The sequence below is a fragment of the Hyperoodon ampullatus genome (genome assembly GCF_949752795.1).
Source record: "Hyperoodon ampullatus genome assembly, chromosome: 4".
In the NCBI taxonomy this organism is placed as follows: Eukaryota; Metazoa; Chordata; class Mammalia; order Artiodactyla; family Ziphiidae; genus Hyperoodon; species Hyperoodon ampullatus.
This window is the reverse complement of record NC_136917.1, coordinates 57159495-57214189: the sequence shown is the minus strand read 5'-3', so window position 1 is coordinate 57214189 and position 54695 is coordinate 57159495. Positions and strand designations below refer to the sequence as shown.

Sequence of the window (54695 nt, the reverse complement as noted above, 5' to 3'; positions counted from 1 at the left end):
TTATCAATGGTTTTCAAACTTTCCATAACACATGGCAGATCTACCAATTTTGACGCCAATGGGACCTGGTCCACTCTGACAATTCCATGACGCCCATCAGGGTGTAACTCAATTGTCAGTCTGTCCTTCAGGTTGACATGACCAGACTGTATCGCCCGCCTCACAGTAGAGGCATACTCCGGAGGTAGGCGTAAGATAAACTGGCTCTCTAGTTCGTGAGGAGCATCATCTTTGCTCTTACTCATCTTTATTTCTTTGTGACTCACTTTTTCCTCTAATAACCACTTGTTGCACTAAAAAATTTCAGCTATTTCAACAGAAAGACCAGTTCTTTATAAATTGACGTCTTTAATTACAAAGAGTTCTAGGGAGAACAGCAACTAAGCGTCTATTCGGAATTAAGTCCCAAGTCTTTCTAAATATGCTGTGACAATACCAGTCGTTAATCACGCATTGCCTTACTCAGGTCCATTTAAATCTGTTAGCTGCAATGCCAAGTTCCAACCTCTAGATAGAGGTTGTCCTGCCGCTGCAGGACAACGCAGGGAAAGCAAATGGCGGCTCCTACGGAATGATTTTCGGCACAGAAAGTAAGGCTCAGCAGATACTCCCAATCCACAAACTCTCCCGGAACAAGGATACGCAAAAGCGGGGCGTAGTGAGCTCTCTTCGCCTCGGGTACTTACAATCCAGTGACGGTTATAAGTTCAGTTTCTCCGGACAGGCGCGAGCGGGAAACGAAGCCACTCAGAGAAAGGCGGCCGGGAGCCGAGAGTCTCCTTCCGAATTCCTTTGTTCTTCCCGGCACTTGGCAAAGCGATCCGCTGATTATCGGTGAAACGGCTGAGGACGGGCAACGCGAAATCGCGCCAAGAACCGCCGCTCCGAACGCCAGATTCTGCAACTCCGCAGCTCAGGCGGCCTCCGTCCGTTACAGCAGACCTAGCCGAGAAAAAACAGCTGCGTCACCACACGAGACGGGAAGCGGCTGTGAGTCGCAACACGCCTCGGGCGGAAGTGCGATCTGCCCCAGCGCGAGCAAGCGCAACGCGCGATTACGCTATCCGGCGTCTTGTCGTCTCGCGAGACCTTGGCCTTAAAGGGATGAAGACTGTTTCGCAAAGAGGTGTTGGTTTAAAAGTATTTCGAGGGCTTCCCTGGTGGCGCAGTGGTTGAGAGTCCGCCTGCCGATGCAGGGGACACGGATTCGTGCCGCGGTCCGGAAAGATCCCACATGCCGCGGAGCGGCGGGACCCGTGAGCCATGGCCTCTGAGCCTGCGCGTCCGGAGCCTATGCTCTGCAATGGGAGAGGCCACAACAGCGAGAGGCCCGCTTACCGCCAAAAAAAAAAAAAAAAAAGAGAAAACGGTTCTAAGAAGGACATAGATCCTCCCGCGCGCCTCCGCTAAGCCAGGGCTTTTACCGGATCTCTGTGGGGCCGGATACCTCCTAGGCTTCCGGGTGATTGCCGGAGATAGGGAGTCCGTGCGGAAATGGTGTTTGTTTCTGAAAATATCTCGGCATCTCCACAGTCTATATTCAATCTGGAGCCGATAAAAGAATGTATAACTAACCATACCGTGGATTTTAAAGTACCCAAATCAGTGGAGTGAGGAAGTGCAGACCACTATAATGCTAAGTCTGTGTTTGTTGATTATGAAGATGGCCGTAGGGGGCTCATGACTCGGTCTGTTTCTGTTTTGAAGACCCCCTGAGGGAACAAGAGTGATTCCTCTTTTTTAATTTAATTTTATTTATTTTTTTATACAGCAGGTTCTTATTACTCATCCATTTAATACATATTTGTGTATACATGTCAATCCCAATCTCCCAGTTCATCCCCGCCCACCCCCACCCCGCCACTTCCCCCGCTTGGTGTCCATACGTTTGTTCTCTGCATCTGTGTCTCAATTTCTGCCCTGCAAACCGGTTCATCTGTACCATTTTTCTAGGTTCCACATATATGCGTTAATATACAATATTCGTTTTTCTCTTTCTGACTTCATTCTGTGTGAGTCTCTAGATCCATCCACGTCTCTACAGATGACCCAGTTTCGTTCCTTTTTATGGCTGAGTAGTGATTCCTCTTTTTAATGTGTTTGATGTAGATATCAATGTAAACAGAGAAGGGAGTGTTCTTCTGGAGGCCCATGTTCATTTAGGACAGTTGGCTGAAAGACGAGTAGTCTGATTAAAGTAGAATATAATTGAAGTATTACTTCCTTCTACTCATTTGCCAGTAATTTTTAAATTAGTTTGGAATTTTAAAAAATCCACCACTACTGTTTGGATAACTTTTCTGCTGGCCTCTTCTTTAGGTGTTCAAGTATTCTTCAACATGTACTTATAGTGCTTCAGTCTAACTGTATAACAGTTTCCACTTATTCCTATTCATTTCCATTTATTAACAGGATCAATTTGGTAGACTATCAAGGTCATTAAAATTCCAATTTCTATTCTCTAAAATATCAACACCTGCATCTAAGTTTTAGAGAATTCACTTAAAATGTGATTAACATTTAAAAAATTCACTTTATTTCTTTATGTACTTATTGTCTCCCTCACCTAGGATTGGAAGCTCCATGATAATCAGGAGTCTAATATCATGTTCATCCGGTCCCAGTGCCTAGTATCAAAATGTGGGAGATAAAAAATATTTGCTAATTGTATGAAACAATTGATCCATCCAGAAAGAACATAAATACAATCTAAATCCTATAATAATTTGTCAGAGAAAATACATTCTATGTCGCCTTAAAATGAGATAGAGCCACTTTATATATACATTTCCTCTCCAGTCACAGACCGTGCCAATTGTTATGAGGCCAGAAATTTGCAAATAGCGTGTGTGAATGTGACGCGTTTGGTTTCGTAGACTGTGCTACTGTGTGTCATGGGGTGGAACTTAAATGGTTTGGCACCAGTTTGGTTTTCTATGTTAAGTTTGAAGGAAAATTATGCTCTTCTACATAACTGTACTTTAGTTCTTTGTTCTGTAATGTGTTCAAGAATGTTAGCTGATGTATATATAATTTCCAGGATGATCTATTTCCTCTTTTTGAAGAAATTTTTCCAATGTGCTTGTCCCTTAATTGTACCTGATTTTACTTACTTAATAGATATGAGTTTAGCATGCTAGCCTTTGCATAATGCTTTATTTAACCCTATAAAATGTGAGGCCATGCTTATACATGACAATAATCCAAATATTGCTTTGCATTTTAATTTCCTATGAGTTTTATGATGCTCAAATATCTTTGTCACAGAAAATAACTTGAGATAAATTCTAGGCAATTCAGATTTGCCAAAATTATGGTGTGTTTTAGTTATTAAACCTTGAAATGAATGGTTGTCAGGGATAATTAAAAGGATCAACTGAAGTTTCCCCTAAAGTATCTACCTCCTTCAATCCTGAAACATATTTTCTGTTTTTGAGTTTAATACATTTTCTGAATGCTATTTTTTGAGGGGTAGTTACATTGATCTTAAACCTAAGGGCACTGCCACATCACCATTACCTTAATGTCTATTGATAAATCCAGTTGTTGTTGTTGTTGTTGTTGTTGTTTTGACTGGGGAACTGAATTTTATGTATTTATTTATTTTTGGCTGCATTGGATCTCTGTTGCTGCGCACGGGCCTTCTCTAGTTGGAGCGAGCAGGGGCTTCTCTTCGTTGCATTGCGTGGGCTTCTCATTGTGGTGGCTTCTCTTGTTGCAGAGCACGGGCTCTAGGTGCGCGGGCTTCAGTAATTGCAGCACGCAGCCTCAGTAGTTGTGGCTCACGGGCTTAGTTGCTCCACGGCATGTGGGATCTTCCCAGACCAGGGCTCAAACCCGTGTCCCTTGCATTGGCAGGCAGATTCTTAACCACTACACTGCCAGGCAAGTCCCGGGGAATTGAATTTTTAATTTTGTTTAATTTTTTTAACACCTTTATTGGAGTATAATTACTTTACAGTGGTGTGTTAGTTTCTGCTTTATAACAAAGTGAATCAGCTATACATATACATATATCCCCATATCTCCTCCCTCTTGCTTCTCCCTATCCCACCCCTCTAGGTGGTCACAAAGCACGGAGCTGATCTCCCTGTGCTATGCGTCTGCTTCCCACTAGCTATCTGTTTTACATTTGGTAGTGTATATATGTCCATGCCACTCTCTCACTTCATCCCAGCTTACCCTTGCCCCTCCCCGTGTCCTCAAGTCCATTCTCTACTTTATTCCTGTCCTGCCCCCAGGTTCTTCAGAACCTTTTTTTCTTTTTTTTTTTTTAGATTCCATATATATGTGTTAGCATACAGTGTTTATTTTTCTCTTTCTGACTTACTTCACTCTGTATGACAGACTCTAGGTCCATCCAACTCACTACAAATAACTCAATTTCGTTTCTTTTTATGGTTGAGTAATATTCCATTGTATATATGTGCCACATCTTCTTTATCTGTTCATCTGTTGATGGACACTTAGGTTGCTTCCATGTCCTGGCTATTATAAATAGAGCTGCAATGAACATTGTGGTACATGACTCTTTGAATTATGGTTTTCTCAGGGTATATGCCCAGTAGTGAGATTGCTGCGTTGTATGGTATTTCTATTTTTAGCTTTTAAGGAACCTCCACACTGTTCTCCATAGTGGCTGTATCAATTTACATTCCCACCAACAGTGCAAGAGGGTTCCCTTTTCTCCACACCCTCTCCAGCATTTATTGTTTGTTGATATTTTGATGATGGCCATTCTGACTGGTGTGAGGTGACAGCTCATTGTAGTTTTGATTTGCATTTCTCTAATGATTGGTGATGTTGAGCATCCTTTCATGTGTTTGTTGGCAATCTGTATATCTTCTTTGGAGAAATGTCTGTTTAGGTCTTCTGCCCATTTTTCGATTGGGTTGTTTGTTTTTTTGATATTGAGCTGCATGAGCTGCTTGTAAATTTTGGAGATTAATTCTTTGTCAATTGCTTCATTTGCAAATATTTTCTCCCATTCTGAGGGTTGTCTTTTCATCTTGTTTATGGTTTCCTTTGTTGTGCAAAAGCTTTTAAGTTTCATTAGGTCGCATTTGTTTATTTTTGTTTTTATTTCCATTTCTCTAGGAGGTGGGTCAAAAAGGATCTTGCTGTGATTTACGTCATAGAGTGTTCTGCCTATGTTTTCCTCTAAGAGTTTGATAGTGTCTGGCCTTACATTTAGGTCTTTAATCCATTCTGAGTTTATTTTTGTGTATGGTGTTAGGGAGTGTTCTAATTTCATTCTTTTACATGCAGCTGTTCAGTTTTCCCGGCACCACTTATTGAAGAGGCTGTCTTTTCTCCATTGTATATTCTTGCCTCCTTTATCAAAAGTAAGGTGACCATATGTGCGTGGGTTTATCTATGGGCTTTCTATGCTGTTCCATTGATCTATATTTCTGTTTTTGTGCCAGTACCATACTGTCTTGATAATTGTAGCTTTGTAGTATAGTCTGGAGTCTGGGAGCCTGATTCCTCCAGCTCCATTTTTCTTTCTCAAGATTGCTTTGGCTATTCGGGGTCTTTTGTGTTTCCATACATATTGTGAAATGTTTTGTTCTAGTTCTGTGAAAACTGCCATTGGTAGCTTGATAGGGATTGCACTGAATCTGTAGATTGCTTTGGGTAGTATAGTCATTTTCACAATGTTGATTCTTCCTATCCAAGAACCTGGTATCTCTCTCCATCTGTTTGTATCATCTTTAATTTCTTTCATCAGTGTCTTATAGTTTTCTGCATATAGGTCTTTTGTCTCCTTAGGTAGGTTTATTCCTAGGTATTTTATTCTTTTTGTTGCGGTGGTAAATGGGAGTGTTTCCTTAATTTCTCTTTCGGATTTTTCATCTCTAGTTCATAGGAATGCAAGAGATTTCTGTGCATTAATTTTGTATCCTGCTACTTTACCAAGTTCATTGATTAGCTCTAGTAGTTTTCTAGTAGCATCTTTGGTATTCTCTATGCATAGTATCATGTAATCTGCAAACAGTGACAGCTTTACTTCTTCTTTTCCGATTTCGATTCCTTTTATTTCTTCTTTTTCTCTGATTGCTGTGGCTAAAGCTTCCAAAACTATGTTGAATAATAGTGGTGACGGTGGACATCCTTGTCTTGTTCCTGATCTTAGTGGAAATGGTTTCAGTTTTTCACCATTGAGGATGATTTTGGCTGTGGGTTTGTCATATATGGCCTTTATTATGTTGAGGTAAGTTCCCTCTATACCCACTTTCTGGAGGGTTTTTATCATAAATGTGTGTAGAATTTTGTCAAATGTTGTTTTTTTAATGAAATCCACTTGACATGTAGAAACACTCTGAGTTGATAATGGAATTACACTCCTGTGGCTTTTCCATAGAATATCTGTGATACTGGTGAACCAAAGATTTGAGGGGGAGCAATAAATTCCCCAGTGTGGTAATAAGCCTCAAAGGGCTTCCTACTTATGATAAAGGAGTATCACCATTGGGCTAATGCTGTATGATTGAAAATTCCCTTTAATAAACTTTCAAGTTCCTTATACTGTGGAGGTTAAAAAAAATGTTAGTGATGGGAGAAGCCATGTTTATATTTTGGAGATTGAAAATTATAGTAGTGAGGAAATAGCAGATAGCCCCCAAAATACACTCATATACTGTTCCAGCAGTATATAATCAGTAAAAAGCAGGTTAACTAAATTGTAGCAGTCTCTTGTATCAAATAGGATGCTTTCGATAGAAAAAAAGACCAACCTAATTTACACTGGTTTAAACAATAAGAAAATGTGTTATCTCGAAAACCAGGTAGTCCAGAGCAGCTCTGTCCAATAGAAATATAATGTGAGCCACAGGTGAAAGTCACATATGTATGTTAAATTATCTAGCAGCCACATTTAAATGCCAAAAGGAAACACGTGAAATTAATTTCAATGACATTTTATTAAACCTAATTACCAAAATATTGCTCAACATATAATCATAGTATAAAATATTAACAATATTTTACATTCTCATTTTGTACTGAATCTTCAAAATCAAGTGTTTATTTTACACTTACAGCACATCTCAGTTTGGACTAGCCACATTTCAAGTGCCCAGTGGCCACATGTGGCAGGTGATTACTCTATCGGACAGTGCAGTTCTAGAAGTATGGCTGCCTCTAGGCAGGATCGAATTATGGTCTGGCACAAATTGTTTAACTCTGGCTAATTTTGGATAATGAACATTTATTTATACTTTATTATTCTTTCAGCTTTACCCTCACCTCCTTGTAAATTTCCAAAGTCTGTCGTCATAAGAAACCTACCAGCAGTAACTGGGGAACTTCCTTCCTTGTCCATGGTAAGTTCAGAGAGTGGCTCTTCCCAACCAAAATCTGTCTTTCAATTTGATTGGACCAACTTAGACTATATACCTATCCCAGGCTCAGTTATAGTCACCAGCGGAATACCCTAAGCCTGTGATTTTCAAAATGGTGGAGAGAAGGAGACATTTGGTGATGTCTGGAGACATTTTGATTGTTGCACCTGTGGGATCTCCTGGCCTCTCATGGCCTCTCATGCCACTGCTGGCATGATGAGCAGATGAACAAAGAGGCCACAGTGGCAAAGATAAAAGCTATTCAAGTACCTCACTTACCAAGGTTCATTTAGGTGCTTCCACATCCAAATTTCCAATATGCCAGCAATAGAGACAAACAGTAAGCCCTTTACTTTATATGGCAGGAATGGCTTCAGTTAACATTGCTCTCAATGACCTGTTTGGGGAACTTGTGCTTCCCTTTTCTGAAACTCTGGGCTCTGCAGAGTTAGAAGTCCTTGTCCTTAAAGGGAAACATTTCAACCAGGGGATATAGCATGATTCCCGCTATACTGTAAGCTAAAGCTATATCCTCAATCCTTTCGGTTCCATATGACCAGGGTCCAGCAGACAAGAGAGGAGCCACCGACTTGACAGGGGAAACTGACCCTGATCATCAGGAGGAAGTAGGGCTGCTATGACACACAGGGTTCAAGGAAAAATATGTTTGGCACATAGTTGACCCACTTGAGTGCCTCCTAGTACACACTAGCCCAGTTATTTTGGTAATTGGATATATGCAACAATCCTATATTGAAAGGGCTTGATGACAAGGACTCATATCTCTTGGGGATCAATGTCTGGATTATACCACCAAATAAACCACCAAGACCAGCAGACATGCTAGTGAAGGTGAAAAGAAACCTAGAATGGATAGTAGAGAAGGGAGACAATGATTATCAGTTCTAACCCTGAAACCAGTTTCAGTGGTAGAGACTATAGGTCATCCCATTAAACTTTCTCTTCTAAGTTTCCCCCAGGAAGAGAAGACCAGCAGAACGATGAAGGAGCTGCTCCACGAATATGTGTGAAGAAAAGGATCTGAGAGGCACAGAAGGTGGACTATAAGGACATGGACATGCACCACTGAAATTCCCTTTCCATGGAAGTCTTGATTCTGGGAATGCCAGGAGTGTTAGCAGTAGGCACCCTTCAGCTGTCACACCCTTTTCAGGGCAGCCCACATCCAATGACTGATCAATGTGGAAATATAAAGACCTAGCCATTTCAGCTAGCTCAGCACAACTCTAAAGGGACATTTTAGCTTCAGAGTTCCCCACTTCTCTCTTTGCTGAATCCTGCCTCTGTCACCTCTACCCCATGGATGTTAATCTCAAAGAACTCGCTAGCAAATACCCTACTTTAACTCAATCTCAGAGTCTGCTTCTTAGAGATCCCAACTCAGTAACACAGCTCCTGGCTTGCTATTGGACCACGGTAGAGACTGAACCCCTGACTGTGGGACATAAAGTGAACATGTGATCTGAGGTGTCTATAATTTACCCGATTCATCAAACCATAAAATTGTAGCATGTGTAGCAGCACTCCATCTTCAAGTGGAAGTAGTAATACAAGATCATAGGTGAGCAGGTCTGAGGAGCATAAATATGTTTAAGAAGTGGACGGTTTATACTGGCAATACACCTACTGCTCCTGCATTACCACCTCTCTTTCAACCTACATCTATGGCCTTATTGGTAATTGGATATATGCAACAATCCCATATTGAAAGGGCTTGATGACAAGGGCTCATATCTATTGGGGATGAACGTCTGTATTATACCACCAGATAAGCCACCAAAACCAGCAGACATGCTAGTGAAGGTGAAAAGAAACCTAGAATAGATAGTAGAGAAGGGAATGATCAGCTCATTCCCTGTGATCAGATCACTAAAGAGGGAAAATTTGAGCCTAATATTAAAATATTTCCTCACAGAAATCTGACACAAACCATAAGGAGACTAGTAATGTATTACATCCCACAGGACTGGCTCAGAAATGCAGAAGAGAAAGGAACTCTTCATGCTAGGAAAGACCTTTATGTGTTTGATTTTTGTTTTTTAATTGAAGTATAGTTAACTTACAATATCATTTTACTTTCAGAAGTACAACATAGTGATTCAATATTTTTACAGATTATACTCCATATAAAGTTATTATAAAGTGTTGGCTAAATTCCCTCTACTGTACATTATATCTTTGTATCTTATTTATCTTATATTTAGTAGTTTGTACTATTTAATCCCCTTCATCTATCTTGCCCCTCTCCCCTTGATAGGAAAGAACCTTGAGTGGTACATCTGACTGTTCACTTTTCTTGGAAAGAAAGATGGCCCGAGGTATGTATTTGCATTTGTATTAGTTTTCTAGGGCTGCCATAACAGAGTACCACAAACTGGGTGGCTTAAATAATAGAAATTCATTGTCTCACAGTTTTTGAGGCTTAGAGGTCTGAAATCAAGGTGTTAGTAGGGTGGGTTCTTTGTGAAGGCTGAGAGGGAGAATCTGCTCCATTTCTGTTTCCTTGGATGTGGATGCCATCTTCTCCCTATTTTCTTCTCTTCAAATGGACTTCCCTCTATGTGTGTCTGTCTCTTTGTTTAAATTTCCCCTTTTTATAAGGACATCAACCATCCTGGATTAAGACCCATCCTAATGACCTTGTTTTAACTTGATTACCTCTGTTAAGACCCTATCTCCAAATGAAGTTACATTCTGAGGTACTGGGGTTTAGGATGCCGATATATCTTTTTCAGCAAGGACACAATTCAGTCCATAACAGCATTTATTCATGAGTGGTGGCTAATGGTTTGGCCTATATGCCATGGGATAAAAGGGAATAAGATTAGAGGGTTGGTAACAAGAAAGTCTGGGTATCATCTCTTGCTCTGAGCCTCTTCCGAGGTGTTAATGTAATATTGAATTTCCCTCATTACATAACCCATTTATCATTCCTTTACCAACAGCTACTATTTTTTCTTCTTTCCATTTTATCCCAAACTTTTCTACCTTTGGAAGGGACGTTAGGTTCAGCCACTGTGCTGGTGTAGATTGCAGACCGCAATACACTCTAGTAAGTGCTTCTTCCTCTGTCCACTCTGTTCCCATAGAGTAAGGTACATAGTTGCAGAACTAGTGGGCTATCTTTACCACCAGGCAATATAGTGGCATTCACTGTTAATCCCAATTTTGCCAGATGGTGTGAAGGTACATCCTGCCCCATTAGGCCCTTGGGAATTCTGACATAAGGTGAAAAACATAGTTATAATTCCTTGCTTAGGAATCCATTCATGTTTCCTGTCCTTGTAATTGCAGCCCTGGTCCTATGACCAACGCGACAAGTAGGAGAAAAAAAAAAGATGAGGTTATATGAAGAAGAAAGTACACCAGCACCTTCCCCAACCCTTCTGCCCCAGATCCACCAGGAAAACAAGAGAAATCTATTCAGTGAGGACACTCCTTTAGCCCTGCTCATGTTGAGTGTGAGCACATTCTCATGAATGTGTGTAAACCAGCCCTTCGTGCTTTTATCTCCCCCTGTTTTAGACAATCAGTGTTTTAATTGCCTGTTCCAATTCTCTATCAGAATATTACTCTGAGGAGGATATCTCTCTGCCCATTGTTGGACATTATGGGCTGTAAAGTGAGGTCATTGGTCTGAAGAAATGATAGCTATACAAATTGGTGCAATATCTTCTCTTCCAATTCTCTCACAATATTCTGAGCATTTGCATTTACCACCAGGTAAGCGAAGTCCAGACCAGAATCATTGTCTACTCCTATCATGACCCATTTATAGCCCCATAGGGCTACCAGTAACAGCCAGCTGTGTTCAAGGGCTTTCCCGCCAGGAAGTTGGTCACACAGCTATCTGCATTCTCTGTGTATTTTGTTGGGAGATAAAACAGTTCTTACTGGCATTTTATGCCTCAGAGGGAACAAGAGGAATATGTTTAGGTTCAGCCCATCTCTGCATTGCTGCAAACCCTCAACCTCATGGACCCAGTTGGCCACGTCAAGCAAACACACAGGTGTATCTTCTTGTCGATTCCAATCATTTTGGCCACTGTGCATGAGTCAGTAAAAAGCCAAACATAATGGCTTTTTTCCACTGTTCAATCCTTCCATCACTGGTCAGTAAACAGCATGCAATTCAGCCCACCAAGCTGATTTGTTTTTACCTCCTTCCATCAGCGTGATGGCCTTCCAAACAGGATGTTGTCCATTCACCTTGGAATGTACCAAGCAGCTCTGTCAGCCAGGCAAGGGCTCTTTATTGGGCTTTATGTGAAGTGCTTGTGTCTTTTTTTACTCCAAGGGAGTAAACACCCCTCAAGTGGAAATCCTCTTGTCCAAAGTCCCAGTAGTCATCTCTGGGAAGCATTCACAGGCTCTAGCCATAAGCCCTAGTATATGCCCCACATAGGGCTATTGCACAGAGAATTTGTCCCCACCAGCACTCCAGCTTCCATTCTACACTGTATGGCTCAGGCAATATTACTGGTTCCCATTTAATATTGCTGTTTGACAATACTAGGTAGGGGAAATGTTCCGCAGTCAGATTCAGTGTCCATCTCCCAAATACAATCTGGTAAAAAAGACACAAGCACTTCACATAAAGCCTGTTCTTGTTATTTTTTTTTTAACATCTTTATTGGAGAATAATTGCTTTACAATGGTGTGTTAGTTTCTGCTTTATAACAAAGTGAATCAGTTATACATATACATATATTCCCATATCTCTTCCCTCTTGCATCTCCCTCCCTCCCACCCTCCCTATCCCACCCCTCTAGGTGGTCACAAAGCACCGAGCTGATCTCCCTGTGCTATGCGGCTGCTTCCCACTAGCTATATGTTTTACATTTGGTAGTGTATATATGTCCACGCCGCTCTCTCACTTTGTCACAGCTTACACTTCCCCCTCCCCATAGCCTCAAGTCCATTCTCTAGTAAGTTCAAACATACCGATTCTCCTACAAACTTTTACTGTAAGTCTAACAACTCATATGTTCCTAACTGTAGCCTCTATTAGGACTTCATCCACAGGTTTTTTTTTAATAGAACTTTATTGGAGTATAATTGCTTCACAATACCGTGTTAGTTTCTGTTGCACAGCAAAGTGAATCAGCCATATGCATACACATGTCCCCATATCCCCTCCCTCTTGAACCTCCCTCCAATCCTCCCTATCCCACCCCTCTAGGTCATTGCAAAGCACCAAGCCGATCTCCCTGTGCTATGCTGCTGCTTCCCACCAGACAACTATTTTACATTCGGTAGTGTATAGCATCCACAGGTTTTGATTTTACAATACTAGGTAGGCAAAGTGTTCCCTCACCCTTCATAATATGCATTCCCATAAAACATTCAGGAAAAGTTGACACACTTCTTTTTTTTAATTTATTTATTTTATTTTTGGCTGCATTGGACCTTCGTTGCTGCACGCGGGCTTTCTCTAGTTGTTGCGAGCAGGGGCTACTCTTCGTTGCGGTGCATGGGTTTCTCATTGCGGTGGCTTCTCGTTGAGGAGCACAGGCTCTGGGCTCACGGGCTTCAGTACTTGTGGATCGCGGACTCCAGAGCGCAGGCTCAGTAGTTGCGGTGCACGGGCTTAGTTGCTCCGTGGCATGTGGGATCTTCCCTGACCAGGGCTTGAACCTGTGTCCCCTGCATTGGCAGATGGATTCTTAACCACTGCGCCACCAAGGAAGCCCCACACTTGTTTACATAATTCTAACTTTCATAATCCTATCAACCATTACCTTTTTTAGGTAATCTTAATCTAATCTAATCTTAATCTAATTGGGTTTCACCAGTGGGCTTTGGTACCACAGTTGAGTCCTGGAAACTTCTCTTCTCCAGCCCCTGACCATTTTACCCACTCCAGTGCAAAAGTCTTTGGCTACCCAGTGAGGGGTTGAGCCAAGTGACCCTGGCCCTTTTTTCAATCTTTACCTTATACATCTGCCTGCCCACTCTCCCATGCAATTTCCAGTCAGGTTTCTCATTGTAATGTCTGCCTTCTGACTTTTAAAATTTCTCCAAACAGGGGTAAATAGAGTGGACCTGTTTGGCGTCCTTCAATGTTGAGAGATCAAAGGGGGGGGCGGGTTCCTTTGGCCCACCCAACCTTAGGTAGTGCTGTATTAAAACTTTGTTTTAACCCAATCAATGTCCATTTTATTCACTCCATTTTTTTAATAACCATCTAAGGATTTCTACTCTTCTGGAATGAGTCCTGTGACTCCCCTTTCTGTTTTCTCTTTGTTTTGCTCCTATCGATATTCACTTCATTCATGTTATTGCTTTTTAAAAAATATTTATTTATTTACCTATTTATAATTTATTTATTTATTTAGCCGCACCAGGTCTTAGTTGCAGCAGGTGGGATCTTCGTTGTGGCATACGGGATCTAGTTCCCTGACTAGAGATCGAACCCGGGCACCCTGCATTCAGAGCACGTGCTCTTAACCAGTGGATCACCAGGGAAGTCCCTCATCTTATTACTTAATAACCGTTTAAAAATTTCTACCTCCTTGGGAAGAGTCCTGTGACTGCCCCCTTGGCCTCTCCCCATTCTCTAGTTAATTAACTTAATGTTTTTATTAACATCTGTAAGACCCAGTGAGGGGAAGCTAAGAGAGCAAATTTCATGTTTCCTGAACTTTTTTTATTTTTAATTTACTTTTGGCTGCGTTGGGCCTTTGTTGCTGCGCATGGACTCTAGTTGTGGCGTGTCGGGGCTACTCTTCGTTGGGGTGCACGGGCTTCTCATTGCGGTGGCTTCTTTTGTTGCGGAGCATGGGCTCTAGGCGTGTGGGCTTCAGTAGTTGTGGCTCATGGGCTCTAGAGCCCAGGCTCAGTAGTTGTGGTGCACAGGCTTAGTTGCTCCGCGGCATGTGGGATCCTCCCAGACCAGGGCTCTAACCCGTGTTCCCTGCATTAGCAGGGAGATTCTTAACCACTGCACCACCAGGGAAGCCCTGAACGCTTTTTTGATTTGGCAACAATAGGATTATATGGGATGCCCATGTGAAAGGGCCCCTTTAACCTCAGAATTTACCGTGACATTGGTAACAGGTATATTCAGCGGGTGAATATCCTACTCATCATAAAGCCAGTACCACAGGGTTTGCATACGAAGCGTATCAGCTATTTCAGCTGAAGTTTTCCACTTGGCATTCATAGGGGAAGACAAACACTGCAGGGTAAACAGACCTTGCAGTGGCTTTTATCTAGTCCATCAGGCTGCCTGTTCCCTCAGGAATAATCTCTTGTGTATCTGAATCACATATAGTCGTCTGTGATTTTTCCATAGTGAGCTGTGGGCCCTGTATCAACCCAAACATGCTCTTCCACTCTGCAGCACTCACAACCAAAGACACATCCCTCACATTAGTTATGATTCATTTCAGTAAAGGTTCTTCAGGAAGCTGATGATACTGATCTACAAAATGAAACAATTCCTTCACACTATAACCCCTGGGTTTAGGAGTTTCTTGGTTTTGTCCTCTCCCCCTCCCACCCACCCCATGTTGATTACCTTCTTTGTGACCAGAGATCTTAGAGGACTTTCTGTTGTCCCTGCACATTTTTTTACCATGGGGGCAGCTTTGAGGCTAGTGGCCCAAGCTCAGACTCACTGAAATCTGAGTTTGGACCAGCATCAAGGTCTAACCCAGCATTCTCTTTTACTTTTAGTTTAGCTATTACAGATAACAATAACCAAGGGATTGTATGTTTAGCATCCTTCTTATTATTTTGCACTTCCTTATACACCCAGTGATTCCATTCCCCAGGATTTGGATTCCACTGGTAACTTTTACGTTTAGTAACTGACTACAGCAAGCTGCTGCTCCATACCATGGGTGACCATGTGGCCCAGGAATCAGAGGTTCTTCATCCCGTGCCCTTTCATCCTTTCTCTTCCCAAACTATATGTTTCCGTGAGCCAGGGCTAATCTAGCAAATCCCACATCACTGACGCCAACTCTTTTGTGTTCTGAGCACCCAATTTCAATGTGAGGAAAGGGGGTTTTCTTCCACACCTCCAACAAGCAGTGCTCTGACACCAGCTGGGTATTCTACAATTCAACTCAGTTCTCCCCTGAGATGGCATCGGATTCCACAAGTTGAGAACTCAGTCCCACAAGACTCCCCCCGCAACCCCAACTGCAGATGCCAATTGCGAGCCCAGGATGTTACCTGTGCTTCTGACCAACTGGCTACAGGTTGGAGGGTCCCAAGATCCCCTTCTCAGACTCCAAACACCAGTGGCAAGCCCAGGTTGCTACCTGTACTTCTGACCGACTGTAAATCAGAGGTTCCCACAAAGCTTGGGTTTGATTAATTTGCTAGAGAGGCGCAGAACTCAGAGAAACATTTTACTTACTAAATTACCAGTTTATTATAAAAGGGTATAACTCAGGAACAGCCAGATGGAAGAGATGCGTAGTGCAGGGTATGGGGAAAGGGGCACAGGGCTCCCATGCCCTCCTAATGTGCCACTCTCCCCAAATATCCATGTGTTCACCAACTGAGAAGCTCTCTGAACCCTGTCCTTTTGGGTTTTTCTGGAGGCTTCATTACATAGGCATGGTTGATTAAATCATGGGTCATTGGTGATTAAACTTAATCTCCAGTCCCTCTCTCCTCCCCAGATGTCAGGGGAAGGACTGAAAGTTCTAACCCTCTAATTACATGTTTGGTTCTCCTGGCAACCAGCATCCCATCCTTAGGTGCTGGTCCAAAAGTCACCTCATTAACATAACATTACAAGAGACACCTTTATTGCTCTCTTCACTTCACTTAGAAAATTCCAAGGGTTTTAAGAGCCGTATCAGAAACCGAGGACAAAGATCAAATATATATTTCCTATTATAAATCACAATATCACACTGGGTGAGAGATATGTTTATGGAACTCTCCAGAATGGAGTACAGAGTATGTAGATATATGTGCCTCATATGAATGCTCACTAAATGTTCAACATTGCCGTTGTGAATATTAATACTGAAATTGAAAAGAAGGTCAATTATGTGGCTTTTTACTTTAAAAACATTACATAATGCTTACTATGTGCCAGGCATAGTTCTATCCATAAGATATAAATAGCCCTTTCCCCAACTATACCAGTATTTGCTGGTAAATGAACATGAAAATCTTAAAGCCCTTGACACTCTGACTCCTCCAGGCCAACATAAGCAGACTTTTACTACTTGCCAGAGGAAAGCAGTATCCCCTTTCCTGGAAATCATACAACAAACTTATGAGGCAGGTGCTTTACAAAGTGACACTTGTTCTTCTCCACATCTGTCCCTCTAATCCGCATTCCTTTTAGGCTATAACCTATGGAAAAGTATACTCTCCATTCTGGGGGAGATAACTTTCACAGAAAGAGTTGCAAAGCCTGACCAATACATACCAGCAGGATACAGGGAAAATGTGAGAGTGGATTTTGAGGGTATTGGACCAGGGTACAGAATATAAGCCTAGATTTGGTAGAATTAAATAACATGGAGAAGTTGCCCATGACTTGGGATTTAAGCTTCTGGCAAGGATACCTGGACCAGGTCCTAATACTTTGGCCAGAAAGGTCAAAGGCTTTTTGAAGATTAGACACAATTAATGGCTAATAAATGTAGTAGAGATATGAACTATCCTTGGACCTAGTATGGAGGAGAATATCAGAAGGCTCAGAGAGGTGGGAATGTTAGAATGGGTTTACTGTATAGCCCCTGAGAACCCAACAATTATGTTCCCTAAGATGGCCCAGAAGTGAGGCATGTAGTGAGGAAAATACTGACATTTTTGTAAAGCTCAGTGGGTAGCTATCCCCTATAGACCAGGGTTTGTGGTATTGATGCTGGCAAGGAACTGAGCTCTCTGGCACGAATGAGGATAACGAGATTTCAGAATAACAGAGACCAAATGGCTTCACATAATTAGTGGCAAAGTAGATTTAACTACTGCAGCAGCAGCGAGACCATCATGGCAACCAAGGTGTTTTTACACATAGGGATTGTGGCTATGCCTAATAAACCATGGTGTTCCTGGGAGTGAGAAAGATAGACAGCCAAATAAAATGTTGCTTGACTTGTTTAATAAAGATATTTGAGAGCTGGTATACAGCTACTGCAATGGACAATTGCAGTCCCTCACCCTGTTTTTAGATGTGTCAGATCACATACCAGAGCCTGTTAGAAGGGGAAGATGACCCTGTTTAAGGAAGGGCAATGCCACTGCAGCTAAAGACTCTAAGTGTTCCTTCTATCCTTTCCTAAAGAGATCTGCAGCTGTTTGCCTGGGTAACTGCACTTGGGAAAGTGGATTATCCAGACTTCTCAAGGAAGGTGAAATATAGTTCCTGAGCAGACTCTGATAAGAGGTGACCTAAAACACCATAATGGTCCTTCAGTTATAATACAGGCTTATAGAGATGAAGAGATGAATGGAATTTAGGCCCAAATCCATCTCAAAGTGGGTCCAAAGCATCCACAGACCTACCATGTGATTATTTCCTAGGTCCCTCAGTGTATAATTGGGATAGATATACTCATCAGCTGGAAGAAGCCTGTGCAGAAAAGAATTAATGTAGCAGGCTTAATACTCTACCCTTACAAGGCCCTGCTTGCAAGGTTGGCCCTTGGCTGTTATCTGGGAACTTGGATTTGGGGAGCATTTCCACTGTCCCTTACCACTGGCTTTCTTGGCATTCTGAACTCACAGATCCTAATCGCCTAGATCTGACTCTAAGGGAAAATCTGATACTGTCTTCTAAGCACCATTTCAGTTATAGCATGAGCTGTGCTAAACTGAAAGCAGCCACAGGCTCAATAAAGGGAACACAGATGCTGTGCCTGTTTCAGATTTAGGAAACCCCCTTGTGGGGCCCTAAACAGAGAAAACATGGATGCTGGCTGGACCATCTGGACCACTTACAGATGCCCACAAGAAAGGCTTATTTTCTGATGGGGCCATATGTAATTGAGGTGCTGACTGGCTCTATATTTTTCTTTCCTTTTTTTTTTTTTTTGCAGTACGCGGGCCTCTCCCGCTGCGGAGCACAGGCTCCGGACGCGCAGGCTCATGGGCCCAGCCGCTCTGCGGCATGTGGGATCTTCCCAGATCGGGGCACGAACCTGTGTCCCCTGCATCGGCAGGCGGACTCTCAACCACTGCGCCACCAGGGAAGCCCTGGCTCTATATTTCTGGTAGAGATATACAGAGACTGGTTGCATTTCTAACTTGTGAGTACTGTGGAAAGCTGCAAGCTGGCGGAAGGCACATCACAGCAACTACGACCCCCTCCACCCATTCCTGACAAATCAGGCTCTGGACCCCCAATGGGGTATGTTCCACTGCTATTGACTTGTGTTCAGATTTCTAGATTGGTTGCAATTTGCATCAATGAACTGATAGTGTGACTATTTCCCTCACCTTTTACCTAGTACACACATCTTATTAAGGCAATTTGACAGTTAAATGCAACTATCCCCAGAAAGAGATTGATCTGTGTAAATCCATTTTGAAAACCTTTGAAAATTCAGCATATCATTATGATAAATCCCTTAACATGATATGACTTTATGGTAAAAATTATATAAAAAATTGTTTCTGTGAAAATGCTTTTCTCTTGCATACGACCCTTTCAGACAAAAGATCTGGGTAAGAGTAGAGGATGACTAAAAAAATACAAAGTTATAATTGCTGAATGGAACACATTGATTTTTTAACAATGAAGAAAACAGCCTGGGGAGGCACAGAGAGTGGGGAGGACATTAACGATGTTTGTTTTTCAGAACTCTTCCTGGAAGCTTCCCTCTCTTCTTGAAGGAAAACTCCCCATGCTGCTTTTCCAAGCTGCTATGAGCATTCTGGATTCAAATGGACTGCTGAGCCCACAATCACACCTGACAGTGCTGACTATGAGGCAGCAGAGAATGGCTCCAGCTCTTGCACTTTCCATGCAGAACACTTCCAGATGCTGTCCACACCTGAGAGGTGGATAAAGTGATGTCATGCACAAGCAAAACTGTTTGGAACCGACTGCCTCGGGAAGCCCCTTTGAAACCAAAAACTGAACTGAATTGTTTGGACTGAACTGAGAATCCTGGAGTAGGAGGCCCCATGGTTAGAGGCCATCTTGAAGTCTCTGTTAACCAGTACTGCCTAACTAATGTATGTCCTGCTTGGTGTGGCCTAACAATGTAAACTCTCTGTTTCTAGAGGTACTACATGTGACCTCTGGGACTGTATTTCTTCCATGTGTACCCTGCTATCATGACACTGCCTCAGCCCTACAAGGCATTTGTGTCAGCTTCAACTTCCTAGCCAGAGTTGTGCTGTGCCTGACTTGATGCCTTGGGTCAGGTGAAAAGGTTACAACAAAAACTTAAGCAGGAAGATACCTGGCTTTCTAAAGTAGGCCTTTACGGTTAGTGGGATTTGTTTAACTGGCCAAATCTAGGACCCATGGAGGGCATAACTGAGGCCAATATTGTATGTTGGTCTCACCCTGCTACATGGGGTCCTACTGATGATAATCTTGTTGTAAAGACACCTTGGCCAAGGGCCAAGGGGATGGGCTGTGCAGGAAAGAGTTACCATAGCAGGCCTGAGACTCCTGTCCTTAGAAAGGCCTGCTTGCAAAGTTGGCCCTTTGTTGGCATCTGGGACTTGGATTTGGAGACTGTCCGCAACATTTCATAACTGATAAAGGTCATTTACTGTGCCTAAACTGTATACACAAACAATGTAGTTTATGCTAGGCAGGGAATGCCCATGTGTCCAGCACCCAATAAAACCCCTGGATTTCAGGTAAGCTTCGCTGGTAGACAACACTTCATACATGTTGTTTCAATCTGAGGCTAGAAGAATGAAGCACATTCTGTGTGAATCCAAGGGAAGAGGACTCTTAGAAATTTCTATCTACTTTCCTCCAGATTTTGTCCAATGCACCTTTTCCCTTTGCTGATTTTTCTTTGTATCCTTTTACTGTATCATTTTACATACTCACAGTCATGAGTCTGACTATATGCTGAGTCTCATGCGTCTTTCTAGCAAATCACCAAACCTGGGGATGGTCTTAGAAACTTTCAATGTCAAACCCTTTCATTTGTTCCCTGACTGGTAGGGTAAGAAACATTATAGTGGAAAACCTGAAATTTCCCTCTCCCTAGCCAAGATAGTAAATAAGTAACACTGCATCCTAATTTCAGAGATTAGCACTACATTCTAAAAGTTAAAGTATGCAGAGGTGATAGTCTCCTCATATCCTCATTTAATTCACCTGTTCACCCCCTGCAAAAACTGGATGGATCATAGTGATGACAATGGACTGCAATTTGCTTAATCAACTGGCAGCTCCAATTACAGCTGCCATACCAGTGGTTATCTTTACTGGAGTAGATTAGTATAACCTTTAGCACTTGGTAGGTGGCTATTTTTCTGGTGAATGCGTTCATCTTAAACTCCACCAGTGAATAAAATCAAAAGCAGTTCATCTTCTCATAACAGGGCAGCAAAATATATTCACTGTCTTGCCCCAGAGCTATGTTAACTCTTTCCCTTACTTTTGTAACATACGCCACAAAGACCTCAACATTGAACATTCTACTGAACATAATGTTAGATTACCATATTGATGACATCATGCTAATTGGGCCTAATGAGCAGTAACTGAAAAGGACCCTAGATGGCCTAGCAGGACACATGCATGTCAAAGAGTAAAAGATTAGCCCCATGAAGATTCAGGGGCCTGCCCCATCAGTGATGATTCTAGGGGTCTGGGGCATGCCAGGAAATCCACCCCCAAGGTAAAATACAAGTTATCTCTTGCATCTCTTACCACTAAAAGAGAGGCACTGTCTTTGGGGACCTCTCTGGATTTTAGAGGCAGCATATACCATATTTGGAACTCAAAATGCTGCCAGGTTTGAGCAGGGCCTGGAGTAAGAAAAAGATACGTGGCAGGTTGAAACTATAATACTAGCCAGTCTGATGTGATCTAGTCAATCTGATGTTGCTAAAAATGCCAGTAGTGGCTAAGGATGCTGTGTGGAGTTTCCAGCAAGCCACAGTAGGATGATTATAGTGCAAATCTTGTAGTGCAGATCCATGCCTTCTATAGCAGATAATTTCTGTGTCCTTGTAAGTAGACGCTGTCAGGCTCCTGAGCCCTAGTAGAGACTGAGTGGCTGACTATGGGACATCAAATGATCATCATGTCATAAGAGCTGCTTAACGTGGGCTTGGTATCATCGGAGCCACTAAACCATAAGGTTTTTTTCTTTTTGTTTTTTTTTAAGAACCGATTTTATTTGGGTAACTGACTAAAGGAGTCTCATTTGTAACCAAGATGGAATTCACAGTATGTTGTTACATTCACACTTAAAAAATATATCTCTATGTACAGGAATTTGCAAATTGATATAAACATACATTGCTTCCAAGTACATTTCTCCCCTTCTTCCTGGAGGAAAAAGAATAGAGCCATCCAGCAAGTCAACTCCTTCAAAATAACTTTAACACAAAGGACGTAAGTATCTCTAAATCAAAACAGTGGTTCATCTGAGCTGCAGATGTCACGGGAGAAAACATCATGGAATGACAGCAATGACAACAGCTTGACTTCAGATGGAACCGGACTATTTAAAATGGAGTTTCCAGGAAAAATAGGCACTGATTTCTAGAAGGACATTCACTCCTTACTGAAGCTATTTATTGAGCCAATATGGCTGGTTAACATTCTCACTAGTGTAAAGTATCCCAGTGCAGGACTCGCGGATGACGCCGGTTGAAACCAAACGCACAGTCGGGTCACAACTGGCGCTGCCTGGGTTCCACTGAGAGCTGCTGTCCCCACTCCCCAGATGTGGAGGACCACCCCAATTTCATCTCAGGGGCCTGGTCCATTTCTTCCCATACTGCAACTGTCTAGCATTATACAAGGTACCCTGCTGCTTACCCACTTAAACTACTTTTCAAGTTAATTAGAAAAACCTTTAAAAAACAAAGGAAGAAAGAAAGGCGCTGTGAGTAGTACCAAAAATTCAAGGAAGATATAATTCCAATCTTATACAAACACTACCATAGAATAGAAAAAAAGGGAGAACACGCCCTTAAAATATTTTGCATAACCCTGATATCAAGAAAGGAAAATTAAAAGCCAATATCACTCACTGACATAAAGTAAAAGAGAAAAAATCATACAATAATTTTTAGAGACACAGAAAAAGGATTGGATAAAATTCTGTTTATAATGGGGGGGAAAACTCCTTAAATTAGAAATAAAACTTCCTTAATCTTTAAATGATATGAAAACATGTACAGCAAAACACATTAATTGTGAAATGTTAAAAGCTTTCCTCTGAGATCAGAAACAAGACACAAATGCCCACTATTACATTTATTTGATATCGTACTGGAACTTTTGGCCAGCATGATAAGGCAAAGAAATACAAGTTATGTAGATTGCAGAGTAAAAAGCAAAGTTGTTATTATTTGTAGATGATATTAAGGAGTACAAAGAAAATCCAAACGTACCTACAGATAAAATATTATAATTAATGAGTTTAGTAAAGTTGCCAAATTTGAAAAATCAATATAAAATCAATTTATTTTATAAACCAGTAAACAGAAATTGACATTTTAAATAAAGATAAAATTTATAATGATAAAAAAAATCAAGTAGCTAGGAATAAGTCTAACTAATAAAGTATAAGGCCTCTATGGAGAAACCATATGCCTTTGTGAAGAGACACTAAGATGACTTATATAAATGGAGAAATATATATATGATGTTCCTGAATCGGAAGATTCAATGTTTTAAGGTTATCAATTCTCTTCTCCCCCAGGACAACATTACTTTAAACATTACAACATTACTTTAAAATTCATATGAAAGAATAAAATAAGAGCTAGGAAACTTCTTAAGAAAAAAAGTAGGATTAAAAATTTGCCTTATTTATTATTGACTTGTTATAAAGCTATACTAATCAAGATAGTCTGCTATTGGTGCACAGGCAGAAAATTTGGCAAATGTAATAGATTACGGAGCTCAAAAAGAGACTTATGTATATATGGAATGTTTGAACATTACAGAGATGGCAATTCAGAATGTCTTAGTCTGCTCAGGCTCCTCTAACAAAATACCATAGACTGGTGGCTTAAACAACAGATATTTATTTCGCATAGTCCTGGAGGCTAGGAAGTCAAAGACCAAGGTGCCAGCAGTTGGTTTCTGTTTGGTTTTTTTTTAACATCTTTATTGGAGTATAATTGCTTTACAATGGTGTGTTAGTTTCTGCTTTATAACAAAGTGAATCAGCTATACATATACATATATCCCCATATCTCTTCCCTCTTGCGTCTCCCTCCCTCCCACCCTCCTTATCTCACCCCTCTAGGTGGACACAAAGCACCGAGCTGATCTCCCGGTGCTATGTGGCTGCTTCCCACTAGCTATCTATTTTACATTTGGTAGTGTATATATGGCTATCCCACTCTCTCACTTCATCCCAGCTTATCCTTCCCCCTCCCCGTGTCCTCAAATCCATTCTCTATGTAGCAGTTGGTTTCTTAATGATGGCCTTCTTCCTGGCTTGTAGGGTGCAGCCTCCTCACCATGTACGTATACATACACCATGTACGTATACATACACCATGTATGTATACATACACCATGTATGTATACATGGTGGAAAGAAGCTCTGATATTTCTGATATTTCTTCCTCTTCTTATAAAGACACTAATCCCATCATGGGCTCCACCCTCATGACTTTATCTAAACCTAATTAGTGCCCAAAGGCCCCTCCTCCTAACACCATCACAGTGGGGACTAGGGCTTCAATATATGAACTAGGGTAGGGGGTAGGGCACAAACATTCAGTCCATAACACAGATCAATGCGAAAAGATGAAATGTTCAATTAAAAATGGTAATCCATACAGAAAAGGATTAAATTGGGTCTTAATTTAAAAATCAACTTCAAATGGTTCTAAGACTCAAATGTCAAAAACAAAAACAAAACCCAAAACAACGTTCAAGCTCTTAGTGGAAAATACAGGTAAATGGATTTTAGACCTTGGGGTAGAAATAATTTCTTAAAAAAGACACTGACCAGGGCTTCCCTGGTGGCGCAGCGGTTGAGAATCTGTCTGCTAATGCAGGGGACACGGGTTTGAGCCCTGGTCTGGGAGGATCCCACATGCCGCAGAGCAACTAGGCCCGTGAGCCACAACTACTGAGCCTGCGCGTCTGGAGCCTGTGCTCCACAACAAGAGAGGCCGCGATAGTGAGAGGCCCGTGCACCTCGATGAAGAGTGGCCCCCGCTTGCCACAACTAGAGAAAGCCCTCGCACAGAAACGAAGACCCAACACAGCAAAAATAAATTAATTAATTAATAAACTTCTACCCCCAACATCTTACAAAAAAAAAAAAGACACTGACCATAGAATAAAAGATTAATACATTTGTAATAAAATCAAGACACTTCATTCATCAATAGACATCTTAAAGATGGGAAAAGGTACAAACCAGGAGAGGATACTCACATATACACTCTGACAAAGAATTAATATCAAGGATATATAAAGAACTCCTACAAACCAATATAAATAAAAATAACAATAGAAAAATGGTAAAAGACATGAACAAACATTTCACAGAAGAAACATATAACCAATAGATGCACAAAGAGATGTTCTTTTGCAGTAATTAGAAAACTATAGATCAAAACCAAGATAAGGTAGATTTCTTTGTTTCACAAAAATTTAAAAGCCTGACAATGCCAAGTGTTGGAAAGCATGTGGATACAGGAGATTCTGGCCTATATATTGCAAGTGCGTGTAAAAATCAGTACAACTACTTTGCAAAATAGTTGAATATTAACTATTAAATATAACGATTACTCCTAGATAAATACTTATGAGTTCCAGAATTTCTATTCCTAGTTATATACCCAAAAGAAATTCTTGCACATTTGCATCAGGAGGTATATATAAGAATGTTTATATTGACAGTGGGCAACAGGAGCAAAAATCAGGAAACTATCCATATGCCTATCAACTGAATGAATAAGCTACGGCATACTCACAAAATGGAATGTTTTACAGTAGTCTAAATAAATGAATTACAGGAACACAAGATTATTGGATTTTAAAAATAAATATTAGAGAAAAAAAGTACCAAAGTATAACATACAGTATTTTACCCTTACTATAAAATTTAAAACAAGTAGAAAAATATATATGTAGGAGTAACATATAATACAAAAAAAAAAAATACAAAGGAGCAAAGAATGATGCACATAGAAGTCAAGGATGATAATTACCTTCATTTGCTGGGGGCCAGGGACTGGTAGGAGGAACCACTTGTACGATTAGATGTATATTACTACCAAGGTCCTGGCATTTGTGGGGAGGTACTGTGTTCACAAATTCTTATTACTATTTCGATAGATAACTACATATATAGATATACAGCTAAATGATATTGGATAGGTAAGTAAATACACAATGCAGGTCAGGTATGGACTAATGATGACAGTTTATCATAATCCAATTCTGTGAACTTGAGGTCCAACAGTATAAAAATAAAACAAAACAGCACGTGAGAGAATATAAAACACACAGAATCACCAATGAAGTATTCTTGCCAAAAATGTTTAAGCTCAACCAAGCCTTTAGACCTTCTCTCAAGGAGTGAAAGTCCTGAAACCCAGGAGACTTTCTGCCTAGTTCTTCGGAGTAACAGACCAGAATCAACCTGGAGGAAAAACCCTTGGATATAGTGCAAAGCTCTTATCGACGTGGTTCAGCTTTGACTCCAGATGGCAAAGAGAAGTGGAGAGGCAAGCATAAAAATAGAAGCAGAGAATTAAAAATAAAAAGCAGTGTGTGCTAAAATCCTTAATGCATTACAAAAGACAGTAATGGCGCCGCGGCAGCCTCCGGACTCAGAACCGAACACTTACCCTGCTGCACGGCCTCTTCATGACCAAGTGGGCACCTGAGTCCAAGTAGATTCCCACGTCTGGTGCTAAGGAGACAGAGAAGGCTTTTTGTAGACAAAACCTCCAACAACCTAGATCGGGAACTCAGAGCACGGGTTGAAGGTTCTGCCATTCATCTAAAGGCAGAAAGGAGTCTTTGCTCCGAATGGACAAAAGAACCATTTGTAAATCAATGAGCAAAGAAATTAAGTGGAAGGATGCCCCGATTAAAGTCTGCTGGTTATTGAGGAGGACCCAATGAAACTACTTTAGGCTGGAGTAGAAATTCTCACTATACAGACAATTATCTGGCTTCCCTGTAACAGAAATAATACTCTTTCTGAGTACAATTTTTCCCCCCACAGAATGTGTAGAATTGTTAACAGACATCAATCTTCTACAAAACTACTTACCCACCTGTGAAATTTTTTGTCTCAAGGTGCAGACTAAAGCCAGTAATACCAAATTTTCTGAAGTGGTTTTGAAAAAGCCATTATATCTGTGGCAATGAACAGAGCATCAGAACAGATGATACTCCACCAACCTTGAAGAGATAGGGACACAGGAAGATCCTAGTCCTCCTTTTAAACATCATTTACACCATTCACAAGGAGCCTGTATTTAAAAGTGCTGGCATTAGGAGGGCGCTGAAAACATGGTGGACCATGGAGCTCAAAGGGTGGACCACAGACTTAGATGATAGTTCCAACACTGAAATAATTTACTTTCTAAAAAGGCTCTCAGAGATTCCTGGGCCATTCCACGTGAATTTGGAGAGATCAGAGAGACCAGAAAGTCATAGACTTTGAAAACAGGAACTTCAAAGCTCAAAGGGTGCTTACGTTGGAAACGCAGGCTCCAAACAGAGGGTACTTTATGGCTTGAGCAAAAAATCTCCTGTGACTGTTTTATGCACACAACAACTTCCTGATAATAATTATCACCCCTTCTTAGAGATATGGGCCAGAAGAAAAGAACCTACTTTTCTTCCAAGTTCAACAACTTGGGGACATTTTCTTGTTTAATTCAAGAAAATGATCAGGTTTGATACTCCACTGCCAGATATTGTCCTTCTGAGATATTACATATACTTTACTGCTGTAGCTTGGTATTGGTATCCCATGAAAGCTGAAACAGAGAATGAATTTCTAGCTACAGTATCACTATAGCATTGCAAGATGCATACCATCTGGCCCTGACAGTAGACCAAAGGGTATAATAAGATTTTTCAAAGTTGAGGGATACCAGGGAGTTCCCTGGCAGTCCAGTGGTTAGGACTTGGTGCTTTCACTGCCATGACCTGGGTTCACTCTCTGGTCGGGAACTAAGATCCTGCAAGTTTTGCACCATGGCCAAAAAAAAAAAAACCAAAAAAACAAAAATTGAGGGATAGTGGTGAAAACTCTAATTTTAAAAGATACATGCAAGTTCATAGTAGCACTATTTATAATAGCCAAGACATGGAAGCAACCTAAATGTCCATCAACAGATGAATGGATAAGAAGATGTAGTATACACACACACACACACACACACACACACACACACACACAGGAATATTATGTAGCCATAAAAAAGAATGAAATAATGCCTTTTGCAGCAACATGGATGGACTTAGAGTTTATCATATTAAGTGAAGTAAGTCAGACAGAAAAAGACAAATATATGATATCACTTATTTGTGGAATGTAAAAAGATGATACAAATGAACTTATTTACAAAACAGAAATAGAGTCAAAGACTTATGGCTACCAAAGGGGAATGGGGGAGGGAGGGATAACTTAAGAGTTTGGGATTAACATATACACACTACTATATATAAAATTGGTAAACAACAAGGACCTACTGTTTAGCACAGGTAACTATACTCAATATCTTGTAATTACCTATAATGGAAAAGAACCTGAAAAAGTATATATACATATATACATACACACACACACACACACACACACACACACACACTTATGTATAACTGAATCACTTTGCTGTACACTGTAAACTAACACAATATTGTAAATTAACTATAGTTCAATAAAAAATAATTTTTAAAAAGTTGAGGGATAAATTATACTATGTGGAAGTAAAGTTTAAAATAAGGCTAGGGGCTTCCCTGCTGGCGCAGTGGTTGAGACTCCGCCTGCCAATGCAGGGAACGCGGGTTCGTGCCCCGGTTTGGGAAGATCCCACATGCTGCGGAGAAGCTGGTCCCATGAGCCATGGCCGCTGAGCCTGAGCATCCGGAGCATGTGCTCCGCAGTGGGAGATGCCAAAATGGTGACAGGCCCGCGTACCACTGAAAAATAAATAAATAAATAAATAAAAATAAAAGAAGGCTAGGCATCAAATATATGGATTTGACCAACTTAAATTTTAGAAATAAATACCATCTCACCTCAAATTAAATAAATAAATAAATAGTAACCTGTGAGGTGATGGACATTAACTAACCTTATTGTAATAATCATTTCATAATAAACACGTATATAAAATCATAACATTGTACACCTTAAACATGCACAATATTATTTGTCAATTATACCTCAATAAAGCTGGGGAAGAAAAAAGAAAGAAATACCATGAAAGTAATTTAAAGACTACAAAGAAACCACAATATAAAAACAAAAACACAGTTAAGGAAAAGATTTTACACACACACATCACTGATTTTACATACACACACACACATATACACACATAATTTGGATTCTATTTTTTTGATCTAAATTGTATTCTAGAATATTGCCCTTCTGACTGAAAACAAACATCTAGACCATCAGATCCCTGAGAACAGGAACCAGACCATTAATATCTGAATACCCAGAGCTCAATATAGTATACTGTAAATGGTGTGAATTCAATAAATATTTTTATTTAGGTAAATAATTTAATGATAGACCACTCAAATTTCTTTAAACACAATATTTCAAGTTACTATATTTTTATCTGAGTACAGATCTGAAGTGGTACAAATTGTATCTAAATATTGAGCCATGAATTAAGCACAAAGAGTGGAAAACAATCTTCTGACTTAGGTTTCAATTCCTTACGCCCACTCTTGCTTGCCTCAAATGATTCCTATTGAAGATATTTAGGTAAACCTTTAATGGACAACATGTGAAAAGGTTCGTTGACTATAGGGCTAATTGAGACGAGCTCATGGGTACTGAGCGGGGGGCCTTCAGACTTTGAAACGTTCACTTCCTGCAGAAGCCATTCTTGTTCTCTTTTCTGCTTTAATCCAGACCTGCTTGAATGAAGCCCCACTAAGTCGCTATTGACCACTTACGTACGTAATATATAACTTAAATGTATAAATAACTTAGAAGTAAAGTAGAAAAAATGGTTTTCTTTTAAAGAAAAAGCAAATGGAAGACCAGCCGTCGCTCTGGAGCACACCAGGGGTGACACTGAGCATCCCCTCCCCAAATGTCTGCCCCAACCCCCATTTGTCAACATCCATCACCCTGACCCTCTTGCCTCTGGCAATATGGCTAGACTTACCTCAGAGGCTTTACATATAGAAAAAAGCTGAAGGAAACTGGTGACTCCATACCAGGTGTACATCCCGCCAGCAGTGATTGACACACATGCTATGGACGATCATTAACACTGGGAGCCTGCCTGTTTTCAGCTTTTCAGGCTGCTTAAGAACACTTATTGAGAGAGACTCTGCTGGTCTTGGATCATCATGGAATGATGAGGCTTACTTTAGTAAGAATGACCCTCTTACATTATAGGGCCAAAGAACAGATGCACAAGTGTGTAGGGATCAGATGAACTGTTTTTTTGTTTTTGGTTTTTGTCAGTGCCTATATACATACATATGGTATAGTTTAATAAAGTTGCTTTTCTTATGTTTCATTGCTTTGTAAAGTCACATCATATATACAGTCATCAATAAAACTCACAGATGGCCAGTACAAAATTTACAAGTTTCCAACACTGTAAAAAAATGACAAGGAGTTATCAGCCCTCAGGTAAACTTCAGGATGGGTCAGCCCTAACATTAATCACTGTGGACTGAAAGCACTAAGTTCTGTCTAGTTCTGTTTGAGAGGAGAGGACTTCATCCACTGATAACGTCACCTGATCACCATCAGGGAACAAAAAGTTCTCATGGCTTTGGCACGCTCTGTTCCCTGGAAGGGTTTCTGACTGGTGGAGGCAGAGAGGACAGTGAACGATCCAAAGGGGATCAACAACCCCTAAATGGGCCAATAGTACATCCTGGAATCCTACCCAGGCCAGGACCCTGAGACTGGAAGCTAAGAACTGTTGTCAACTACATGGGTCTTCATCCAAGCACAGAAGCACAGCCCCATCCCTCACCCCTTCCTCAGTGTAAAGTAGAGCAGAGGGGAAGCTCTTTGGGAGAGGAGAGGAAGGAAATTTGGTACAAAGGCCAGGCTACTTCCCAGAGGCCTAATGCTCTAGGCCACACCTAACTAAGAGTGTGGAATATGATCCCACTTTGAAGATGAATAGCGCTATTTTAAGAGTAGAACATCTTGGGAAAATCCAGGATGCCTACTCTGAAACTTTAACTCGAGACTGTGGAAGACACATCAGTATGCAGGTATATTCTCCTCTTAAAAATCTAGATGAGAGAGACCACCCTGGTGGTCCAGTGACTAAGGCTCCACGCTCCCAGTGCAGGGAGCCCAGGTTGGATCCCTGGTCAGGGAACTAGATCCCGCATGCCACGACTAAAAAAAGATTCTGCATGCTGCAACTAAAGATCCTGCATGCCGCAACTAAGACCCGCTGCAGCCAAATAAATAAATAAATATTTTTTAAAAATCTAGATGAGAAAAAATATGAAATCTTGCCATTTGCGACAACATGGAGGGACCTTGAGGGTATTATGCTAAGTGAAATAAGTCAGACAGAGAAAGATAAATACTATAGGATTTCACTCATATCTGGAATATGAAGAACTATAATAAACAAACAAAACCCCTAATAAATGAACAAACCAAAACCAAATAAAACATGTCATTACAGAGAACAGAGTAGTGGTTATCAGACGGGGTAGGTAAAGGAGGGAGACAAAGTGGATAAAGGGGATCAACTGTATGGTGATAGATGAAAAATAAATTTTTGGTGGTGAGCACATTGTAGGGTATACAGACATAGAAATATAATGCCATAAATCAAGATTACCTCAATAAAAAATAAAATAAATCATTGTAGATGAAAAAAATGTAGATGGATATTTTCGTTTTCAAGCACCAAAAACTTTTAAAAAACTTTAATTGGCTAATATAGTGCACATGTTAAGCAGACTTTTAAAGAGACCCTACATCTTGAGTGGGTTAAGTAATCATTTATAACCATCTTGAAACATGTTTAACTCTGTTTTTCTGGTGACATGAGGTTAAACATGGAAACCAAACTGTGTTTCACTCACAACATATAAGCAAACAAACTGCATGTACATGGGTAGATTTATGCAAAAGCCCGCTGATACAACTATATTTAGCTTTTCAGATTAGGTACATATACGGTCACCCACTCGCCCTGTATTATCTCACCAAACACAAGAGCAGCAACTTTTCCATTTCAGTACAAGTATGGGCAGAAATTATATGATGTAAAATAGAGGTTCTTCCATAAAGCTTAAGATTTAGCATATAAGCAGGGAAGACAAAAGCAAAGTTCCCATGAAGTCAAAAATAATACCACACTGGTCCAGTGCTCCATGAAACTCTGAGTTAAATTATAGTCCTCAAAGGCGTGTACTTGGATCCAGATTCACCAAGACACTTCAGCATGCTTCAAACTGGCTCATCATCATCTTCCTACTGTATTCATAAGTCAAAAAGAGTGCTGCATTGGCAGGGAACGCTCGAATCAAAGTAGCTTGCAGACCAGAATATAAAGCCGCTACTCCTTCGTTTTTCACAACACTTAAAAGAGTTCTGATAAATCCTGCCTGTTTTCCAGACATGGAAAGAACCTGAATTCTGGATTTGATACAATCCACTGGGTATATGACAAGCCAAAGGCAAATTCCAGAAACGCCACCGCTTAACATCAAGGGGACAGGGCCTAGTTCATCTTTTGATCCATCCGAGGCAAAAAACGATCGGCTCAGTTCATAGCCACCGAAGAAGAAGAAATAGCCTGGTACTACTTGAAATAGAGTGCTCGTGAGTCCGTGGTAGAAGCCCAAGGGGCCATCCTTTCTAAGGATACTCTTCACGACGGACCAAACTGTATTATGGCTTTTTGCTATCCTCCCTGACATCTCCAGTTCGTGCATGGTCTGCAGCCGGCACTTCACGAGCTCAGTGGGGCACAGGGCCAGCGCGGCAAACGCAGAGGCGACGGAACCAGCGGCCGCAGTCTGCAGATCATTCAGCTTCGCCTGCTTGTCCAATCCAACCACTTTCCTCACGAACTGTTGGCAGAAGCCGTAGCACATGAAGAGGACTGAGTTCTCGGCGACGTAGGCCATCAGCGCGGGGCCGGTCCCTTTGTAGAAGCCCCGCAAGCCCACCTGGGAGTACGTCTTCAGGCCACAGTCGGCGAGGCCCTTGTACAGGCCAGGGAACGTCTGCATCTTCACTTTCATTGTGTCGAAGGGCTGCCCGGTCAGGACGCATGCTGTGCCCCCAAGGGCCCCCGCGGTGAGGTCGATGGCGGCTTGGATGGCAGGATTGGATTTCATGTTCGCCCACTCTTCTGCAGGTCTCCGAGGAAGGGAACTCTCTGGAGCTTAGGAGGGCGTCCCGTGTCCAGCCGCCTGCTCTTGGCGCTCTCTCCGGAGCGGGAGAAGCCGCTTAACGCCAGACTAGGCCGCGGGCCGCCCTCCCCACGCACTGAAATAACCCCCGGCCCGCGGGCCCGCGCGCGCCTCTCCTGGCGCCCTGCGGCCGCCGCGTCTGGGCCCTAAACCCGCCAGCCGCCCGCCCGCTCGATCCGCGCCGCCCGGCAGTCCCAGCGCCCGCGGGCCCCGGGGCAGACTAGAGAAACACTTCTAATGAATCTCAGTACAGCAGTAGAAAGCTGTCCGATAAATTCCTGCGATTACGGCCAGAAACTCTAGGCGCTGCTGCGGCGGAGGAAGACTTGCCTTCCTGTTCGGCCAGAGACCCCCACCTCCCGGCAAAACAAAATGGGAGGTGCTTGATCGCCCCTGGGGTCAAAGGGTCAAAGGGTCAATCTACAGAGACCAAGGTTTAAAATAGGGAAAACGAACAAACACTTTGGGGGGTTTACCTGACAATCGGTGGCTCCTTCGGATCAGAAAACCCTTAATCGTGTCCGGAGAAGAATGGCGGCTCCACAAAGGTGCCGGCCGCCGCGCCTCTCCAGGTGTAGCTCTTTGCTCGCCGGGGGAGGCCTGAGGCGGGCACATCCCCTATTTCGTGGTAACATCGCCGAGGATCCTGGCCTGAAGCCCTGCGAGCTGGTGGGACGCAGGGCCCTCGTTATTTCTAGAGGTAAGTCAAGGCCTTGTACAATCGCATTGGAAAACATTTATATACAGCTAAAAAACTTGATATAAAAGACCTGTGTGGTTCCAGCGCTCTGTGCGTGCTAAGCCTCGGGGTTCTTGCTGAGGAGCCATGCAGCTTTATGCAGCAGAAGTTCTGGATATAACTGACTACAGGCCTAGTAGGCAAGATGCAGTTTGGGGCATCAGTGAGGGTACCGCTGTCAGGACACACTTATCCTCCCATATGTTTATAATCCCAGCGTTGGAACGAATTCTCTTAAAGTTTACATTTTAAGCCCTAGGCGGTATTTTACTTTGGGGGTAAAAACAAAACGGTGGAGGGGGCAGAAAGTATGCTAAAATGATTCTTTCATTTAGAAAGCTTTCCTTGTCTGATTCTTTGGATATCAGTTAATATTTAAAAGTGAAAGCAGATTGTGCATGGATACTGTTTGTCAACAGGTAGACTTCATTGTAGTAAACAGTGACTTGGTCTTTTCTTTGGAGAGTGCCCAAATGTATCTGGATTTCCTTTCTCTGGTACCATATGGTTTCTTCAGAGAATAATCTTCCAGTCTTGACTGTGTGTGTGTCTGTGTGTTTGCGGGGGAGGGGGGCTGCGGGTGGTGTTTACCTTAGGTACTGATTTAACGACACCAAGTGGGGGAAGAGGGTTGACATCCTGCAGTCAGAAAACAGACTTTCACACAATTCCCTTGTTCAATGCTATGGACCCCCAGCCTCCATCTGTGCCTTCTTTGGTTCAATTTACCCAGAAAATAAACTTTCTGTCTGTGGGATGGGTAAGGAAAAGTCATCTGGCTTGAGTGAGATAGGGCTCCTGGACATCCAACAGCTCTGAGCACAGATTTTATCTTATTTTTTTTTTGTCTGTGCCACATGGCATGCAGGATCTTAGTTCCCAGACCAGGGGTGGAATCTGTGCCCCCTGCAGTGGAAGCCCAGAGTCCTAACCACTGGACTGCCAGGGAAGTCCCTGAACACAGACATTAACGAATCCTGTTTCTAGCCTCACACCTTCCCTCTTCCTTGGAAACTGCCTGCAAAAACTGAGCCGCAGTGTCTATATCAAGTGTGTTTGTTTCTCCTTGGTATACCTCCTTGCAGACATTTAGCATGTAACTTTCTGTGATCTCTGAATTAATTTATCGTTTCTTCATCTGCTTTGGCCTTCTGAAAACACTGACATCTCTCATCCACTGTTGTCTCATCTCCTATTTTCCTTGTCCTTGGGGGTTACTATGTTATATTAGCAGGCTATTTGACAGAGAAGATTCATGAGAACAATGTGCCATTTTAAACCAGAAAAAAAAATTTTTTTAATTTAAATTTTTAAAATTTCATATCACATTTGATGTTTTTTCAAAATAAATTTTATTTACATATTTATTTTTGGCTGCATGGGGTCTTTGTTGCTGCGCTCGGGCTTTCTCTAGTTGCGGCAAGCGGGGGCTACTCTTCGTTGCAGTGCACGGGCTTCTCATTGTGCTGGCTTCTGTTGTTGCAGAGCATGGGCTCTAGATGCAGGGCTTCAGTAGTTGTGGCACGCAGGCTCAGTAGTTGTGGCTCACGGGCTCTAAAGAACAGGCTCAGTAGTTGTGGCACATGGGCTTAGTTGCTCCACAGCATGTGGGATCTTCCCGGACCAGGGCTCAAACCTGTGTCCCCTGCATTGGCAAGTGCATTAACCACTGCACCACCAGGGAAGTCCCTCACATTTGAGGGTTTTTTTTAAATGTTTTGGTTTTTTAAAACTGTCAATTAATTACCTATGGTTCATTGTTTATTTTTTAAAAGCACATACCGAGTTTTTACAAACACAAGAGATGCAGGATACTACAATAAATCATCAACTGCTTTTGCATTAAATTCATATATGTATATGTTTTGGAGAAACCAAGTTAGTAATCAGCGCCAGGGATCATGAGGGCATTAATAGGGAAATGCTCTGCAATTTCATTGAATTATCAGACATAGTTGTGCAATAATACACAGATCTCAAGTTCCATGAAATATATTTAAACAGCTGGACTTGGAGCACATGTACTCCCACGCATACATGGAAAATAATGGCAAAGGAACTTCCAAATTTTCAGTGAAGACCACCACCCTTAGCAAGATGCACACCCACATCACATGTTCCCTAGCAATCAGATTGAGTAGCCAGATAGGATTACCAGAGAAAGTAAGGTTTGAGCTGAGGGCTGAGTAACAAAAAGCTAGCCATGAGAATATCTGGAGACTGTTCCAGGAAAAGGGAAATGTAAGTGTAATATAAGTAAAGCTCTGTAGTGTGAAAGAGCTGGGCATTTGAAATACAGAAAGAAGGCCAATATACCTGCTGTGTGGTGAGCAGTCTTCCTAGTCTGTGTTTTCACACAATTCTTACCAGGTAATAAAAGTTTAAGCAGAGGTTCAAGACAGTCCTTCAGAGACATGATTGGTCACAATTTGTCCAAATTTTTTGTCTCAAACATTTGATCTACAAATTCAAAATGTCAGGCTTTATGACATTTAGATGTGAACATAAAGATCCCATTTACCTCATCTATAGAAATAATGCAAAACAGAGACCACACTGACATGCTTATTGCAGCATTCTGTGTAATAGCAAATTTAAAATGGAACAACCTAAGTGACCGGCAATAGGGGAGTGAATAAAATTAAGAATTTGTAAAATTTCTGCATTGCTTAAAATTTTCAGTGAGATTTTTCTTATAATTTTTTTTTTTTTTGCGGTACGCGGGCCTCTCACTGTTGTGGCCTCTCCCATTGCGGAGCACAGGCTCCGGACGCGCAGGCTCAGCGGCCATGGCTCACGGGCCCAGCCGCTCCGTGGCATGTGGGATCCTCCCAGACTGGGGCACGAACCCGCGTCCCCTGCATCGGCAGGTGGACTGTCAACCACCGCGCCACCAGGGAAGCCCTCTTATAATATTTTAAAACACTAATTTTAAAAATTCAACTTCCATTCATGAACTCAGAAATATTGAAAACCGTAGCCCAACTATATATCACACTCATCAGGCAAGGGAGCTGTGAGAAAAGTGAGTCTTTTTTGGTAACTCTGGATTTACATGAAGGGAAATAGATCCCAATCTTCTTAAGTTTTTCTCTTTTGAAGTTTACATAACAGATAATTACTCTTCATTATGGAGATTTTAATATCTGTGCAAAACTAAGCTGTAAATGAATCAAATAAAAAAGCTACAGTAGTAAACTGACTCAGTTTGCTTATGCTGCAGATGTATTTGAAGCAAACTTTGTTTCTGCTGTAATTTATAAACTTTTAGAATGATTCTTTAATTTGAAATCAGTCAACCCCATTTAAAGCAGCTGTTTCTTTATACACTTTTCTACCATTTCAATCAGTCTTTAATTCAAATTTTTAATCCCTGTATGTTCAGACCCTAGTAAATAGGCAATAATAGTTTGCTTTTATTCTAGGAATTGTTCTAAGTCCTTATATGTATCAACTCAATAGCCAACAACTCAAGGGTCCTGAGGTAGGTAATATTATCACCTCCATTTTAGAGATGAGGAAACTGAAACCAACAGATTAATTTACTTGCCCAAGATCAATCTCAACTAGGTCACTGAACTAGGATACAAACCCAGGCACCACATCCCCTGACCTTGTGATTTTAATCTCTTTTCTCTTCTTTAGTAAGTTTACAGTGACTAACAAGGCAAAGTACCTAATCTCAGTGAATTTACAGCCTAGGGAGGACATGAGCAACAGGTAACTTATACTTTGGTATGATAGATGCATGATAGTATTTATCCCAATAGACTATTATAGAGAAAGAGTAGTAATTAAACTCCTTGACAAAAATGTAAATAAGCTCAGGATTAAAAATAGTGAGAGAATGTGGTGAGATCAGGCTGAAAAAAAAGAATTTAGGATAGTTTAGGAACGTTCTGTATCTCCTGACCTCCAAATGGAGCAGGTGGATTGGAAACATAATGCAAAGATGACATTTCCCCACTTCTTTGCCTCTGCTGTTCCTCTTTTTCTTAAATTCTAACATAGCTGCTTCTTTTCCTACAAAACAGAATCCAATTGGTCAGTCATTATACCCCATAAAGAAACCACTTCAGAAGAGGATCTGATACCCAGTACCCCTAAAAGAGCAAGACACATCATAAGGTGAAAATTACTTGCTTTTATTTATTGTTAAAACAACTTTATGAAACGATTTGCAATGCAAAATGTGGAAAACTGCTTTGAATAACTGGGAAAATAGCTACAGCATGGGAAAACGTATGTAAACAAACTTCACTGCCACCAAACTAGAATCTACTAATTTATCTCAGATGGCATCACAGAGTAGCAATGGCAGCTTCTGGTAAACGGAGAAACAGCAGCAAAGTCCTGCAGTGAAGCTGTGATTAATTACCAAACTGAACTGTTCACTCCACTAATCCTACAACTTCCCTACATTTATCTGTCTATACATTCCTACTTACTACAGGACAAACACCCACCAAAGTGGTTCCAAAAAACAAATGAGATAGAAATTCACAATTATAAAACAAATCCAATAGAAGGCAGTGGAGGAAACTGGGAACTACTGCAAAGTTTTACTATCTAGTCCAGGTGATGAAAACAAAGTTTTTCTTTCAAGGCTGACCACTGTCAGGAATGAAATTAAGTATCAAAACTCTCCTCACTTCTCTAGGAGTGATTCTAGCTCTTCTTGCAAAGAGCTGAGCTGCTCCTTTTCTCGGTCTTCCTTTTGTTTCAGTTCATCCAGCACAGCCTGAAATCTGTTCTTGAGAGCCAGGTTTTCCACTTTCATGATGAGATCCTCCTGTCGCTTTGCCCTGTCCTGGGTCTCTTGGAGCTTGCCTTTCATGTTATCAATCTGTTTCTGAATTCCCATAACCAGCTGATTAGTTCCCTCGTTTTCTTGGTGGTGTTCATCTGACTCAGTTAGCTTGTGCTGTAGCTGCCTTTCCAGATCTTCCTCAGTGTCAATGATGTTTATATCTTCTTCATCTTGATGCTGTGTCTCATCTTCATCTTCACTGCTGCTGCTGAGATCATCGAATATCTCCCGAAGCTCATCATGTTCTAATGAGTCACGGCCCTGCCTGTGGCCAGACATTCCTGGGGAAGAGAGATCAAGGCCTTGACTTTCTGCTTCTTTTGTTTCATCTTCAGCAATTATTTCCCAACGGGTACTGACAGCTTCAGCATCTGTGCTCAGCAACCGCTTTACTTCTTTTTCCACATCTGGAGACTCAATATATTTCTTCTTTGCTGTCTTACGGAACCTTCTCTTTCTGACGTTTTTTAGAGGCAGAGTAATTCCATGGTTCCATATAAACTTTTTCTCTTTGTCCTTATCCTTTTTCTTGCTTGCTTTGGGATCAGCAGTGGCAACTGGTTCCTCAACAGGAGGACAGAGATCACCATCAGCTGTACAGACAAGCATCTGAGAGATATCAGCTGTCTTGTAAAAGGTTTTTTTATCAATGGTTTTCAAACTTTCCATAACACATGGCAGATCTACCAATTTTGACGCCAATGGGACCTGGTCCACTCTGACAATTCCATGACGCCCATCAGGGTGTAACTCAATTGTCAGTCTGTCCTTCAGGTTGACATGACCAGACTGTATCGCCCGCCTCACAGTAGAGGCATACTCCGGAGGTAGGCGTAAGATAAACTGGCTCTCTAGTTCGTGAGGAGCATCATCTTTGCTCTTACTCATCTTTATTTCTTTGTGACTCACTTTTTCCTCTAATAACCACTTGTTGCACTAAAAAATTTCAGCTATTTCAACAGAAAGACCAGTTCTTTATAAATTGACGTCTTTAATTACAAAGAGTTCTAGGGAGAACAGCAACTAAGCGTCTATTCGGAATTAAGTCCCAAGTCTTTCTAAATATGCTGTGACAATACCAGTCGTTAATCACGCATTGCCTTACTCAGGTCCATTTAAATCTGTTAGCTGCAATGCCAAGTTCCAACCTCTAGATAGAGGTTGTCCTGCCGCTGCAGGACAACGCAGGGAAAGCAAATGGCGGCTCCTACGGAATGATTTTCGGCACAGAAAGTAAGGCTCAGCAGATACTCCCAATCCACAAACTCTCCCGGAACAAGGATACGCAAAAGCGGGGCGTAGTGAGCTCTCTTCGCCTCGGGTACTTACAATCCAGTGACGGTTATAAGTTCAGTTTCTCCGGACAGGCGCGAGCGGGAAACGAAGCCACTCAGAGAAAGGCGGCCGGGAGCCGAGAGTCTCCTTCCGAATTCCTTTGTTCTTCCCGGCACTTGGCAAAGCGATCCGCTGATTATCGGTGAAACGGCTGAGGACGGGCAACGCGAAATCGCGCCAAGAACCGCCGCTCCGAACGCCAGATTCTGCAGCTCCGCAGCTCAGGCGGCCTCCGTCCGTTACAGCAGACCTAGCCGAGAAAAAACAGCTGCGTCACCACACGAGACGGGAAGCGGCTGTGAGTCGCAACACGCCTCGGGCGGAAGTGCGATCTGCCCCAGCGCGAGCAAGCGCAACGCGCGATTACGCTATCCGGCGTCTTGTCGTCTCGCGAGACCTTGGCCTTAAAGGGATGAAGACTGTTTCGCAAAGAGGTGTTGGTTTAAAAGTATTTCGAGGGCTTCCCTGGTGGCGCAGTGGTTGAGAGTCCGCCTGCCGATGCAGGGGACACGGATTCGTGCCGCGGTCCGGAAAGATCCCACATGCCGCGGAGCGGCGGGACCCGTGAGCCATGGCCTCTGAGCCTGCGCGTCCGGAGCCTATGCTCTGCAATGGGAGAGGCCACAACAGCGAGAGGCCCGCTTACCGCCAAAAAAAAAAAAAAAAAAGAGAAAACGGTTCTAAGAAGGACATAGATCCTCCCGCGCGCCTCCGCTAAGCCAGGGCTTTTACCGGATCTCTGTGGGGCCGGATACCTCCTAGGCTTCCGGGTGATTGCCGGAGATAGGGAGTCCGTGCGGAAATGGTGTTTGTTTCTGAAAATATCTCGGCATCTCCACAGTCTATATTCAATCTGGAGCCGATAAAAGAATGTATAACTAACCATACCGTGGATTTTAAAGTACCCAAATCAGTGGAGTGAGGAAGTGCAGACCACTATAATGCTAAGTCTGTGTTTGTTGATTATGAAGATGGCCGTAGGGGGCTCATGACTCGGTCTGTTTCTGTTTTGAAGACCCCCTGAGGGAACAAGAGTGATTCCTCTTTTTTAATTTAATTTTATTTATTTTTTTATACAGCAGGTTCTTATTACTCATCCATTTAATACATATTTGTGTATACATGTCAATCCCAATCTCCCAGTTCATCCCCGCCCACCCCCACCCCGCCACTTCCCCCGCTTGGTGTCCATACGTTTGTTCTCTGCATCTGTGTCTCAATTTCTGCCCTGCAAACCGGTTCATCTGTACCATTTTTCTAGGTTCCACATATATGCGTTAATATACAATATTCGTTTTTCTCTTTCTGACTTCATTCTGTGTGAGTCTCTAGATCCATCCACGTCTCTACAGATGACCCAGTTTCGTTCCTTTTTATGGCTGAGTAGTGATTCCTCTTTTTAATGTGTTTGATGTAGATATCAATGTAAACAGAGAAGGGAGTGTTCTTCTGGAGGCCCATGTTCATTTAGGACAGTTGGCTGAAAGACGAGTAGTCTGATTAAAGTAGAATATAATTGAAGTATTACTTCCTTCTACTCATTTGCCAGTAATTTTTAAATTAGTTTGGAATTTTAAAAAATCCACCACTACTGTTTGGATAACTTTTCTGCTGGCCTCTTCTTTAGGTGTTCAAGTATTCTTCAACATGTACTTATAGTGCTTCAGTCTAACTGTATAACAGTTTCCACTTATTCCTATTCATTTCCATTTATTAACAGGATCAATTTGGTAGACTATCAAGGTCATTAAAATTCCAATTTCTATTCTCTAAAATATCAACACCTGCATCTAAGTTTTAGAGAATTCACTTAAAATGTGATTAACATTTAAAAAATTCACTTTATTTCTTTATGTACTTATTGTCTCCCTCACCTAGGATTGGAAGCTCCATGATAATCAGGAGTCTAATATCATGTTCATCCGGTCCCAGTGCCTAGTATCAAAATGTGGGAGATAAAAAATATTTGCTAATTGTATGAAACAATTGATCCATCCAGAAAGAACATAAATACAATCTAAATCCTATAATAATTTGTCAGAGAAAATACATTCTATGTCGCCTTAAAATGAGATAGAGCCACTTTATATATACATTTCCTCTCCAGTCACAGACCGTGCCAATTGTTATGAGGCCAGAAATTTGCAAATAGCGTGTGTGAATGTGACGCGTTTGGTTTCGTAGACTGTGCTACTGTGTGTCATGGGGTGGAACTTAAATGGTTTGGCACCAGTTTGGTTTTCTATGTTAAGTTTGAAGGAAAATTATGCTCTTCTACATAACTGTACTTTAGTTCTTTGTTCTGTAATGTGTTCAAGAATGTTAGCTGATGTATATATAATTTCCAGGATGATCTATTTCCTCTTTTTGAAGAAATTTTTCCAATGTGCTTGTCCCTTAATTGTACCTGATTTTACTTACTTAATAGATATGAGTTTAGCATGCTAGCCTTTGCATAATGCTTTATTTAACCCTATAAAATGTGAGGCCATGCTTATACATGACAATAATCCAAATATTGCTTTGCATTTTAATTTCCTATGAGTTTTATGATGCTCAAATATCTTTGTCACAGAAAATAACTTGAGATAAATTCTAGGCAATTCAGATTTGCCAAAATTATGGTGTGTTTTAGTTATTAAACCTTGAAATGAATGGTTGTCAGGGATAATTAAAAGGATCAACTGAAGTTTCCCCTAAAGTATCTACCTCCTTCAATCCTGAAACATATTTTCTGTTTTTGAGTTTAATACATTTTCTGAATGCTATTTTTTGAGGGGTAGTTACATTGATCTTAAACCTAAGGGCACTGCCACATCACCATTACCTTAATGTCTATTGATAAATCCAGTTGTTGTTGTTGTTGTTGTTGTTGTTTTGACTGGGGAACTGAATTTTATGTATTTATTTATTTTTGGCTGCATTGGATCTCTGTTGCTGCGCACGGGCCTTCTCTAGTTGGAGCGAGCAGGGGCTTCTCTTCGTTGCATTGCGTGGGCTTCTCATTGTGGTGGCTTCTCTTGTTGCAGAGCACGGGCTCTAGGTGCGCGGGCTTCAGTAATTGCAGCACGCAGCCTCAGTAGTTGTGGCTCACGGGCTTAGTTGCTCCACGGCATGTGGGATCTTCCCAGACCAGGGCTCAAACCCGTGTCCCTTGCATTGGCAGGCAGATTCTTAACCACTACACTGCCAGGCAAGTCCCGGGGAATTGAATTTTTAATTTTGTTTAATTTTTTTAACACCTTTATTGGAGTATAATTACTTTACAGTGGTGTGTTAGTTTCTGCTTTATAACAAAGTGAATCAGCTATACATATACATATATCCCCATATCTCCTCCCTCTTGCTTCTCCCTATCCCACCCCTCTAGGTGGTCACAAAGCACGGAGCTGATCTCCCTGTGCTATGCGTCTGCTTCCCACTAGCTATCTGTTTTACATTTGGTAGTGTATATATGTCCATGCCACTCTCTCACTTCATCCCAGCTTACCCTTGCCCCTCCCCATGTCCTCAAGTCCATTCTCTACTTTATTCCTGTCCTGCCCCCAGGTTCTTCAGAACCTTTTTTTCTTTTTTTTTTTTTAGATTCCATATATATGTGTTAGCATACAGTGTTTATTTTTCTCTTTCTGACTTACTTCACTCTGTATGACAGACTCTAGGTCCATCCAACTCACTACAAATAACTCAATTTCGTTTCTTTTTATGGTTGAGTAATATTCCATTGTATATATGTGCCACATCTTCTTTATCTGTTCATCTGTTGATGGACACTTAGGTTGCTTCCATGTCCTGGCTATTATAAATAGAGCTGCAATGAACATTGTGGTACATGACTCTTTGAATTATGGTTTTCTCAGGGTATATGCCCAGTAGTGAGATTGCTGCGTTGTATGGTATTTCTATTTTTAGCTTTTAAGGAACCTCCACACTGTTCTCCATAGTGGCTGTATCAATTTACATTCCCACCAACAGTGCAAGAGGGTTCCCTTTTCTCCACACCCTCTCCAGCATTTATTGTTTGTTGATATTTTGATGATGGCCATTCTGACTGGTGTGAGGTGACAGCTCATTGTAGTTTTGATTTGCATTTCTCTAATGATTGGTGATGTTGAGCATCCTTTCATGTGTTTGTTGGCAATCTGTATATCTTCTTTGGAGAAATGTCTGTTTAGGTCTTCTGCCCATTTTTCGATTGGGTTGTTTGTTTTTTTGATATTGAGCTGCATGAGCTGCTTGTAAATTTTGGAGATTAATTCTTTGTCAATTGCTTCATTTGCAAATATTTTCTCCCATTCTGAGGGTTGTCTTTTCATCTTGTTTATGGTTTCCTTTGTTGTGCAAAAGCTTTTAAGTTTCATTAGGTCGCATTTGTTTATTTTTGTTTTTATTTCCATTTCTCTAGGAGGTGGGTCAAAAAGGATCTTGCTGTGATTTACGTCATAGAGTGTTCTGCCTATGTTTTCCTCTAAGAGTTTGATAGTGTCTGGCCTTACATTTAGGTCTTTAATCCATTCTGAGTTTATTTTTGTGTATGGTGTTAGGGAGTGTTCTAATTTCATTCTTTTACATGCAGCTGTTCAGTTTTCCCGGCACCACTTATTGAAGAGGCTGTCTTTTCTCCATTGTATATTCTTGCCTCCTTTATCAAAAGTAAGGTGACCATATGTGCGTGGGTTTATCTATGGGCTTTCTATGCTGTTCCATTGATCTATATTTCTGTTTTTGTGCCAGTACCATACTGTCTTGATAATTGTAGCTTTGTAGTATAGTCTGGAGTCTGGGAGCCTGATTCCTCCAGCTCCATTTTTCTTTCTCAAGATTGCTTTGGCTATTCGGGGTCTTTTGTGTTTCCATACATATTGTGAAATGTTTTGTTCTAGTTCTGTGAAAACTGCCATTGGTAGCTTGATAGGGATTGCACTGAATCTGTAGATTGCTTTGGGTAGTATAGTCATTTTCACAATGTTGATTCTTCCTATCCAAGAACCTGGTATCTCTCTCCATCTGTTTGTATCATCTTTAATTTCTTTCATCAGTGTCTTATAGTTTTCTGCATATAGGTCTTTTGTCTCCTTAGGTAGGTTTATTCCTAGGTATTTTATTCTTTTTGTTGCGGTGGTAAATGGGAGTGTTTCCTTAATTTCTCTTTCGGATTTTTCATCTCTAGTTCATAGGAATGCAAGAGATTTCTGTGCATTAATTTTGTATCCTGCTACTTTACCAAGTTCATTGATTAGCTCTAGTAGTTTTCTAGTAGCATCTTTGGTATTCTCTATGCATAGTATCATGTAATCTGCAAACAGTGACAGCTTTACTTCTTCTTTTCCGATTTCGATTCCTTTTATTTCTTCTTTTTCTCTGATTGCTGTGGCTAAAGCTTCCAAAACTATGTTGAATAATAGTGGTGACGGTGGACATCCTTGTCTTGTTCCTGATCTTAGTGGAAATGGTTTCAGTTTTTCACCATTGAGGATGATTTTGGCTGTGGGTTTGTCATATATGGCCTTTATTATGTTGAGGTAAGTTCCCTCTATACCTACTTTCTGGAGGGTTTTTATCATAAATGTGTGTAGAATTTTGTCAAATGTTGTTTTTTTAATGAAATCCACTTGACATGTAGAAACACTCTGAGTTGATAATGGAATTACACTCCTGTGGCTTTTCCATAGAATATCTGTGATACTGGTGAACCAAAGATTTGAGGGGGAGCAATAAATTCCCCAGTGTGGTAATAAGCCTCAAAGGGCTTCCTACTTATGATAAAGGAGTATCACCATTGGGCTAATGCTGTATGATTGAAAATTCCCTTTAATAAACTTTCAAGTTCCTTATACTGTGGAGGTTAAAAAAAATGTTAGTGATGGGAGAAGCCATGTTTATATTTTGGAGATTGAAAATTATAGTAGTGAGGAAATAGCAGATAGCCCCCAAAATACACTCATATACTGTTCCAGCAGTATATAATCAGTAAAAAGCAGGTTAACTAAATTGTAGCAGTCTCTTGTATCAAATAGGATGCTTTCGATAGAAAAAAAGACCAACCTAATTTACACTGGTTTAAACAATAAGAAAATGTGTTATCTCGAAAACCAGGTAGTCCAGAGCAGCTCTGTCCAATAGAAATATAATGTGAGCCACAGGTGAAAGTCACATATGTATGTTAAATTATCTAGCAGCCACATTTAAATGCCAAAAGGAAACACGTGAAATTAATTTCAATGACATTTTATTAAACCTAATTACCAAAATATTGCTCAACATATAATCATAGTATAAAATATTAACAATATTTTACATTCTCATTTTGTACTGAATCTTCAAAATCAAGTGTTTATTTTACACTTACAGCACATCTCAGTTTGGACTAGCCACATTTCAAGTGCCCAGTGGCCACATGTGGCAGGTGATTACTCTATCGGACAGTGCAGTTCTAGAAGTATGGCTGCCTCTAGGCAGGATCGAATTATGGTCTGGCACAAATTGTTTAACTCTGGCTAATTTTGGATAATGAACATTTATTTATACTTTATTATTCTTTCAGCTTTACCCTCACCTCCTTGTAAATTTCCAAAGTCTGTCGTCATAAGAAACCTACCAGCAGTAACTGGGGAACTTCCTTCCTTGTCCATGGTAAGTTCAGAGAGTGGCTCTTCCCAACCAAAATCTGTCTTTCAATTTGATTGGACCAACTTAGACTATATACCTATCCCAGGCTCAGTTATAGTCACCAGCGGAATACCCTAAGCCTGTGATTTTCAAAATGGTGGAGAGAAGGAGACATTTGGTGATGTCTGGAGACATTTTGATTGTTGCACCTGTGGGATCTCCTGGCCTCTCATGGCCTCTCATGCCACTGCTGGCATGATGAGCAGATGAACAAAGAGGCCACAGTGGCAAAGATAAAAGCTATTCAAGTACCTCACTTACCAAGGTTCATTTAGGTGCTTCCACATCCAAATTTCCAATATGCCAGCAATAGAGACAAACAGTAAGCCCTTTACTTTATATGGCAGGAATGGCTTCAGTTAACATTGCTCTCAATGACCTGTTTGGGGAACTTGTGCTTCCCTTTTCTGAAACTCTGGGCTCTGCAGAGTTAGAAGTCCTTGTCCTTAAAGGGAAACATTTCAACCAGGGGATATAGCATGATTCCCGCTATACTGTAAGCTAAAGCTATATCCTCAATCCTTTCGGTTCCATATGACCAGGGTCCAGCAGACAAGAGAGGAGCCACCGACTTGACAGGGGAAACTGACCCTGATCATCAGGAGGAAGTAGGGCTGCTATGACACACAGGGTTCAAGGAAAAATATGTTTGGCACATAGTTGACCCACTTGAGTGCCTCCTAGTACACACTAGCCCAGTTATTTTGGTAATTGGATATATGCAACAATCCTATATTGAAAGGGCTTGATGACAAGGACTCATATCTCTTGGGGATCAATGTCTGGATTATACCACCAAATAAACCACCAAGACCAGCAGACATGCTAGTGAAGGTGAAAAGAAACCTAGAATGGATAGTAGAGAAGGGAGACAATGATTATCAGTTCTAACCCTGAAACCAGTTTCAGTGGTAGAGACTATAGGTCATCCCATTAAACTTTCTCTTCTAAGTTTCCCCCAGGAAGAGAAGACCAGCAGAACGATGAAGGAGCTGCTCCACGAATATGTGTGAAGAAAAGGATCTGAGAGGCACAGAAGGTGGACTATAAGGACATGGACATGCACCACTGAAATTCCCTTTCCATGGAAGTCTTGATTCTGGGAATGCCAGGAGTGTTAGCAGTAGGCACCCTTCAGCTGTCACACCCTTTTCAGGGCAGCCCACATCCAATGACTGATCAATGTGGAAATATAAAGACCTAGCCATTTCAGCTAGCTCAGCACAACTCTAAAGGGACATTTTAGCTTCAGAGTTCCCCACTTCTCTCTTTGCTGAATCCTGCCTCTGTCACCTCTACCCCATGGATGTTAATCTCAAAGAACTCGCTAGCAAATACCCTACTTTAACTCAATCTCAGAGTCTGCTTCTTAGAGATCCCAACTCAGTAACACAGCTCCTGGCTTGCTATTGGACCACGGTAGAGACTGAACCCCTGACTGTGGGACATAAAGTGAACATGTGATCTGAGGTGTCTATAATTTACCCGATTCATCAAACCATAAAATTGTAGCATGTGTAGCAGCACTCCATCTTCAAGTGGAAGTAGTAATACAAGATCATAGGTGAGCAGGTCTGAGGAGCATAAATATGTTTAAGAAGTGGACGGTTTATACTGGCAATACACCTACTGCTCCTGCATTACCACCTCTCTTTCAACCTACATCTATGGCCTTATTGGTAATTGGATATATGCAACAATCCCATATTGAAAGGGCTTGATGACAAGGGCTCATATCTATTGGGGATGAACGTCTGTATTATACCACCAGATAAGCCACCAAAACCAGCAGACATGCTAGTGAAGGTGAAAAGAAACCTAGAATAGATAGTAGAGAAGGGAATGATCAGCTCATTCCCTGTGATCAGATCACTAAAGAGGGAAAATTTGAGCCTAATATTAAAATATTTCCTCACAGAAATCTGACACAAACCATAAGGAGACTAGTAATGTATTACATCCCACAGGACTGGCTCAGAAATGCAGAAGAGAAAGGAACTCTTCATGCTAGGAAAGACCTTTATGTGTTTGATTTTTGTTTTTTAATTGAAGTATAGTTAACTTACAATATCATTTTACTTTCAGAAGTACAACATAGTGATTCAATATTTTTACAGATTATACTCCATATAAAGTTATTATAAAGTGTTGGCTAAATTCCCTCTACTGTACATTATATCTTTGTATCTTATTTATCTTATATTTAGTAGTTTGTACTATTTAATCCCCTTCATCTATCTTGCCCCTCTCCCCTTGATAGGAAAGAACCTTGAGTGGTACATCTGACTGTTCACTTTTCTTGGAAAGAAAGATGGCCCGAGGTATGTATTTGCATTTGTATTAGTTTTCTAGGGCTGCCATAACAGAGTACCACAAACTGGGTGGCTTAAATAATAGAAATTCATTGTCTCACAGTTTTTGAGGCTTAGAGGTCTGAAATCAAGGTGTTAGTAGGGTGGGTTCTTTGTGAAGGCTGAGAGGGAGAATCTGCTCCATTTCTGTTTCCTTGGATGTGGATGCCATCTTCTCCCTATTTTCTTCTCTTCAAATGGACTTCCCTCTATGTGTGTCTGTCTCTTTGTTTAAATTTCCCCTTTTTATAAGGACATCAACCATCCTGGATTAAGACCCATCCTAATGACCTTGTTTTAACTTGATTACCTCTGTTAAGACCCTATCTCCAAATGAAGTTACATTCTGAGGTACTGGGGTTTAGGATGCCGATATATCTTTTTCAGCAAGGACACAATTCAGTCCATAACAGCATTTATTCATGAGTGGTGGCTAATGGTTTGGCCTATATGCCATGGGATAAAAGGGAATAAGATTAGAGGGTTGGTAACAAGAAAGTCTGGGTATCATCTCTTGCTCTGAGCCTCTTCCGAGGTGTTAATGTAATATTGAATTTCCCTCATTACATAACCCATTTATCATTCCTTTACCAACGGCTACTATTTTTTCTTCTTTCCATTTTATCCCAAACTTTTCTACCTTTGGAAGGGACGTTAGGTTCAGCCACTGTGCTGGTGTAGATTGCAGACCGCAATACACTCTAGTAAGTGCTTCTTCCTCTGTCCACTCTGTTCCCATAGAGTAAGGTACATAGTTGCAGAACTAGTGGGCTATCTTTACCACCAGGCAATATAGTGGCATTCACTGTTAATCCCAATTTTGCCAGATGGTGTGAAGGTACATCCTGCCCCATTAGGCCCTTGGGAATTCTGACATAAGGTGAAAAACATAGTTATAATTCCTTGCTTAGGAATCCATTCATGTTTCCTGTCCTTGTAATTGCAGCCCTGGTCCTATGACCAACGCGACAAGTAGGAGAAAAAAAAAAGATGAGGTTATATGAAGAAGAAAGTACACCAGCACCTTCCCCAACCCTTCTGCCCCAGATCCACCAGGAAAACAAGAGAAATCTATTCAGTGAGGACACTCCTTTAGCCCTGCTCATGTTGAGTGTGAGCACATTCTCATGAATGTGTGTAAACCAGCCCTTCGTGCTTTTATCTCCCCCTGTTTTAGACAATCAGTGTTTTAATTGCCTGTTCCAATTCTCTATCAGAATATTACTCTGAGGAGGATATCTCTCTGCCCATTGTTGGACATTATGGGCTGTAAAGTGAGGTCATTGGTCTGAAGAAATGATAGCTATACAAATTGGTGCAATATCTTCTCTTCCAATTCTCTCACAATATTCTGAGCATTTGCATTTACCACCAGGTAAGCGAAGTCCAGACCAGAATCATTGTCTACTCCTATCATGACCCATTTATAGCCCCATAGGGCTACCAGTAACAGCCAGCTGTGTTCAAGGGCTTTCCCGCCAGGAAGTTGGTCACACAGCTATCTGCATTCTCTGTGTATTTTGTTGGGAGATAAAACAGTTCTTACTGGCATTTTATGCCTCAGAGGGAACAAGAGGAATATGTTTAGGTTCAGCCCATCTCTGCATTGCTGCAAACCCTCAACCTCATGGACCCAGTTGGCCACGTCAAGCAAACACACAGGTGTATCTTCTTGTCGATTCCAATCATTTTGGCCACTGTGCATGAGTCAGTAAAAAGCCAAACATAATGGCTTTTTTCCACTGTTCAATCCTTCCATCACTGGTCAGTAAACAGCATGCAATTCAGCCCACCAAGCTGATTTGTTTTTACCTCCTTCCATCAGCGTGATGGCCTTCCAAACAGGATGTTGTCCATTCACCTTGGAATGTACCAAGCAGCTCTGTCAGCCAGGCAAGGGCTCTTTATTGGGCTTTATGTGAAGTGCTTGTGTCTTTTTTTACTCCAAGGGAGTAAACACCCCTCAAGTGGAAATCCTCTTGTCCAAAGTCCCAGTAGTCATCTCTGGGAAGCATTCACAGGCTCTAGCCATAAGCCCTAGTATATGCCCCACATAGGGCTATTGCACAGAGAATTTGTCCCCACCAGCACTCCAGCTTCCATTCTACACTGTATGGCTCAGGCAATATTACTGGTTCCCATTTAATATTGCTGTTTGACAATACTAGGTAGGGGAAATGTTCCGCAGTCAGATTCAGTGTCCATCTCCCAAATACAATCTGGTAAAAAAGACACAAGCACTTCACATAAAGCCTGTTCTTGTTATTTTTTTTTTAACATCTTTATTGGAGAATAATTGCTTTACAATGGTGTGTTAGTTTCTGCTTTATAACAAAGTGAATCAGTTATACATATACATATATTCCCATATCTCTTCCCTCTTGCATCTCCCTCCCTCCCACCCTCCCTATCCCACCCCTCTAGTTGGTCACAAAGCACCGAGCTGATCTCCCTGTGCTATGCGGCTGCTTCCCACTAGCTATATGTTTTACATTTGGTAGTGTATATATGTCCACGCCGCTCTCTCACTTTGTCACAGCTTACACTTCCCCCTCCCCATAGCCTCAAGTCCATTCTCTAGTAAGTTCAAACATACCGATTCTCCTACAAACTTTTACTGTAAGTCTAACAACTCATATGTTCCTAACTGTAGCCTCTATTAGGACTTCATCCACAGGTTTTTTTTTAATAGAACTTTATTGGAGTATAATTGCTTCACAATACCGTGTTAGTTTCTGTTGCACAGCAAAGTGAATCAGCCATATGCATACACATGTCCCCATATCCCCTCCCTCTTGAACCTCCCTCCAATCCTCCCTATCCCACCCCTCTAGGTCATTGCAAAGCACCAAGCCGATCTCCCTGTGCTATGCTGCTGCTTCCCACCAGACAACTATTTTACATTCGGTAGTGTATAGCATCCACAGGTTTTGATTTTACAATACTAGGTAGGCAAAGTGTTCCCTCACCCTTCATAATATGCATTCCCATAAAACATTCAGGAAAAGTTGACACACTTCTTTTTTTTAATTTATTTATTTTATTTTTGGCTGCATTGGACCTTCGTTGCTGCACGCGGGCTTTCTCTAGTTGTTGCGAGCAGGGGCTACTCTTCATTGCGGTGCATGGGTTTCTCATTGCGGTGGCTTCTCGTTGAGGAGCACAGGCTCTGGGCTCACGGGCTTCAGTACTTGTGGATCGCAGACTCCAGAGCGCAGGCTCAGTAGTTGCGGTGCACGGGCTTAGTTGCTCCGTGGCATGTGGGATCTTCCCTGACCAGGGCTTGAACCTGTGTCCCCTGCATTGGCAGATGGATTCTTAACCACTGCGCCACCAAGGAAGCCCCACACTTGTTTACATAATTCTAACTTTCATAATCCTATCAACCATTACCTTTTTTAGGTAATCTTAATCTAATCTAATCTTAATCTAATTGGGTTTCACCAGTGGGCTTTGGTACCACAGTTGAGTCCTGGAAACTTCTCTTCTCCAGCCCCTGACCATTTTACCCACTCCAGTGCAAAAGTCTTTGGCTACCCAGTGAGGGGTTGAGCCAAGTGACCCTGGCCCTTTTTTCAATCTTTACCTTATACATCTGCCTGCCCACTCTCCCATGCAATTTCCAGTCAGGTTTCTCATTGTAATGTCTGCCTTCTGACTTTTAAAATTTCTCCAAACAGGGGTAAATAGAGTGGACCTGTTTGGCGTCCTTCAATGTTGAGAGATCAAAGGGGGGGGCGGGTTCCTTTGGCCCACCCAACCTTAGGTAGTGCTGTATTAAAACTTTGTTTTAACCCAATCAATGTCCATTTTATTCACTCCATTTTTTTAATAACCATCTAAGGATTTCTACTCTTCTGGAATGAGTCCTGTGACTCCCCTTTCTGTTTTCTCTTTGTTTTGCTCCTATCGATATTCACTTCATTCATCTTATTGCTTTTTTAAAAATATTTATTTATTTACCTATTTATAATTTATTTATTTATTTAGCCGCACCAGGTCTTAGTTGCAGCAGGTGGGATCTTCGTTGTGGCATACGGGATCTAGTTCCCTGACTAGAGATCGAACCCGGGCACCCTGCATTCAGAGCACGTGCTCTTAACCAGTGGATCACCAGGGAAGTCCCTCATCTTATTACTTAATAACCGTTTAAAAATTTCTACCTCCTTGGGAAGAGTCCTGTGACTGCCCCCTTGGCCTCTCCCCATTCTCTAGTTAATTAACTTAATGTTTTTATTAACATCTGTAAGACCCAGTGAGGGGAAGCTAAGAGAGCAAATTTCATGTTTCCTGAACTTTTTTTATTTTTAATTTACTTTTGGCTGCGTTGGGCCTTTGTTGCTGCGCATGGACTCTAGTTGTGGCGTGTCGGGGCTACTCTTCGTTGGGGTGCACGGGCTTCTCATTGCGGTGGCTTCTTTTGTTGCGGAGCATGGGCTCTAGGCGTGTGGGCTTCAGTAGTTGTGGCTCATGGGCTCTAGAGCCCAGGCTCAGTAGTTGTGGTGCACAGGCTTAGTTGCTCCGCGGCATGTGGGATCCTCCCAGACCAGGGCTCTAACCCGTGTTCCCTGCATTAGCAGGGAGATTCTTAACCACTGCACCACCAGGGAAGCCCTGAACGCTTTTTTGATTTGGCAACAATAGGATTATATGGGATGCCCATGTGAAAGGGCCCCTTTAACCTCAGAATTTACCGTGACATTGGTAACAGGTATATTCAGCGGGTGAATATCCTACTCATCATAAAGCCAGTACCACAGGGTTTGCATACGAAGCGTATCAGCTATTTCAGCTGAAGTTTTCCACTTGGCATTCATAGGGGAAGACAAACACTGCAGGGTAAACAGACCTTGCAGTGGCTTTTATCTAGTCCATCAGGCTGCCTGTTCCCTCAGGAATAATCTCTTGTGTATCTGAATCACATATAGTCGTCTGTGATTTTTCCATAGTGAGCTGTGGGCCCTGTATCAACCCAAACATGCTCTTCCACTCTGCAGCACTCAAAACCAAAGACACATCCCTCACATTAGTTATGATTCATTTCAGTAAAGGTTCTTCAGGAAGCTGATGATACTGATCTACAAAATGAAACAATTCCTTCACACTATAACCCCTGGGTTTAGGAGTTTCTTGGTTTTGTCCTCTCCCCCTCCCACCCACCCCATGTTGATTACCTTCTTTGTGACCAGAGATCTTAGAGGACTTTCTGTTGTCCCTGCACATTTTTTTACCATGGGGGCAGCTTTGAGGCTAGTGGCCCAAGCTCAGACTCACTGAAATCTGAGTTTGGACCAGCATCAAGGTCTAACCCAGCATTCTCTTTTACTTTTAGTTTAGCTATTACAGATAACAATAACCAAGGGATTGTATGTTTAGCATCCTTCTTATTATTTTGCACTTCCTTATACACCCAGTGATTCCATTCCCCAGGATTTGGATTCCACTGGTAACTTTTACGTTTAGTAACTGACTACAGCAAGCTGCTGCTCCATACCATGGGTGACCATGTGGCCCAGGAATCAGAGGTTCTTCATCCCGTGCCCTTTCATCCTTTCTCTTCCCAAACTATATGTTTCCGTGAGCCAGGGCTAATCTAGCAAATCCCACATCACTGACGCCAACTCTTTTGTGTTCTGAGCACCCAATTTCAATGTGAGGAAAGGGGGTTTTCTTCCACACCTCCAACAAGCAGTGCTCTGAC

At 41.6% G+C, this 54695-nt stretch overlaps 3 protein-coding genes across 3 annotated transcripts in view; all 3 read right to left on the bottom strand.

Moving 5' to 3' along the window:
- LOC307051404 (transcription initiation factor TFIID subunit 7-like) overlaps positions 1–245 on the bottom strand; it is a gene marked incomplete at its 5' end in the record, with an annotated part of 1574 nt that extends 1329 nt beyond the window's left edge. The window contains one exon of the mRNA XM_079701722.1: positions 1–245. This exon is cut by the window's left edge and continues 1329 nt beyond it. Within this exon, the coding sequence (XP_079557848.1) occupies positions 1–245 (245 nt within the window).
- Positions 246–32109: 31864 nt separating this feature from the next.
- Positions 32110–33015, bottom strand: LOC307051413 (mitochondrial ornithine transporter 2-like; the record flags this gene model as incomplete). Its single annotated transcript, XM_079701731.1, has 1 exon — positions 32110–33015. The coding sequence occupies one exon, from the start codon at positions 33013–33015 to the stop codon at positions 32110–32112; it is 906 nt and encodes a 301-aa protein (XP_079557857.1).
- Positions 33016–37953: 4938 nt separating this feature from the next.
- LOC307051403 (transcription initiation factor TFIID subunit 7-like) lies at positions 37954–39527 on the bottom strand (the record flags this gene model as incomplete). Its single annotated transcript, XM_079701721.1, has 1 exon — positions 37954–39527. One exon carries the CDS (start codon positions 39525–39527, stop codon positions 38478–38480), a length of 1050 nt encoding a protein of 349 aa, XP_079557847.1. The 3' UTR covers positions 37954–38477.
- Between the last annotated feature and the right edge of the window lie 15168 nt (positions 39528–54695).